A 72089-nucleotide genomic window follows, 5' to 3' on the forward strand; every position below is an offset into this window, starting at 1 on the left:
TCCCCTACAAGTCTGAATACATTCATTCAGCTAAAATGTTCTCAAGGTTAGAACCACAAGTAAATAATGATTTGAAATATACATTTTTCTTCTGAGACTTTTAAAAGCTCCTTTTAAATTGTGTTTTGTGCCAACCATCTCTTTTGGGAATCTTTTTCCACTTAACTGATTTCCATCCATCTGTCTTTAAGGAATTAATTTAATTGATACATTTGCTTTGTAACCTGCTTCTGATGACAGTGTCATTTTAGACACTTCTAGATTCAGTTGTCCAATAGACATTTGTTAAGTGCCTTCTGTGAATTGTGCTTAGCCCTGGAGATCCTGGCTATTGAGACTGTAAATGAAAAATATATTTCATGGAGAGGTCCAAAAACACTGTGGGAACACAGTGGAGAGGAATAAACTCTGCCTTGGGAAGTAGGGGAAAGCTGCATAGAGCAGGTGACATTTGAGCTGAATCTTGATGGATGGGTGGAAGCCCGCTCATTGGAGAGAGAGGAAATAACATGTTCAAGTGTCCAGAGCTGTGAAAAATTCATGGTATGTTGTGTGATAGAGAGAAGTTTAATGAAATGACTCACTGGGAGAAATATGATTGGTGAGGTGCTCTTTCTCCTGTTGTTGGTTTTTTGTTTTTTTTTTTTTTCCCTCCTGACCTAGACTGAAAAGAAAAAATTCCAGAGAACTAAAGCACTCTACATCACAGATTAGCAAAACACTGGCCCCAGTAAGCATCCCCCATGCCTGTCTTGGGTACTGGGAAGAACCATATATGCTGTACCAAGGAACTTCCACTTACAGGCAAAGGAGATGGGAAACGTTAAGCAGGTGAATGAAATGATCCTCTCTCTTTAACAAGGCAGTGGCTGGGAGGGGACGGGCTGTATGGATTTGAGGGAAATGGAAGAGGCAGAGTCAACAGTATTTACTGTTTCATTGGCTGATGAAAGAGACAAAGGGAGGCATTGAGTTTGGGCACCTGGTACTATGGTGATGTCATTTTCAGACGAAAAAGGGGGAGCTTTTTGGAGAAGAGGGCAGTGAAAGAAATAAGTTCATCCCTGGGCAACTGACACCTGAAGAGCCTGAAGTACATCCAGGTATTGTTAGGGATCAGATACTCAGGAGGGGTCAGGATGAAGTTTATGTGCATGTAGGGAAGGGGCTGTTGAAGTTGTGGAAATAGATCCCTTTTAACATTCTTTTCTTTCAAAGACATCTTGAACTTCTTCATTCTATTTAAAGTAATGCTTGTGAACTTTATATATATTTCTGGACTTAAAATTGAGTTTTAAATGGGTTCTGTAGAGTTTGGTTAATTTGACAATACATCATTATTTCTCAGAAACTTACTACCAACAGCTCTAAGCTTTAAGATGGTTTGGGGAAGTCACATCCCTTTAATGGTTATGTACTCTCCTTTTAACCTCTAGATTCATGGTTCTTCATGAGTTCCTACTTCGTTTCCTTGACAAGCATTTTTTTTTCTTTCAATTTTCTCTTTCTCTTTGTTCTCGTGTCTCTTGTGAACAATCATCTTTAGTCTAAGGCTTTTCTTACTCGGTTTGTCTCAGAAACCGTCACTCTTAGTCACCTTAAGATTCCTCTTTAAGAAATGCTTCTTGCCTTTTTCCATATTGGTGAGCTTCTCACAGGCCCTGGGTTACTACTTCTTGTTTTGGAATGAACTGAGTTTGCATTGTTTAATTAATCTCTGCAACCTACTGCCATTTTTTAGCTCCTTCTAGAAATTATAGCAGAAGTTATAGGTAAGTTGTAGCTGTTACGTACTGGGCCCCACCGAGCACTACTGAAGTAGCAATAGTAGCAGTGACAAAGGCTTGTGTATGTGCCAGGAACACCTTTAAGGGTATTGTATATATATAATTTTTTTATAGTCACTTAATACTTACTGCAGTGCCATCAGGTAGATACTATTATTATCCTCACTTTACAGCTGAGGGAAGTAAGACACATTGAGTAATTTGTCCAAGGTCTCCAAACTTCAAGGTCATCAACCAGATTCCTGTCTGCAAACTTTATTACTTTGGCGTCCATAAGTTGTTCTTGTTCAATCATAGCATCTTACAAATGTGCAGCACTGGTTTTAAGTGCTGAGTGTGCTTGGCACCTTTTCTAAAATCTAGATAATTATATAGACGCAGTAGGTAATTGCATTTACTAAGGTCAAACTCACGAATACTCTGGTTGACTTGTCATAGGAAACAAGTCTTGAATTTGACCTCTGTGAGCTCCCTGCATTACTTATCACCTGTGACATTTCCTCCTAAAATCCCGTGTGGCTGAGGAACGCTTATTGGAACCTCATTCAGTGATTCAAAGAAAGTCAGTGAGCACTTCCTGTCAAACCCTGCGTTCTCAGTGTCAAAACACACAAAAACTGTGATAAGCATCAAGTGATGTTTGGTGTCTAAGATCTTTCTGAAAGTGTCTAAGGAAACTACCCTTCTGAATTATCCTGAGGATTTATTGGATGGGTAGGTTATTATTGATCATTCTGATTACAATATAAATTATATTGACCACCGAGGCCTGGTCAGTATTATGAAGGATTACACTGGTTTTTGGTTTTGGTTTTGGTTTTGGTTTTTTTGGGAGGTCACAACCTCTTTTTTAAGCATTGGATTCATTTGTAAGCAATACTTTTCCCCACTAAATTTGCAGACTAGCCAATGTTACTATACATAAAGATGTGCTTCCTGGTATCCCCGCAATACTATCGACCAGCTGTTCCATGTGAAGAGCAGTAGTGAGACATCCTGTTGGACAAACTACATGGATAAGATCCTATCACTGTGTGGTCAAATGACATTTCTGTGTGAAAATCTGAAATATCAAATTCACTATTCTTCAGAGAATCATGGTTATTTATAAACATGACTTTATTTTTGCAATATGACTATTATATTTAGCTATTTAAGAAAGATCTTTGCCTTTTAATGTCTTTTTTTAACATCCAACATAGAAAAATAAACTTACTGTGGCAATATGTTGCTCTTGACCAATTTCAACTACCTGTTATGAGAGAAACCCTCTCAAGAGCAGTATCACATGCACCCCAGTGTTCACAGCAGCACTATGTACAACAGCTAAGACATGGAAGCAACCTAAATATCCATTGACAGACGACTGGATAAAGAAGTTGTGTTATGTGTATACAACTGAATACTACTCAGCCGTAAAAATAATGAAATCACGCCATTTGCAACAACATAGATGGACCTAGAGATTATCATACTAAGTGAAGTAAGCCAGAAAGAGAAAGAGAAATACTGTATGATATCACTTACATGTGGAATCTAAAAAAAAAGAGACACAGATGAACTTATGTACAAAACAGAAACAGAAACAAGCTCACAGGTATAGAAAACAAATTTATGGTTACCAGTGGGGAAAGGGGGTGGGGAGGATAAAGTGGGAGTTTGAGGTTGACAGATACTAACTATTATATACAAAATAGGTAAATGACTAGGTCCTACTGTATGGTACCGGTAGCTATATTCAATGGCTTGTAGTAATCTGTAATGAAAAGGAACCTGAAAAAGAATATATATATATATACATATATAACTGAATCACTATGCTGTACACCAGAAACTAACACAACATTGTAAATCAACTATAGTTCAGTTTAAAAAAGTAGTATCAAAGTTTTATACATTCTGTGAATCACATTTATAATGGTGAGAGTTGAAATGCAGATGGTCAGTAAAGATTTCTTCTATTTTCTGATTCTATTAGTGCTTTAAGGGCAAAAATCATATTGTCTACTTTCTTATTATTATGGGAAACAAGATCGTCTAGGATATTTCTCTTGTGCTCTTTTTTAAATCTTGTGACTCTCCAAAGGGTATCAATCACTCCATTAAATCTTATTTTTCATTTAAAAAAAAATTGCCAGGGGTTTCCTTTCAATTTTCGGTCAAAGAACTCTTTACTTGATTGCTTTATGTCGAATCCACATAGAGTTTCTAAAGTGGGCTCCACGCCGTCTCCCTACCTAAGAGAATACTAGATTTCCTGCTTCCTCATTTACATGGCTTCTCAAAGTCAGCATTTTGATAATGACTTATAGTGAAAACGATCCTTTTAGAAGGAATGGCTTGCTATTGCTGTGGGCAGGAGGCATTTTGGGTGACTGAACAGCTTAAGTCATCTTTTTATTTGAGAATAAATGATGAAGGGGAATTTGAATGGGTTACCAAGTTATAAATTCATCTTGAGGTACTCAACTGATTGTAAACCACCTGAGCTTTCCTCTCAGCTTTTAAATCATATGATATCAATCTTTGCTCATTTTCCTCTGGGTAATTTGTTATTATGCTTATGGTAACCAACTCCACGAGACATTAACCGGCAGTCCACATTACCAGTGAGTATACATTACAGCACTAAAATAAAAATAAACTCATTGAAGAAATAGCTGGAGACCTCAACCATGCTTCTCTGTCTGCAAAATGGCATGACAGTTTGGGGATTTGTAACTGAAAATAAATTTAATTATGTCACTACCTTGCTGCTGCTAATTAGTGCCTGAGATGTGTATCAGAAGGGCAGCCCAGTACAGATTTGGAAAAAGAGGGTTTGTTACAAAGCAGGATGAAGAAATGGGCTGCCTCTCTCACTCATACTATCTAAAATGACTTTTAAATTAGATCCTGGAAATGACGTTTTCTGTTTATATTAGCAGATATTTTTCTCTTTTCTTTAGGGGAATAGGGAAGCAGCTTTGTAACATTTTGCATTGCCTGCATGAAGTGCTTTGCATACCTGTAACCTTTCAATTAATGTTATTTATGTTTCAATAAACCACCATGCTACTTTTCCAGATGTTCTAATCCTTCATGTAAATGAATTTATTAGATCCAGCCACCAGACTCAATGAAATCTGCCAAATTCACTGTCTGGGCCACATACCATGGTGTTTAAGCTGTATTTGCATAAACTTGTCCTGTAAGTGTAATCTTATGTATCATCTGCAGAGTTAAAGTTTCACTAATGTAAATCCCTGACAAATCAAAGACAGATGTAGCTTTTTGCCCTCAGGGTTGAGCCTGTCAATTCTTCCTTCTCCCATCTACCTCCTCCTCTTGGCACTGGCCCCCCCATCCTCAACTTTTTTTTTTCCCAAAAGGGCTAATCTTTTAAAATTGTTTATGTAAATACATTGCAGGTACTAAACATGGTTGTGCATGGTTGTGAACAATGGTGGCCCCGGTCTTCTTTTAATCATTCTGCCAGACTAAAATACGGTTGGCAAGTCATTTGAGGGGCAGTGGTTGTACCACCTGGAAAAATTTGCCCTGCCAATCAGTGGATGGCAGACAGATTGTTTCAGTTTGCCCAGAGATGTTTTAGATAAGGAGGAGTCAAGCTCAATAAATGGATTAATGTCAGCCAGCAAATTCCATAACGTGGCCAAGGCAAATTCAATAATGGATCAATAGAGAAAGAGGAGGGGGTTGGCTTGAAGAAGCGGGGGTGGGGGTAGGGGGAGGGTCTATCTATTCATGCCCAGTCTTTTTGGTTATTGTCACAACCTCAGTGAAAGGCAGAATTCTACTTTAGTTTCAGTGATTAGCTTCAAAAACTCTTGACAGGTTTAAGCCCTGTATAAAAAGAAGGAAAATATGACTGCTGAATGTGGAGGGTGTTAGTGTTCTTTGGGTTTGTTTTTGATTATTTTAAAGTCTAAATATGTTTCCTCTGCTGGTGCCCAGTTGCTATTTATTTGGCTTTAGCCTTTGATCCCCCTTTTGCTGGCACATCATAAAAAACATATTCCTGCTCAAGTCTTATATTATGTAGTTTGTTTCTGCTCAGGGTGTTCACCAGGCAGGGCTGTACCCACTGAATAAACCTCTCTTTGTTTTTGATAGACTCCAGGTGTTTATCGCTATAAGTTAGTAATGGAGTTAACCGCAAGAAGCAAACTGAAAAAAGAAGGAATTGAGAAAAATTTTGAGTTTGATAACTTAGGAGTCTGCCTTCTGGCAAAACCCCTAGGGGAATAAATGCTCTAAGAAAAAGGGGCCTTCCTTCTGCTTTCTAATCTAGTTGGATGAAACTGGAGTTTGAGTATGCAGAAATGTTCATTCATTTTATTTCTTCTGTGAGTTTCTTTGAAAGTGGTGCGCAAGCCTTTCTTCCACCCTTGCATTTTCATCGTGGTACTGAAATGAATAACGACGGTGATTGCAGAAGAGATTACTGTTATCCATATTCCTGATCTGAGCTAGAAGGATTAATGCCAGAAGCAATTTTCCACCTGTGTTAACTTTTCCTTTCCTCTTTTGAGTGGAGGGCAGGGGACAGCAATAAGGTTGGGAGGAATGTCTGACAAATAGGCAGTGAAAGTGGTCAGAAGAGTCCCCCTCTTTTCTTTTCACTTTTCGACTATGGTTCTTATTTTTGCATTTCTTTTCTGTTCAACCAGACATGGTTTTAGTGAGTTAGAGACCAACTGAAGGGCATTTGTGATTGTGAGCAAGATTATTGAAAAGCTTTCCCACTGGGAGGAGGTCTACCTTCTCTGTTTATACAAATGTATAAGGTCCCTTCTGTTTTAAGGATCAAAGCTTCATTTTGGACACCTTCAGGACCCAAGGACTAAGGTCAGGGCTTCTGAGAAGTGCAGATTTGCTTTTTATCATTAAAGTAAGACTCTTGATTTTTCATAAATTAGTTTTTCATCTTGTTTAAGTATTACGGTCTTAGGCATAATAAAAATGTATGGCCAGATAAAGTTGTGGGGTTGAAAGAAATTTTCTTACAAAGCGTATGACAAAAAGGTGCAGTTGTCTAAGGAATATGTATTTCATAAAGTACTACTATTATGAAATAAGAAAGTACTATTTTAAGAAATTTTTAGTATGTGCTAGACATTGTTCTAATGTCTTTTCCACAAATTAACTTACTTAATTCTCTCACTGACAGATCTACGAATTTGTCACTAGTATTATCTTTATTTATTGAGAAGGAAACTGAGGCACAAAGAATTTAGCTCATTTGCCCCAATAGCAAGAGAAAGGCGTAGTCAGGAATAAATCATAGGCAATTTGGCTGTAAAGCTTGTGCTCTGTACTAGGTTTGTGTAAGATGCAAATAAGAATGGATTAAATTTCCTAACTTCCGGAAAAGTATGCTGCTAAAACAGAATTTCTAGTTATCAATATTTTATTTAAAATATTTAAGACAAATAAGCTCCATAAAACGTATAACTTAATACTAAATGTTCTCTTATCTTGCTTGACGATTTTACCGCACAATATATAGTGGGACTGACGTGGTAAGTCAACTCAGAAGTTAACTTTTGTTCGGCTTTCTCTGAATAAATTTTTCTAATATCATTTAAAACTCAATTTGGTATCTACTTTCTGTGTCTAAATAGGTGTAAATAATAAATATATATATTTCATCTCAACCAAAAATGGTGCTCATAAGACTACAATTGAAAGAGACAAAAACCTATTCTTTCTTTGGTCTTTTCAGGGCAGTAAGTTGTTTGCCCTTTCTTCTTTCCCTCCTTCCTTCCTTCCTTCCTCTTTCTCTCTCTATTTCTTTTTTTCTAGACTGCAGTGTTAATCTAATCCAAAGTTGTGAAGCTCAAATTAGATTCTTAAGTTCTCCAAATAAAAAAATTGATAAATTCCTAGTTCTTTATTATCGTAGAAGGAAAGGGTAGCTATTAAGAAAGTAGAAATTGGAAAGAAAACCAAATCCTAAAGAAACTCTCCAGTTCGCCTTCCCAAAGGAAAAGGAATATTTTCAGCAATCGGGTTGAGTGTTTGAGCCTGCTGTTTATGTGCCAATAAAAGGACTAGGTTGGCATTCTTGATAACCGCAGGTCCCTACTTACTGAAACTCCATTTCCCTGCTGGGAGCCATATGGCTGAGAAGGAAGGATTGAGAGAGTGGCAAAAAGTTCCCTTTTCAGGATGCACCATTTGGTAGCACCTTGCTCTTGGGCCCTCTTCACAGACATTTCTGGATCCATATATATTCTGTTTACAAAGATGCATAGTCCTTTTGGATATTCTCCCACCTCTCTACTCCACAAACACACAAAGTTTAAGAATGTTTTAACATATGTCAACAGTGGCAGAGTATAGCATTTCTTTATGTTTATGCATTTCTTTCCTCTTTGTGTTTCTTGGAATATATATGATGGTATTCAAACATGTGTGGAGCACATCGTTAGGTCTCTCTGTAAAGGTCAATACAAAGATTTGGAATCACCCCTGGACGGTCTTCACAAGATGCCTTTTGAAGTACCTTGCAGTTGTGGGTTTTACATGGCAAAGACTCTTCCCAAGGAGTGGACCTGGGCTTAGCACTCAGGTCAACAGAAAGTCTACCATTTAATCAGCTGAAGCCCCACCAAGCAGGCTTGAAACTTAATGGTTCTCCGTTGGAAAATACACACAGCTGGTGCCAGAAGACCAAAGTTCACTCCAAACAAGACCAGGGCTGCTTGTACATTTGCAAAATGATGACAAGCAGAGCAGTAAGTTCTAAGCTGCTACCTACCGCAACACCCCCGGCAGCAAACATAACAACACCCAGCAGCAGGACAGCAGCCCAGCAGCACGTAAGCCACACAGCCTTGTGGTGTTTATTGCCTCCTCTCTGCCTTTTCAGCTGCTCAACTCTTGTCATGGATTTTTGTTTCAAGAAATAATATTTGGAGAGCAGTGCAATTCATCTACGTCTCCAATTTTTCTAATATTTGCCAGCCTACCAGACAGTGGTGTATTTTGACCAAATTGCTTTGTCTCTCTGTGGAACTGTTTTTACAAAACTGCATTTGGCATCATGCCCTCGGTAAGCATTGAGATGGGCATGGAGAAGCAGCCATAGGAAATGACTGTAGTTTTTATTGAAATGCTGTTCTTAAGTGTATTGTTTAATCAATGTCTTCTTTATGAGTCCCGAAAGAGACATTTGTGTTAAGCATGGGCCAGGAAAAGCTGTCCTCCTGAGCAACTGTATGTTTCTATCTTACAGACACGAGGCATCTTGTAACTGCTAACTCAACATGTAGTCAAGTAAATAAAATCTTAAACTGATAGCCAGGATACATGATTTTCATGTTATTGCCGATTTTTCATTAAACAAATGAGCTCCAATTCTTTTGAAATAAAACTGTTCTATCACTGGTTATGGAAACTGCCATTCTTTAAACGTGATGGGGAAAATTGTTTGGGTTTCAGCGTCTTCCTTCCCGAGAGATACCTGTGCTTCCAGATAGATGAGGCTGCTGCTGCTGATGAGGTTTTAGGAGTTTTTTTCTTTTTTCTTTTTTTTCTTTTTCAACCTAGTCATATGATTTCAAGGATTTTGGTTTTGGTTAATTGATAAGAAATTGGAGGTGATGAGGAGGTAAATGGTAACTGAGAAACTCTGCTTGGGGTAAGGCAGGGAAATTTATCACGGTAAAGAAAGAAAAGAAATCCCAGGGACTACAAGGCTCCAGAGATTTTACTCTCAGTATTGAAATGTTAATTGGCTGATTTACTTTGAATTCAAAAAGGTATAGGCTTTAAAATGGGGAAGACTCCACTTCTAACGGTAAAGAACAAAAGACTTGAAAAATGGAGGACAAAAATCAGCCTCAGTGCCCGCAGGATAGTGGTCCAGGGACAGCAGCTGTGGTGTCACCATCATCTGTGGACTTGTGAGAAATGCAGATTCATAGAATAATAGAAACTCTGAAACAATAGAATTAATAGAAACTCTGAAACAATAAAACAAAACAATTCATAGAAACAATAGAAACTCTGGTGGGGGGGCAATAATCTGTGCTTTAGTAAGGCCTGCCAGTGATTGCGAGATAAAAAAGTTGGAGAACCAAGGCCGTAGAACACATCTCAAACCACTCTATGGCGATGGCACCGAGTCTAACACTTTCTCACCCAGATTGATTATCCAAAGGCTTAATTTCTCAGAAGGAATTGTTCCAGGCCCTACTATAAAAAATTACCTGATGAAGAGAGTATCACTGATCAATTTTACGTTTCCGCCTGCATGACAAGTTATTGACTCAAACAAATAAACAGAAAAGTTATTCAAGTTTGTAAATCAATACATTGATCTTCATATGGTACTTTTTCTTCAAAGAGATAACATTTTGCTGTGATCTGGTGAGATTTTCGGTGAAGATATATTTGCAGTGGCTGAACTGACTGAACTGTCATCCTGAGACATCTCCTAGGGGAAAGATCTGACCATGCCATTTAGAATTGCTGAGCAACACCTCTAGAAACATACAATATTCATAAAATGGAAGCGAGTCACACAATGCCTATTCATTCTGTCATTTTTTTTGCAAGCTTTTGAAATCATAAAAATAATGATCATTATATAAAATTTAAAAAAACAGTATAATATTTTTTCAAAGGGAAATTAAAGTCTTTTATTGTCCCCACCACTTCTCACCATCTCACCAAAGTCCTGCTTACTTATTTACTCCTCAGAGGTAGTTACTGTAAAAGTTTGGGGTGCATGTTTCTAAAACGTTTCCAGCCTATGGAAACACAAAAATTTACCATATTTTTAAAAACACAAATTAAAATATACTGTGCATCTTATTCTGCCACTTGTTTTTTCTGTTAAAATATACTGTGGGACAAGTTTCTATAGCTAGAATTGACCAAAAATATAATTATGAAGAATCAACTAGGGGGAGGATATAGTTCAGTGGTAGATTGCATGCTTAGCATGCGCCAGGTCCTAGGTTTAATCCCCAGTACTTCCATTAAAAATAAACAAACAAACAAACAAATAAATAAAACGAAACCTAGGACCCCCCCCCCCCAAAAAACACAACAGTATAGTTTTGGCATAAAACAGACACAGACATCAATGCAACAGAATAAAGAACCCAGAAATTTCTCTAAAAATCAGTGAATGTACAAGATGTGATCACTCAAGTTGCTAAGCTAAGAGAGGACCAAATTGCTCTCTGTAGGTCTAGCATGTAGTTAGAAAAAGAACACTGATGTTAGTGAATCAGACAACTAAGAGCTGGGCTGGCAGGGACTAACTACTTCATGTATAGTTTGGTAATGAAGACGTGTGAGAGATACCAGTACAGCTCAATTGCCAAAAACTTGTTCATACGAGAAGCAGCAGATAAAATGCAAAGCATCAGGACAAGTAGAACAGAAGTGTGTGTGTGTTGGGTAGTGGTAGTAGGGAGTTTGAGTTAAACTTTTCAGGTTTTCTCAAGCAGGAGCAAAGTCACAATAATAATAATGGCAGAATTGAGTATGGCATCTGGAAGGATAAATTAAAAGACTGGTCTTGGGGGAAGAGGAATGTTTAGGATTAGTGAGAAATCCACTGGGTTAGTGACAGAGTGATCATACATTTGACATGAGGAGATAAATTTAGACTTGATATCTTAAAATATTTAAATAAAAAGAATGAAGACATTAAATAACATGGCCAAGAAGGAACACCTTTCCTTTTTCACACTTATCCAATAGATAACATCATCTTTTTGAAAAGCAAACATACACATAGCCCTTCCTTTTCAAGCAGTTTTGTAAAAAGAGGAATTTTTAATAGTATCTAATATTGTAGAATGGATATTTCAGTAATTAATATCAAAATTTGAACTTGCATGATTTTATTATGTGATAATCTATAACTAAAGTATTGATTTGTATAACAGTTAAACACAGGAGATTAGATGCATGGCTTTAGAAACTCTTGAGTGTGTGTTGAAGTATAGTTTGATTCCGTATTTTTTGTAATAAGAGGGTTCATTCTGAACCACAATCAACTCACTACTTGTCGCTCATTAACAAACACTGTTCATGGTAATAGTTTTATTTTAAAAATACATAAATGGTAAATGGCATATGTTTGATAGTTTTCCAAAATGAAACTTTCTCTCTCTCTCTCTCCATACACACACACACACACACACACACATATATATATCTTTGGCCCACAAGATTCACTAAACATTATGGCATTAAAGTATAATCATCATGGCCTGAGAGTCCAGCACTGGGGATAAGCTGAGTGTTAGCTGATTTTGAAACAGACTGAACAGTTAGCAATTTGTTTACTCTTCCTTAGACAAAGATCAAATGAACCAATTCCAAGTGAATGTTATAGTAGAAGGAGATGAGGGGAAATGAGCAACAATATTCCATAGCTGAACTTTCCCCCTGTATTAAGATATGATGTCCCAGACTTCACAGTTTGTCTCATGGTCCTGATTCATTCATAGGATAAGTAAGATTTTCCCCAAGGAAAGCAGCAGAATGTCATGGTGTCACAAATGTGTATTTTTATGCCTCTAAACCTTTTAAAATGTAGTTGAATGTCTTCATAAGAGAACACAGCACCACACTAAAGAGCATCTCTAGGCTTTATCCAATAACAAAAGAGGTTGAGTGTGTTTTGTTTATTCCCTTTCTAAGTACTACACAAATTTAAATATGCAATTTGTTTACAAAGTTCTGAAAGGATGAATTAAATTGTTTCCAATAGGATGGAAACACATGAAAGGGAGCAATTTGGAAAAAGCCAAAGAAAGTCAATCTATGCATTCTTCCCAATCTAGCTCTGCCTTGTTTTTCAAAGTCCAGCTTGTATTTTAGGATTGAAAAACACTATAAGTAAAACCTTCCTCTCTCCCTCTTTCCATTTGGGATTCTGCCTCTCCCCCCCGCCCCCCCAGCTTTACACTGTTGAGAATTTGGCCTACAAATCTGGCAGTCTATGGGCACCATTTGTTTTGGTCTACTAATCTTTCCCAGGCTCTCCCTATTTTTTAAGACATATTCTAATTTAGGGTCACATGGATCATTTATAAGGAAATGCCTTTTTGTAATCCACTTGCCCCTACATATATTTTTATTTGTAATATTTACACAGCTAATTTGACCAGAGGAGAAACTGCTCTAGGAACATGAGTGATTTCTACACAGAGAACAAATTTAGTTCCAATCAAGATCTCCATGATTAAGAACGGGTGTTCGGGGTAATTTGGGATTCAGGGCAGCTACCATTGCAGCATACACTTAGATTTTTAGATGTGGTGGTGAACTGTTGAAAAGAAACTGGCTGAGATTTGAGCATCATCTAAAGTGGAAAAAAGAAATATAGCTTGTTTTTGGGCTTCATGCCATTTTCTTCCTTTGGTATCTGAAGACGATTTTTTTTCTGGTTTTGGGGAAAAGTAAGGCACCAAAGACTCTGATAGTAATCAAAAAATGGTTTCTCTGTAAGCAAGGGGTATCTGTCCAATATACCTCAGAAAAGTTAGGTCTAGGAAATTATACACAGACTCTCATTGCTGGGATTAGAATAAGAGGACGAGAAGATTACATGTTCTCTTCTCCAAAATGTTTGATTTTGAGTTGTTTAGAGCCGTTTTGGCTGCAAGTAATAGAAACCTGACATGAACTGGTTTAAGATAATGGAACATTATTATATTACATCCCAGAAATCCCGGAAGTAAGTGTGGTTAGTTTAGTAACTTGGAGACAGCATCAGGACCAGAGTTCTTTGCCTCTCTCACACTCTGCCTGGGACCACCAGGCTGTTTCCTCTCCTGGGTGGGAGAGAACAGCCAGGGGTCATCAGGACTGTTCCTTCCTGGGTCACTTCCAAAGGGAGTCACAAGAAATAACCTCTCCTTCAAACAAGGTAATGACCTTTCCCTTCAGTCTGGTTACACCTTTGACTCCATAGGAATAGTCAGGACAATGTCATATGCCGAGTGACTCCCAGTAGTCAAGATTCACCCCAAGAGCTGTGCTAAACCTCAACTCCTGTTTTGTTCACTGCAGTACTGAAATACTGTTTGTTTGCCACCATTTGTGGAAAACATTTTTATGTGCCACTATTTAAATTTTATTCTTATTGGAGAGAACGAAGTTACTACTGGGAAGTTAGCACTTTTGCAATATAGGATTGGGAACTGGGGACAAAGAATGAATGCAATAGAACTGTATGAAATAGAAATTGATTTGTGGGGATCATCTGGGAACATAACTTCCTTTAAAAGCACCCCTTATATAGAAAAAGTGCATTTTAAATTAAAAAATTAACTTCTAATGAAGTAAGCTGTGTTTATTCCCAACATTTAGCACAGAGTCTGCCATAGGATAAGTGATCAATAAAAACATGTTGAAAACATGTATAATTTTGAAAATGCAACCCATCTGTAAGTTAAGAATGTCTGTCTGCAACTCAACCCCTCTTCCAAGGGAGCTATGACACATATAAGAAAGTATTAGTGATCAAAAGAAGAAAGCATGTAATAAAATACTAAATCGAATACCACCAAGAACTCCAAGTATAAAGTGTAGCCATTAAGATCTAAGAGTAAAAAGGGAAAAAAGATAGCAATAATTGCCAGAATATGTATTTTTAGAGAGTTAAATGAATGTTGAACCTGAAAAAAATAAAAGGGACAATCAATATCTTACAGTATTTTTAAACTTATAACTTAATAAACTGTGAAATTTAGAAGAATTCTCACCATATGTTTGGTATTTAGGGTCTATAGCGACAGGTGTATGTTAAAAAATATCAATAACAATTTCTTAAATCAAATGGGTATTGTTAACATGTGGTCATATATTTTTTCAGCCATGTGATTGCAACATGTGTTAGAATTTCATCAGCAATAATTCTAAGAAAAATATTTTTCTGTTTTAAAAACCCACCTCATCAAGGACAATGTCCTAGATGTAGCTTTATTTCTTTAGAGCAGAGCAGCACGTGGTCCTGCTAGAGTAGGACACTGCCTTTGGGGATGAATTGAGGAAGCTAGGAAGCCTCTCTTGGCTCAAAACGCCTTTCCTGTTCTGCTGTCTCCCTAGCAAAATCGCACCACCAGATATTCACTCCTTTGAGTCAGCATGTGTGCTCTTTCAAAAAGCTAGTCGTTCACCTCTTAATATAAAAAGTAGCTCTAATATATCCTTCCTTCTCTACGATTAAATGTGGCCACTGAGGAAGTTCATTAACACATTATCATTTGTTGACACCTGCCACGAGCTGGACATTATGTAAATCGCTGGGTTACAAAGGTAGATTGTAAGCAGTCTGTTTTTAGGAGTCCATCATTTAGTGGAAAGACAACCTTAAACACTATGACGTGATCGGAAGTGTTACGGGAAGACAGTGCGGATTCACATACTGGGTGGGAAGGAGTGATTATTTTATCAGGATACAGAAGTCCGGTATAGGGCAGATGGCCAAAAGAGGGCGCTGAGTTTTGGTGGGATGGAATTTCTAGGATAAGGAATAGGGAAAGAGATGGCAAAATGAAGTAAAGATAGCATGGATCCTATTTTAATTATTTAAAACTAATTTTCTAAGTGAAAGCTTTTATAAAATAATCTCTTCAATTGAGACATGCATGTAACATTTGTTTTAAATTTAGAATCAAGATTGTAGCCAATTAATAACCTTTGACAACAAAATGTGAAAGACAAATGTTACAAGATACTTCTGAACATTGTGGTGATGTCACCCTTGTTCTCCTTCATCTCCCAAATACATAACAGATGAAGGTAAAGTGACAGACATGTACACAAATGATGGTAATAACTGTAGGATTTGAAGTTACTCATGACTGACAAACCGTCACAACATTCGTTACTTTTTTCCAAATACCCCTCCTCATGTCAGCAACAATTTCCTGTGCAAAATACCAGAACAATTTCTCCCAAGATACAGTCTCACAGTCATCACCCAGACATTATTTCTAAAGTATTTTAAATATTGATTTAGACCATAAGTTCTGATGGTAAGGTACATGAATGCCTATGTTGATTGGTCAATAAACCTGGTTCACAGCACTATCTTCAGTCATAGATTGCATTTGTGTAATTGCCAACCCACAAGAAACCACCATCCATGTCTGAAGGCTGAGCTCTTCTAAGACTTAAATGTTAAAGCATTTGCAAGTTTCCCAGGTCTCCTTTTAAGTATGAATTATACTATCATGGGACCACATGGGTTCTCACTCTTGGTACTTACTAACATTTTGAGCCACTTTTTTTGTGGGGGAGTGGAGGAGACTTCCCTTAGCAGCATCCCTGGCCTCTAAGCACCCCACCAAGTCGTGACAACCAGAAATGTCTCCTAACATGGCCAAATAACCTCTGAGGGGCAGAACTGCCCCCTACTGACTCCCACTGGGTTCATACCATACCAATATCCACTCTTCAGTAATGTAATTGATATTGCTTATAGATCTATTTTATAGGGCCCATAACATGTTGAAAGGAAGCCTACATAGGACTCATTGAGAAAGAATGGCCGACCAACCAGATCAACACCCATAGCCAATGATACATCAGAACTCATTTGACCACAGATGACAGCCTATATAACTCAATCAGAAGGAAGTTAAGCAGGAGTGAACCATGTGGTATGACACAGTGGACTTCCTTCTATGTGAGACATTTTTTTTTCTGCTTGTAAATGTAACACATGAAGAAAACAAAAATTAGCCCTTATATCACCACCAGGAGATAATGGTTATTGTGGTAAACTTTATTATTTTTTTCCTGATGTTTACCACTTCTCCATGAGATGTGTGGGGTCTTTTCTGTAAGAGATTATTCCTTTTACCCCAGTGAAGCCAGTCTTGTACACAGGACTCACTTTGACCAATGAAATATGAGTGGAAATGATGTGCTACTTCTTGGTACAATCTTTAAAAGGCATCACATGATTTCTCCGGGGCTCTTTTCTCTCTGCCATGTGAAAGACAAAGTACCAAAGAAGGGCTGTTCCTTAAGACCAAATACCAGGACAAGAGGGACGCAAGAAGCAGAGCTACAGCTGACTCTCAGCTGACATGAAACAAGAGCAAGAATCTAACCTTTACTGTTATGCCACTAAATTTTAGGATTGTTTGTTACTGCAGCATAACCTCATAAAGTCTAACTTATAGTATATCTTATTCTAGTCTTTCTGTATATGTATGTGTATACATAATGAATAAAATTTAAATATATTGTTTAAAATTTGTATGTTTCTATACAAATATATTTATAATACTTGGGGTAATTTTCACTTAACATGTTTCTCTTTTTGATAGCTTTCAAGTATAATTCTCCCTATTTTACATGAATTTTAATAACAGCCTGGTATTCCATCATAGTAAGTCAGCTCCTCCATGTTATTACATTTTTACTTTATTTTCAATTAACACTCTTACATATAATATCCCCATGCAGAAATATTTGTGTGAAACTTCGATTATTTTCTTAGGATAAGTCAAGGAAGTGAAATTGCTGGGTAGAGAGGGCAAATGTTTGTAAGGCTTTTATTAGAGATGGCAGAGTGGCTTACCATAATTATCACACTCATAGACTCTGTCCAGGGTAGATCTAAGTGTTATTTCTTTACACCCTCACAGCAACACTGGAGATTGACATTAAGTTAAAAAAAAGCCAAACTTTGAAAATGAGAGCAAAATACTATCTTGTTTTTGGTTTCTTTTCCTGGCTTGCTAGTGAAATTTTTTTTTTTTGTATTATTTTAAGTACTCCATTCCTTATTTTCAAAGTCAACAAGAAATAGTTTTATGAAACCTGGTTTTCCGACTCAAGTTAGATAGCTAACATGAATAGGATCCAGAGTCCAAATCAATAATCCAATAATTAGCCCCAAGTAATTTAGAACAATAAAATACAGTAGAAATGTTAGTATGAAAGAAATTCATGTAAAGATGATTTCAAGGGATCCTTGAAAGGAGTGAAAAGGTTGAGAAGCAATGCTATGGGTCACTCATTCATCCATGAACTCATTGAACAAATGAGTGGCTAGAAAGAGCCAGGTATTGTGCAAATGCTGAAGACATGGTGTTGCACAAGACAGACAGGCCTCCTGCACACACAGACCTTGCAATCTATTAGCCAAAGACAAACCATTACACTAGCAATAGCCATTTAACTTGATAATGGCCTGATAGGATATAGGCAGAGCCAAGAGATCTGGTGGCAGGAGTTCCCAACATTGCCAGATGTCCTCTTCAAAACATTCCTAGATGGAACATGCCATTTAACAAGTGGCAGATTTAGATTCGAAACCAAGTCTCCTTGATGCTCCATGTCAGCATTCAGCCAAAGAATTTTTCAATATAAGTTAGGAGGGCAGTACATAAAATATGTAGAAAAAGAGAACATAAGGACAAAACAATCTCACCTTATATTTCAAGTCCATGTATGTGTAGCTTTAGCCTAGGAAGTAGAATGCATCTTAGTTCTTTCCTAATATTGCTTTGTTGACATTTATCTGTGAAGATTCTTTGTCATTATTATTTCCACTAATAATTTCCTATATAGTACATTGGAAAGTTGAGTTCTTTGGCAGACATTCTTATTACCATTTATTTATATGCACAAATATATTTATTTTGTCCTTGTGATTAAATGTTAGTTCTTAAAACAGAAATGGATTTTTAGAAGCTGGATGGCTGTTTGGGTTTGTAAAACAAGTTAAACCTGACAATAAGTCATGTGCTTTAAATTTCCTTGGTTGGCAGCACTGTTGACTCTGGTGGCAGCACTGTGTGTAAGTCAAGCCTTCTTGCTGTCTTCCATAAACTGTTGCATGGTAGACCGATGTCAGCCAACCCTGAAGGAAATATCCGAAAATAACACATTTATTTTTGATATGATATTGACCTGTCATGCCTCCAGTTTCCTCATTACATGGTGTGGAAAAGCTTTCAAAGTCTGAGAGAACACCATTACCTGGGTCACTAGAATTTGAACATTTTATGGAGAGGAGACCATCATAATTTAAATGTGTCTTTGCAAAGTTGACTGTTGTTTGTCTAGCTCAGGGTCTCAACATTGTCATTAGCTTATTTTAACAGAATTCTAAAGTAATGGTTCACAAGATGATCAAAAAGTATATTTTTATTTGTTTGTCTCATTTTATATTTTAGTTAATGGCATTGATTAGTCTTGATGTTTGAGTCTTGGCTGAGCAGAAAAGGCATGTCTTCATGTATGTATTTGTTTTCTTTATTTGCTTTGGACCTATGAGATAGCCTCACAATTAAAAAGAAACTTAGACAAGAAGGATCCTTTGAAAGCTCAGATAACTTCTTCTTTTAAAAACTTTTTATTTATTTATTTATTTATTTATTTTACTGAAGTACAGTCAGTTTACAATGTTGTGTCAATTTCTGGTGTACAGTATAATGTTTCAGTCATACATACACATACATATATTCCTTTTCATATTCTTTTTCATGATAGGTTACTATAAGATATTGAATACAGTTCCCTGTGCCATATAGTAGAAACTTGTTGTTTATCTATTCTATATACAGTAGTTAGTATCTGCAAATCTCAAACTCCCAATTTATCCCTTCCCACCCCCTTTCCCTCCTGGTAACCATAAGTTTATTTTCTGTGTCTGTGAGTCTGTTTCTGTTTTAAAAATAAGTTCACTTGTCTTTTTTTTTTTTTCAGATTCCACAGATAAGTGATATTATGTGCTATTTTTCTTTCTCTTTCTGGCTTACTTCATTTAGAATGACGATCTCCATGTCCATCCATGTTGCAGCAAATGGCATTTTTTATGGATGAGTAGTGTTCCATTGTATATAAATACCACAACTTCTTTATCCAGTCATCTGTCAATAGACATTTAGGTTGTTTCTATGTCTTGGCTATTGTAAATAGTGCTGCTATGGACCTTGGAGTGCATGTATCAGATAACTTCTTGAGCAAATTGAAGGCCTATTAGTTATTCAAGGTGTTAAATAATTTTGGTGGGGGGTAGGGTTCTGCATGTTGCTGCAGAAGGAATCATTTTTCTGCTCTGTTCATTAGCACCACTATAGTTGGATGCTTCCATTCATTTCTAGACAGAGTCTCCACCAAACCAAGTGTTTTCATTCATTCATCATGCATTTATTTGTTTATTCAACAAATGCCTGTGGGCAATGTACTATGTTCCTGTTCTCTGTGTTATGCTAGGGCTAGATCAAAACTACAAAAATCCATGCCTTTGATTCATAGCCTAAAAAATCATAATGCTTACATGTGAGTGGCACATTGTGGCTTACAGAAATATTCACTTGCATTATGTCATTTGATTCACAACAACCTTGTGAGACAGAGAAAATGGATACTGTTTGCATTTCACAAATTAGGTAGCTAATCTTTGTGCTTCTAAGTAGATTTTTGTCTACCAAATATTAATCTAGCATCATGAGCTGAAATTTTATCTATATGGTACCTACAAATGTTGATCTAGACAATAGCAGTCTCAGTGGAGTCAGTGGTGGGGAGGAAAGGATGATTGGTTGAGAAGGGTGGAGGAGAGAGGAAGTGAGAAGTGGAGACAGTGAGTGCTTAGAGACCTCTTTTGAGGAAGTGGTGGGATAGGCAGACAAATGAAGGAGGACATGAGGTCCAGGGAGGTTTAGTTTTTTGAAGCATGTTCACATGCTGATAAGGATGAGACAGTAACAAGAAGAGTATTGATGATGCAGGGTAGAGGAAGGGGATAATTGCAAGAAAAAATTCTCTGAAAAGCTGAAAGAGGAAAAAAATCTGGGGTGAAAAATAGTCTTAGAAGAAAAAAAGGAGTGAATTCAGTTTAATAGGAAAAAAGATAAAAGTACGGATATGGATAGGTATGTTGGTAGATTTGGAAGCAGTAAATGAGATTACTTTCTTCTAATTGTTTCTATTATCTTAGTGAAATAAGAGACTAGTTAGCTAAGGGTGAGGAGCAAGCAGATGGTGTTTGGTTTTTAAGGAAAAAGGAAAGGTATAAGACAATCATTACAGATTCCATTTTACATTTTTAATGTCATAGTTTTTCCTTCAATTTCCTACATAAAGATGAAAACATACTGACTTCTAGAAATTTACATAATTGTAAAAGTCTTCGCTATTGTCATTATTATTTATTTATTTTATATCCATCCATAGGAATATTTTACCTTAATGTAAGATCATTTGGACTAGTTGAACATCCTGTCTTAATGGAAAAAATTTGTATTGTGTCACATGCAAAGCAATGTTTAATATGTCAAAACTTTTACTGCTGATAATGACGATTTGCTAGTTTTGAAGTTCGAAATATTTGTGAATTAATGGTGGTTATGTTTGTTGCCAAACTCTGCAGTAGTATTTTATAGATTTGAGTGATGGTCCTTACAAAATTTCAGTGAATTTTTTATATTTTTAAAGACTACATCAAGGGGTGGATATTGTTCAGGTTAATTCTTCATGGCATTTCTACATATATTGTTACAGCTTTTGTTCCATTCTGTCTTTTCATGGCTTTTTCTTGTGCACTTGACATGGCATATGAAAGACCAAGATCCTTCTACAAGAGGGCAGATTTGCTTTCTAACTGTATAAAGATAATAGCTCCCTCTGGAAAAGGTTGGGTAGACTTGTTAGCAACTCCTTATAAGACTGGAGTTTTCCTAAACTTGGAATACAGACTCACTATGGATACAGCACCTACCTAGACCCACCTACACCACTCCCATGGGATTTGGGGTGCAGGGTGAAATGACTCAAACATGAAGTTCATACTATCTGCTGTGCTGTGAGTAATAAAGTCTTTTGTCTCTGACCCAGGAGTCTTATGTCTTCTGATAGCATTTATGAAACTGTGGCCAGCTAACTTGTTAACTTACAAGTAAACATCTCAGACTTCTCAAAATTCCTGACATTTCAAAGGGCTACATCAGCACAACTATTTAAATATCATTTTAAATACAAATATCAGGTACATGGATGTTTGCTCTTTATGCCATTTGTTTCAATACTCTTCAATTAGTTTTTAGAATTCTACCTTTGCCCTTAATCTTTTTCTTTCTCTCTTTTCTTTCTTTTATTGTTTCTAATTTTAAGGACTGAATTTAAGCACCTAATTATTTCATTCAACATTTAAGACACATAATATGTTTTCAAGTCTTTTAGTAATATTTAAATGTTTGGCTTTTAAAAATGACAACTTTTCCTAAATTTGTCTGTATTAAGGATAGTTATTTCAGAAGAGTTTTCTTTTGAGTGAAATAGTAATTGTTTCTGAGTCACAGCAAGCAAGGGATTGAATTTTAAACTCTGAAGATCACATTCCAGCCAAGACATTTCCCAAGGAAAGAAGCCCATGCACTTCCCTAAATATTAAGCAAATGGCAACAATAATTAGTAGAGAACTGCTTTGAACTGATGATGGAGAGCAGCTCACTGAAGCTTGCCAAATTTAGGCTTGGTAAAATGAAACTTAGTAGGTACAGGCACAGTAGACACCAAGGTCAGTCATCGTGGCAGGTCAGGGAGGGCCCAGCTGGCTTCTTTCAAAGGATACAACCAAAGAGAGGGTCTTGGAAGTCATCAAAGAGTTGAGACATGAGCAGAATAAAATGCTCTGGAGATGGCAAGGGAAAATTACATCCTGTGCTTTCAGGACTGCAGGATGTGGGTTGACAGAATCAAGCATGGAACTTTCCTACTCAAAACGAGTCAGGGGGTAAGACTGGTGATCAAAGGCAGGAAGTAAATAAAGATCCCATGCAGCTCAGACTCATGATGCATACTGCACAGTGAAACCCAACTGAATTGTTTCCCAACTGGTAAGGAAACATGATAAAACAAGTGAGAGCATGCCTAATTCTGGAAAACTTGGTGGGTCTTAGTTAAGCCCTGAATTGCCCAGATTAAAACATCACTAAGTATAATTAACTATCCATTTATTTGGATATGCGAACATTCATCTAGTTTAAGGAGTTTAATATAAATTTATGGAATTAAAGTTATAGACCATTAAAACACTCTTAGTATGAGATGTGTTAATTCAGTGTTCATTGTGTTACATTTCTTCCTAAACTCATTAAAGTAAAAAATATTTATAGAAATGATAAGCTTTTATAGGTATTATTTGGGGGGGGGGATAAAATATTGTCAAGTAGCTATGCTAATGAGCTACTTCTACCTGTTTATAAAAGCACTTGGACTTTGACATCTATTTTGGATAATTCTAGATGCTAAGCCTCTTTTCTTGAAAATGAGTTCAGAGAGGATCACTGGTGTTTAGTGGCTTTCCTTCATGCCAATTGAAAGGAATCACCAGGAGAATCTTCATTACAATTTTAGTCCTCATCTTTATAGGCTGTTAGCTACTACACCAAAATAGGTTGCCCCCAGAAGAAAAGGCAACCAAATAAATGTACGAGTCTGAAAGTGAGAAGTTTGCTCCATATGCCATTTATTTCATAAATGCGTATCTATCTGTCCTTATGGGGCTTACACTCTGGCAGTGGGAGACTGACAACCAACCAACAAATCAAATAATATGTCAGGTGGTGATAAGTGCTGTGGAGGGAAGCAGAGCAGGGGAAAAGGAATAAGGAGTGCTGAGAGTGGGATGGGTGTGCTGTTAGTCAGATATTCCAAAAACACACTTTGATGTTCCTTTGCACAAACCCTTCAAAGCCATGCCATGCCATTCAGCACCAAAATCACACTTGCAAGCCCAGTTTATCCCACCCTGCATGGTTTAATCCTTGACAAAGTCTCCATTCTCAACTCCTTTGATGCCTCCAGACACACTCTTCATTTTGGCCATAGTTACACAAATTCCCAGATTAGGCCATGCTGTCTCATGCCTCCACACATCTACTTGTTTATGCACCTGAAAATACCTATTCCTTCCTCCCCAATTCTGTCTACTAGTTAGTTTCTTCTTATCCTTTAAAATTCAGATCTAGCGTCATATCTTCTTAGAAGTGCTTTTTGATCCATTTTGTCTGCTATCACGCATTAGTTTCAAGCCCCTCCTCTTTTCAGGGTGCTGTAAAAGCCTTCCCCCAGCCATGCAACCTGCTCCCAATTCCACAACACTGTACTCTGTCCTTCTCTCTGTTTGAGCACCTTTCACATTGTGTTGTTCTGTATAGAAGTTTGGAAGTGATGGGCACAAACAAATGATGTCCTCACTTCTTTTTTTTTTTAATTGATTCATTTCTTTCTTTCTTTGTTATTGAAATATAGTCAGTTTACAATATTGTTTCAATTTCTGGTGTACAGCATAATGTTTCAGTCATACATACATATACATATATTCATTTTCATATTCTTTTTTATTATAGGATACTACAAGATATTGAATATAGTTCCCTGTGCTACGCAGTAGAAACTTGTTATCTATTTTATCTATAGGAGTTAGTATCTGCAAATCTCAAATTCCCAATTTATCCCTTCCCACCTTTTTTTCTCCCCAGTAACCATAAGTTTGTTTTCTATGTCTGAGCCTGTTTCTGCTTTGTAAATAAGTTCATTTGTGTCCTTTTTTTTTTTTTTTGAGATTCCACATATGAGTGATATCATATGGTATTTTTCTTTCTCTTTCTGGCTTACTTGACTTAGAATGATGATCTCCAGGTCCATCCATGTTGCTGCAACTCACTCACTTCCAATCGGCTCCCCTCACCCCAGTGTGAATTACTTGAGGAAGGTTTGCATATGTTTGCATTTACACTACTTGCCTGACCACAGTCCCTCGTACACGGAATGCATCTCACAAACATTTGTTTCATCAGTGAATTCTATACATCAACTTTCTAATCAAACTCTAGATCTTGATTGACTTAGTGCCAAAGATCCTCCATAGTATTTTTCTACACACTGGTATTAAGATATGGTAACATGAACATCTCTAGCCCAGTTTCTTTCTTTTTTGTTCTTTTCCTACTGTAGATGCCATGTCATATTCTGAGGACATAATATCTAATGCTCATTGAATTCATACTATGGCCAAGTTCTGTTCTAAGCATTTTGCCTCTAACAACTTATTTATTCCTCATGACACCCCTAGAGATAGGTATTATCAATTTTCCCATCTTGCATGGGCAAAAAAGTGCTTAAGCAGTTTGTCCAAGGTCAGTCATATAACTAGGTTTCCAACCCCTTGTAGCCTGACTCCAATTCTTGTGTTTTTAACCACTAATATACCATATTATCTAATTTTCATTAAGCTTCTGAAAGTTAAATTATTCATTTCTTAAGAGAGGGGAAAAGAAGCAGTTGAGAAAAATTGGCAGAGAATCTGAACTACTGAAATTTTTGAGGGTTGTTTGGTTTGGTGTGGAGGGTGCAAAGTACCTTAGGAATTGTGCCAAAGCTTTAAACTTAAGCCTCTAGGTACAGTAAATTAGATGCATGATATTCTTGTCATCTGCTGTCTTCAATAATAATTCATTTAATCCAGTGAAGGATGGTAAATACTTTGGAATAAATACAAGATGCTGTGGTTTCCATGGGGTGAGGTAAGAAGACATAAAGCAAATAGCCAACTCTTTGTAGCTTGCAAATAGTTTTTCCACTATATACTATATGTCCTGTTGGCCTAATAACAACAAACATTTGAAAAGCATGCTCACATGCACTATTTCATTTGATTCTTTCCACAACTCTGGATGATAAGTAGCTCATAGGTAATCCACGTCTTACAGATGCAGACTCAAAATGTAAAAAGCATGAATGAAGCACGTGAATTACATTGCTTCTTTTGTCCTCCTTTTCTTGCTTTTTGTAAATTATATCAGATATTTTAATTGCAATTGATGCTGTTTATCTAATATAAAATGATAGCAAATTTGGTATAGCTTTTCATTAATGCTAAAAAATGATTCGTTGAGAAACCATCCCTAAAGTCACAAAAATGGATATACAGGCCATCTCTACACAATCTCTTAACTTAGAAGTTTTTAATTGCTGGTCTTACTTACAGCTCTTCTGTGCCCATCCTTGGAGGCTCCTGCCTCCCGCATTCCTACCGGAGGAGAGAACAGAAAAACTTAGAATGGTGGTTCTCAAAAATCTGTGTGAAGTTCTTAATAATATTTTAGTGATAGTGACCCACAATTTTCTAGAGAAAGCAAAGAAACTTCATATCTTTTTTTCCAATACTTTTTTTTTTTTTAATGCATGTACTGGGTATTGAACCCAGGACCTCGTGCATTCTAAGCATGCGCTCTACCACTGACCTATACCCTCTCCTGAATCTTTTATCACACTGGGTCATTATCACAGCCGTCTGAAGTATGTGTGGTAAATGTTAATATTCCAGGTTTATAGGTGAAGAATTGGCACATACCTAGGATAAGTGACTCAATATTCTTTTCAAAGATTTCTCATTGGCCTCTCCATGTGTTTCTGTGAATTTATGTCTGCTCTGAAGCATGAGAAGGTTTTTCTTCATAAAGCAACTCCTTCTCACTTACCCCATCTAAATAAACAGCTCCATCATCTACCAGTTGCTTGAGTAACAAATGTGGGAGGATTTCTCTCCTTTTCTTCTCCCCACATCAAATTCACTGGCAAATCCTGATGACTTTATTTCTGAAACATAGTCAGAATGTGTCAAGTTCTTTACTGTACAGATGTTTTGGTTATTACATTTAAAGCCAGCAGTCCTAGGACCTAGAGAACTCTTATGTCATAGGTGCTCAACAAATATGTGTAAAAATGAGTATTTTCATTCCTACACAAGGAGTGATAATCAAAGTATTTAGCAATATATATGGCAGGAGTTTGGACCATGAGCAGAAATACTAAAGTCCTGTAAGTTGCCTGCTATGCTAGATCTTAACTCTTCTATTACTGCATCCTGAGGCTGTTTGGAGGTTCTGGAGAGAGGATAGGATGGGACAGGAAGGTGGCAGCATTTGGGGGACTCAGAACAAGGGCTGCTTATCAACATGTAGAGAGAAATTTCTATATCTTAACAACTGAACGTTACATTTTGACTTTACCTGGTGTAATAGCCAAATATCAGCTACCACTTAGTTTTAGCTACCACCATTGCTCCCAGGATTTCTTAATTTCCAATATCTACCTAATTGCTAGAATTATGATTTAAATACAATAGTCATTCATCTTGTTCCCCTGTTTGGAATCTCCCAAAGGACTTCCCATTACCCTTATAATAAAACCCAAATCTATTCAGCCTTACAGATCTTTTTAGATTCCTTGACTCTGTCTTTGGACTAGATATTTCTTCTCTAATCCTCATGTGGCTGCCTTTTTCTTATCTTGGAAAAGAACTGAGCTGTAATCCTCTTTCTTCAGAGGGTAATTCTTTTGACTACCCAACATTAAGGAGCTTTCCCAGTCATTCTCTATCTCACCACTCTATTTTAATCCTCTGCCTGGAACTCCTTGCTACCAACTGTGTTTGTGTTTTCAGATTTGGTCTCACTCTCCTCACTTGAATTAAGCAGAGCACTGGAGCTTTATCTCCCTTGTTCATGACAGTATCCCAGGACCACCCAGAACAGTGCTGAGCACATAGTAGGCTCTTAGTAAATATTTATCTCTTGATTGAATGAATGAAGTAGATATGCATCATAAGCCAGAGTGTTAATTATTCCTCACCTTAGTATCAGCATTTCTCAAGTGTTCAGAGCTACTTAATTTCCATCATTGTGCTTATGAATGTCACAACAGAAGAAGTACGTGTACCCACATTTGGGAGACGATCCCATCAATAATTCACTAAAATTGAAGTGCTAAAAAAATATAACTCTACTAGAGAAGGTAAAAATACTTATTTTATCATAGAAGCAAATTTTTACCTGAAGTATGCGGTTCTGGTAATGCTCCTGAAAATGTATCCTTTCTCCAAGAAAAGTAACTTGAGTATTCATTTCATTTGCTAGAAAACACTCTGGCTGCCAATATAATCACCTTGCAGCAATAACAAATAAATGTACTTGTTACCTAAATATTACCTAAATATTAACCAATCATCATGAATACAGAAAAATACACCTTGATTACAGAAAAAGATACTTAGGTACAAAGATTATAAATATTAAAATGAAGTAGGAAAGAAGAAATCTGGTAAGTTTTCTATTCGATTTTAATTTTTATTCCATCTTGTAAATTCTAAGTAGTATCAGGCAAGAGTGAATTATTGCTTCATAATCCAGCAGCCCCGTGATTTGTAGACTATTTATTTACTACATCAATAAAAGGGTGGACAGGCAAAAAACCCCGTGAATCCTGAATTCATACATGGATGTGAAAATATTACTACTCTGCTCGACTTAACTTGTCCTCGATTCCTCGGGAATAATGAGTTTGAGAGGGTCCAGGGAGAGCTTTTCCTGTTGCGTATTTTCTTTGTTTCCGTCAGCTGTATCAGATAGGTTAGAAGTGAAACATGACATTCTGACAGTGAATCCAGCAGACAGATTCTTGGCTGCATTCTCAGCTACACTTGAACTTCTGCTAAGCATGTGATGAAAGAGTGTTTTCAACTGCACCAGCTGTGGAGAGGTTAATAAAACAAAAGAGGAGAAACAAAAGTGCTCACAGCAGAAAGCTTCTGGCTTTGCTGATTTTTCTGGTTGCAAACAATGTGTCAGAGGGCTGTAAGGGCTGTATTGTTTTGGTCTTAAAATCATTTTAAACAAGTTGGGTTTCTGAATTAAAAATTGCAGAGGAATAAGGAAGTCGCACATGAAATGCGATCTTACACGTTTGGTCCAAGAAACTGAAAGTTCTTACTTTGCCATAGACAACTGGAAGGAAGGCAAATTGTATTTATTTTATTGGTAGCCTTGATGGTTGATGCCATCAATAAAAATCTGTACAGGCTCTCCGATTCTCAAGATATGTGAAAATCCAGGTGGTCTTGCCTTGGGCCTAGAGACTTGCGATTTCTGTCCCCCTTCCTGTGTCTCCCTGTTCCAAGAAAGGACCATGGGATATGGAGACTTGCCCGGACTGCTTCTGAGAAAGTGATTTCTCAATCCTGTCTCGTGCAGAGAAGGTCAATGGCTGACCCACAAACCATTTAAAGCGGGAGGAGGAATTAAGCAATACCCTAGGAGACCAATGGCATCAGCCTTTCCCTAAAAGTTAGCTGGGACAGGAGGGCCATTCACTAACTTTCATGACTCCTCCCCCAGCCCTCTGCTTCCCCATGACTACTGTCCAACAGCCCACATGCTGAAGTCAGCTCTGCTGTTGCTGCATTCCCATCCTCGTACGCAGAAGGAGGGTGGGACGAGTCCCATCACTTCACACAGACTTCCATCAGGAGGAGAGAAATAAAACCAACCTTTTCCTGTCAACTTCCCTACTGGCTGTCGCACTGGAGGCCTAAGTGTTTGGGGGCATCATGTATGAGATTCACATACATCGTCCTCTGAGCGACATGGCATTTGTGTTTGTTGAGTTGAACAAGGGCAGAAAAACACTATAGACATTGAAAATTGGCAATAATTGAAAGAAACTTTAAAAGTTATTTCTCACTGTAGTTTGTCTAATATCTACCTTCATCATTTCATCCAGCGGTGACTTAGGAAACTCAGAGATTCAGAAATTTCCACTGAGATAAAATGGATGTGTTGGAGACTGTTTCTGAATAGTGGCAGGACTTCCCCCGAGTTCTAACACCGTCTCCTTCCCCATATCCTCCTGACCCCCAGGCCTCTAGCCAGCTCCAGCATATCCATCCTCTCTGCCTTTGAACCTTCTCTTTACTCATGCAGTTCCTCAAGGAGCCTTCTCATTGGCTCCTGGTGTTAATCTCTCAAGCACTGGAGCACGATGGAAGCAAACATGCGTGTTCTGTACCAGAAGACCATCAGTTGCACCAACATCTTGATGTATTAGGTTTGGAAATTAGGGAATGGTTCATCACAACAGTGAGGAATCTGTCCTTTTAAACTGTATTTGCTGCAAATGTGATTTGGCTTATACAAATGTGACCTGCTGAGAGGTCTGTTTCGGAGTACTCTAAGTCACAAACTGAGATATCCCTGGCATAAAGATGCCTAAAAGAGAATATGCAGATAAGTTCACATGTTCATAATTTTACAAATAAATTTGCAAATGAGATAAAGAGAGCAATTGAACAAAGGTGGAGAAGATATTGAGTTGGTTGGAACAGCATGTGAGATACTGTTTCCCCCCAATTCTGTACAATGTAACCATAAAACTTATCAAATACTGATCTGCATATCAAGATAATGGTAGTTTTCACTTCTGTTTCATTCTGCAACCAACCTATGAAGAGGAAAGCAATGCAGCATTTTTCCATCCCCCACCTTTTCCTTAAGAATTCAGTAATCCAGATAACATGACTTTACCTGTGTATCACTTATGAGACATCACTGGCAATTGAAGAAAAAGGAAAAAAAAAAAACCAAAAACAGTTCCAGGGTGAGACATCTTCAAAGATCACATTAAAAGCACCGTTCTTAGTATGAAAGCAAAACTGTATTCTTTTCTTTCTTTTTAAAACAACTTTATTGAGATATAATAGACAAAAAACTGTACATATGTAATGTATATAATTTAACGAGTTTGGAGATAAGAATAATACATAAGGAGAATAGGAGGAAACTTTTAGAGGTGATGACTATTTTACGGCATAAGCACTCTCTTAAAAATGAACTGTTCTCAAATTCTAATTGTCCTTTATATCTTGCCCTGGCCAAGACTTGTATATCTCCTTCTGCTAGCATACTGAACTCTATTTCTGCTTTTTATAATAACTGGCTATGGTAACAAAACATCTATTCTATAGCAAAACTGTATTTTAAGTTGTGTAACTTATTTTTCTAAACCTCTGAAGTAAGACTAAGAGTGTCTGGCTAAATATAAAGAAGAGAATTCAATATATGTGTAAAACCAACATACCTAGCAGAGAATGTGCAAATAAATTTAAGGTTCTCCATCTCTCTGTACCTATTCAGTAGGCAGTGTACTTCTTATACACTGATTTCTGATAGCAGAGGTGAACATGAATGAATTCCCATAATACAGTCTTTAAAAACACGTATAACTTAACAACCCAGTAACATTAGCTTTGAGGAGACACTCGCTTTCTCATTCAGAGCATACTTCATCTTGGCATTTTCTTCAGAATTGTTACAATGTGTGAATACATTCAGTGGGCAATAAGCAAACAGAAATTTCACATCATCTTCATCTTGGTTTGGAAGGAATAGAAACAGCATAACTGTTGGCCACGGAGACGCTGTGCCTTTCCCAAGAGACAAGAAGTGCTGGGCGTGGAGGCTTAGCTGTGGAGGCGCAAGATTACAGGTCTTGGAACAAAATATTATTCTACATGGCCCAACAAGGCATGTTATCAGATACTTAGTACTGGCTGCCTACCTGGGCAGCGCACCAAGAGGGAGAAGCGTGTGGGATAGAGAAAATAATTATTTGGAGGCTGTTATTCAACACTTAAGACCCATGTGAGGGAGCAAGGGGACAATGTCTCATACCGCAGTCTGCATTAAAATGTCTCCTACTTCTGTTTTTAGAAATATGTTGTTTTATTTGAGTCAAAATTTTATTTTTTAAATACAAAATTAGAACAATAGGAATAATAGCATATGGTTGAGCAAACAGAAGGGGTCACCTGCTGCTCTTGTTAGTATTAGCCACTGGGAGAGCCATGCTGAGTTGAATCTGAGGAAAAGATGAGGGTCTCCCCCTCTCAGCTGTGACTCCCTTGTCACAGGGCCCTTTGGCCCTGGAAAGCGAGTGAAGAATTGAACACCTAGAGAGATGGCTGACTCTTGGCCAGGTTACCTCTGCTTTAGGGCTAAACAGAATAAACGAGGGGCCCGTTGCAACACTGGAGAACTTTGCTTTGATAACTGAAAATCTGAAAAAGTTTGCCTGGAGAGACTCACAAGTTTGCCCTCCTGAAGAGCTTGCTATCCTGATTGCCTAAGTCTGACTTTTTTGTCTATTCTAAAATTGTCTCTGAGGATGAGCATTTTCATGTATGGACCGTAACACATAGAGTATGTGCATGTCTTTGCTTACCAGGGGTCAGATTCTCCCTGGAGTCTCTAACTGCTATTAAAAGTCACAAAACAAGTACAAGATGGTAGGATGAAGCTTGACAAATAGCTTTCTAGAGATGACATTGTGAAGTAAATTTCAAATGCTTCAAACTCTCTGTTTTATTACCATTTACTTCAAATGGTAAATTATTTAAAAAGAGATTTTATGTTTTCTCAATCATGTACTGCAAAATGAAAGACTTTGGGGAAAACATTTTAACAAACTAATAAATCTCAGTAAAGTTCCATAAATTTGCTTTTTAAAATTATTTATTACATCAAGGCCAAATATAAATTTTATAGTTTTGTCAGAATAGTGTCTGTGGGTCTTTAAGAGTAAAGTTTTTTTTTCCCTAGAAGACATTTAATGAAACACCAATCTCATTTCTAACTTGTTGTTACCCTTTGCAATTTTCACAGTTAGATATTATTTTGTATTACTATATCTGCTATTAAGATTTACCCAAAAGCTTGGTTTTCTCCTCTGTCTTCTTTACTCAATGACAGATCTCAATAACATCATCATCGCCATCATCATCATCATTATTATCATCATATCACTCGCTGGGAGCCCAATATATGACAGTCACTTTGTGTACATTATTTTGTTATGAAAACCCTGCAGTGTTTACAGGTGAGGCTTAGAAAGTTAAATAAGGCTCCACGGCTAGTAAGCAGTGGCTCTAGTAGAATCAGGTTTTTCCCTTTCAAAATTCTTTACTGTCCCTAATTCTGAAATAGATACAATTATCAAAAACATATAAAATACTGGCTATCTGAGCATGGCAAAAGAACATTTATAAGCATTAATATATCCATTGGAGCAAATCCTTTGCAGTTAAAATGTCCTGTGTTTGTGTCTTTAAAATCTGAGAATCTGGGGCTCTACCACACCATAAACTCTGTTGGTTTTTGTTCTGTTCTCAAAGCACTTAACTCTCTGCCAGAGAACAGTTCAAACATGTTGGAAGCATCAAGCTTCCTGAATTGGACAATGCATAGTTTGGTTTAAAACTGATATAACAATCGGAAATTCTACTTATCCACTGAATCATATTGATTACACGCCAGAGTCTTGTTCTTTATCCTAACCACACTCTTCCTATTTTTTTTTTTTCATCTGCAGAATTCTCATAGCCTACAAAGCAAATTTCAAAAACCAATATTCAAAAGGATGAAAGGGCTTAGGTAACTTGATAAAAATTATAAAGAGGAAATCAATTTCAAAGATAACTCTAAGTATCATGAATCTATAAGTAGCATCTGAGCTCTTGACAACAAAGTCATGTTACTTTATATTTTCAGAAAATCAAAAAAGAAAAAACTTAGAATAAAAATAAAAGTAGAGATAAGGCTTAAAATTGGAAAGCAGTTGTGGAGATGGAGAGAAAGACACACAGGAATGTTTAGAAAAATCAGTTAACAGTGATCCAAAAGAGACAACCCTCGGGGCAGAGAAACATACAAAGATAAACACTGATGGAAAATAATCAGGGCACAAGGTTTTAATTCAAAATAAATTTTCCAAATTGCGGATCCTGTTTGGAATATGTGTCTTAGAGTTTTTGTGAGCCTATTGCAGTGGGAAAGCACACTGCATTTGGAATCAGAGGTCCTGGTTTAGGTCTAGCTCAGACATCTATCTATGTTTTCTTGGAAGAGCTACTCACAGCCATGTTTTCTTACGTATAGATCAAAGAGATGCTATTAAATGCCTCCTAGTCCTAAAGAACTCAATCTAGCAGTGAGTAGAATTTAGAATGACACCTTATTCCATGGCAAGATATCATTTTCTTATCATTTACTGATACTATACTGATAACAAGCTGCTTAGAACCCAATAGCATTCAGAGAACCTATTCCTTTAAGTAGTAGCTTTACTCTGTCACTGCCACAGCTATATGTTGCTAATATTATTCCAGTATCTTCTCAGATCTTACTGTATACAGCGCATATTTGATCTTCCTTACTATGCAAATAAAAGGTTGATATTTTAAGGTTTGTTGCTGTTCTTGAGGTCTAGATTAAATCATTGTACAACTGGTTGCTACTGTAATTTGGGTCCTCTGTAGAATATACTTTAGTTTTTTGCTTAAATTCTCCCTATAATTGCCAAAGTAGCAAACCCTTTCATTACAAATACACAATAATGCATGAAAGTATAGCGTTGTAGTTAGAATAAATTCTAACATGGCCTAATGGATTGCATGTTAGGAAAAAAGGCAGGGTGAGTTTCACATTGGAATGTTCATACAGATTTTATGGTAACATGGATAATTATTTTTCTTCTGGCAATAAAGAGAAGGAGTTCTTTTTCCATCTCTTTTGGTGCTTTTTAAATCCCTGCCAATACATTTGAATTGTATAAAAATAAGTTCTCTCTCCCTCTCTCTCTCACATGCACACACACATCCACACACACACACCTCTGGGCAAATCAATGGGAAATCTGGGCATTTCTCCTGTAGGAGATGATCACTGGGGGCCGTGACTGTTGAACTGGGCTTCATTATGCATTAAGGAAGCCTAGTGCTAACTATGGGCCCATGCCGGAGTTTGAGAGGCTGGTTTGAGGGAAGGAAACAGAGAAAGGAATCAGTATTTCTCTGAACATAACTATATTTTGTCTCCTAATACGGTAACTTTTAGCTCTGTGATCTTAGGAAAGCACAGTATCCTATTCTGTAATGGAAGTATAAACATAGTATCTTTGTTGCAGAATTATCAGTAACAAATGAAAATATTCACTTCTGTGCTCTGTAAGCTCTTGAAAGAGTAACCTGTTTATTATCTTTTTTAGAGGTGGGTGGATCGACTTTTTTTTTTCTTTTTTATCAAATGAAAATAAGGGAATATTCCAACAAATAGAAGTTAAAATAAAGCAAATGGGAAACGTTCATGAGGATTATAGGAGAGATTTTTGAATTCTAGATTAACAGATGTTTAGAATGTTGGAATGAGTAAAAATCAAATCATGAACAAATCAGATCCTTTTATCTTCATAAAAAAATGTAAATAATTAATTCTCCAGGAAGTGTTTTTAGATCTATAGAATGTATTTACACGGGAGTCAGAAAAAAAATAACTTTTCATTGAGGCTGAAACAGATTTATAGAAGTGGGGCTAACATAGACTGGTCCCTCTGTTCCCTCAAAGAGTTTACAAAACCAAAATGGTCCCCTGGTGCAATGATATCTATTTAAAACTGTTCTTTTTTGGTCAGGGGTCTTAACTTGGAAGATTTCTTTCTTACTGGTTTTCTCAGCCATCCTGGTATGAGCAGATGTGAAAAGCATCTAATGTCAGCTAGTGTTTAGAGAATCAATAACCATTCACAAGAAAACATTAGTAGAAGTAGGCAGAAGGCAGTGACATAGAAGGATCCCATGTGCTTTTATCTCCAAGGTGGCCGAGAAGGTGGTCATCATGGAGAGGAAGGACCTGGGTCAGTTAAGACTCCTGTTCTTCATTTACTGCATTTTACTCAAGCCTTAGTAATCACAGGACCCCAGCATGGGTGAACAAGGCAGTGGTTCAGGATCAATGAACTCCCAGTGACAGCAAGGAGCCTGGTCATTCTCCAACTACAGTGGTGCACAGTGAACAGGTACATGGCTTGCTTAAGGTAGCTGAAAAAGTGGAGATTCCACCATGACATGATAAAGAGCCCTTTCTACCATATCTCTCAGCTGTGGGACTCCTTAAAAATATCACATCCCTGTATTTTAACTAGTCTTTAACATTAGTCTATCATATCTGAAGGTATGCTTACATGCCTGTTTATGTTTCTCATAAGTGAGAAGCCACTTTGATGAATTCAAATGCTGCATAATTAGAACTTTGTTTCATATAACGATTATTTTTTATATGGAAAAAATTGATATGGGTAGAAAACCAGTCTCTTAGAAATCAGGTTCTTAAATATGTTAAAACAGTGAAAACTACAATAAATTTGTAGAAGTGTAAGTTTTATATTTATTTTTGGGTATGTAAATATAGTCTACTCTTCCAATTTGCTTCTAGGGTGCTAATTAAATTATTTTGCTATATAATCTGAGGCTTTTTAAAAGTTCTAAAGTTTATAGATGTAAAATCTATACTCCTTCTATATTATAAATTTTATTTTCTAGAAAAATGAATATTGTTTTGGCCTTTATCCACAACATGTATAGGCAATGAGGGGCCATAGGCAAGAAAAGATAGTACATTGCCTATAAAACCCTCCTTTACTTGGACTTATTTAATGCATACCAAAAGCACACATTATAAAGACAATTTATTCATGTTGTATATAAATAAGTAATAAAAAGCAGATATATTGCAGAAACAAATAGTATAAAGATTACAGCACTTACTAGATTTCAGGACTGTTGTTTCCATTTGTTTCCATAATATTTTAAAATATTTTCCAAAACGTGCAGTTTTAAATTTTGTGATATTGCACCGAAGGAAATTTGCTTCAAGTAAATTCTTAAGAAGCAGGAAACATCCTGTAGTTTGTTGTCATACCACAATAAAAAATACTCAGTTATTTACCTAAAGCATAGGTAAATACAGGTTTCCCCACTATCTGAAAGTAGATCATTGATCTGAAACCTTCTGTAAGCCAAAACAGTGTGAAGCGAAGAAGCAGTTACGTTAGGACACAACTTGCTAAAGGATGCACAAAATAAATCGAGATAAAGCACAGAGCCTCACGGACACAGTTCAAAGCTATGGTAGCGAGATGCTGGGCGCAGTTTCCAGGGAAGGATCCTGGGGGAGCCACTCTTGCTGCCTCTATTCAGCTAACTGCAAAACAAACACTGACTACTATTTTCACTTTTCACCTTTTTTTTTTTTTTAAAAAAAAAAGCAAAAATCCTTTCTAGATTTCTTCCTGTTAGTGAAAATAGGTATTAATGTAGATCTTTTGTAAAAGTGAAGTGGACGAAAGAGAACTTTCGAAAAGCGAGAGAGACCAGTAATTCTTATAACACTCATTTGGGCCTCCGTTTTACTGATACCGACATGATGGGAACATTGTTTATGCAAAATCTTGGACTTACACTTGAAATTGTTTGCTTCTTTTTGCTTTTATTTATTGGAACGGTGAAGATGGAAAACCAGGAGCACCCGGGAGCACATTTCAGAGGAAGCTCTGAGGGCAGGAGGTAGACCATGTTCCTGACTGCCATCAGGAACTGGGCCACGGGAACACGGATGTCACTTTCCCAAAGGTACATGAATTAGGTACATCTTTATTTTCATGTTCTGGTCTCTCTCTTTCCACTACAATATTTCTGTTTTTCTATTTATTTTTTATGAGTCTTTATTAGCTATGGTCATGAGAGAGAGCACTGATACCCATCAAAGGCAGTGCTCTGAAAATTTTCAGCAATAATGACTGCTAACGTTTTTTTGAATGCTAGGTGTCAAGTACTTGATTGAATTCTTCATTTTTAAAGACACTTGTTTTTATTGTTCAATGCCTTGGACAAAGAAAGAAGTTTTATCAAAATTGCAAGTGACACAAAATTAGGAGGATTAGCTAATGAGTTAGTTAGAATGTTTGTATTTTATAAGCTTGAAAGACTGGTTGGAACAAAGAAGTTGAAATGCAACAGTATAAACAAAAAAACCTTACGTTTAGATTCAAATAATCAATTTCTTGGATGGATAATGGTGAAAATCTGATTTGGTAGTAAGTGTAAAAATACTTCAGGTTTTACTGCAAGTTCATGTAACACAAGAGTGTGGCTCTCTTGCTAAACACCTAACTCAGTCCATCCTCTATTAACTGCAACATGGCGTCCACATCACGGGAATTATTAGTCTAACCTCATTCACTGCCGGTCACACAGGAAGTGCTGGACACCACACTTAAGGGGAGAAGTTGACAGCAAACTGGAACATGTTCAAAGGAGGGATGGTGAAGGGTCTGGAAACCATATCATACAAGGAATAACGGAGGAATGTGTTCATTTAACCTGAGAAAATGACGAGTTGTGTTAAAAATTTCAAAGGCTGTTCCACAGAAGAGGTCAGTTTTTCTGCAGAGTTATAGAACTACAAGTGAACAGGGGTAGTCACAGGGCAGTAAATTTGAGCTCATGGAAGAAAATACTTTTCTGACAATTAAAATGATCACGAACGGGCTGAGACAGTAACAGTGAGTTGCTGGCCACTGAGACTGCAGGCAGGGTCTGTGTGCCCACCTGTCAGAGCAGTAAAAGAAGATAGTCAGGGCTGCAAAGTCTTTTTGAGTTGAGGTAGAATCTATGAGAATCTATGACAGAAGTTTTATTTACTTCCTTTAAGAAGCATGGTCAGGATCTCAGGCAAAATTTCCATGACAAACCAATTAGGATATTCTTATGCCTTCGGGGAAAGTGGTTCCCTAAAGCTGAGGCTCCCTCCAACACAGACAGACACACAGACACACACAGACACACACACACACACACACACACACACACACACTGCCCCTCTACACTTGTATGTTACATCTTCCCTTCTTTGCCATCTCTTCATATGTTAAAAAGGGGACAGGGTCCATAAATGAAAAACAGAAGGATACGTTTAAATCAAAGTCAGGTTCAGCAACTGTAGCAGAAGCATTTTCCTTAGGTATATTTCTGATTCTAACCACAATGGTTCATGATCTAGCTCGGTGCACTTGTGCACATCAGCCAGGCTGTTGCCTTGTACTTTGTGTGGGAAAAGGTGTCCTGGAGACACAGTCAGATCTAAACACTAGTAATGTTTGTTGTATAACCGAGGTCATGAAGGTGTTGCATTAAATTACAAAAAATAAAGTCACAGATGCATGTGTATTTTCTTGGGGACTGTCGGGTAGAAACAATCTATGAAAGGCTAAGATGTACTGTTGTCAGCATCCATCTGTACGTAGGTTTGTAAGGCTGCTGGGGCATGTGTATTGGTGACCACTGTATTCTTCAGTGTAAATCCTTCACACTCGATGGGAAGAGCAGGTCATGCATTTAGGAACTGAGAAATAGACACGGTGGGGATGAGATTTTCTCCTGATTCCTCCCTCCCTCCTTCTCTTCCTTCTCCTCTTCCTCTTTTTCTCTTCTTTTCCTTTTTCTAACAAAGGGGCACAATTTTTTTTTTGAGCTCCTGCCCCATCCCCAGCTGGTCTTCAGTCTAGAGATTAAGAATGTTCTTTTTGTTTAGGTCTGGCCTTTTAAATTTTTCCTGTGCGTTGCTGTTTGTTGCCTCCACAGCTTTACAGTGTATTTTTCTTTTTGTCAAACAGGACAGCTTGAACTATGGAGAAACTACTAATAAAATTTCAAGAGGTCAGCCCAGCACATATTGAATAATGACTGCGGAATGTTTTCCCTATTGTTGTGCGGTTCCGGCCTGGCAGCCCTGGCCAGGGTGGCTCGGCCCAGCCTGCCCGGTGCAGTGTGGGGCCTTTAACCACGGGGCAAGCCATTAACCGGCCGGTGAAGGAGCAGCACATTGTTGTGTTAAACCACAACAGCGTCTGTGGAATCCAAGAGCCATAAAGCCCTAGCTCTGATGCTGCCTGACACAGGCATAATTCATGAACTCTGTAATTTAAAGGGATTTCAATGCAATTGTAAAACTAATAAAAAATGAAATGCTTTGGGGAAACATTGGTACATTTTAAAATCAACGGATTCTACTAATTTAAAAATACAATCAGCCTGGTAGCTCCTCTGTGTGTGTGAAGGTAAGTCAGATTAAATCTGATGCCAGTAGTTTCAAGTAAGTTCATAGTATTGCTGTCGGACCCAAGAGAAAAAAAGGAAAGAAAGAAAATGCCAGAACAATTTATGGCCTGTAGCCAGTAACAAAGTGTTTCTCCCTGTACCTTTTTATCATTTACCTCCCATATGTTGATTATGCCCAACTTAAAAAAAAAATTTTTTTTGAGGAAGGTAACTTTCTAGAAGGTTTAGATTTCAGTCTGGATTAAAAAAAAAAAAAAAAGCCTCAAATGAAAGGCTCTCTTTAATCAGATAATTGACTAGTCCGTAATTTTAGCCTGTCTGTGACACACCAGTTGGCAGGTACGGAGGTGCGCAGTCCTGAGCCTCCACCTCCTTTCCCCCTTCCTAACCCCCTGGGACTGTCACTGAGCTTCCCTGTCTTACTGCTGGTCTCCAGAGACTGGCCCCAAATATTTTGATGTTCAGAAAAGGAGAGCCAGCTGTCAGAGGTGACCAGGCAGATGGCACAAAAGGGACGGAGTCACCCACCAAGGGGGGAAGTAGGGCCCCACCAAACAGCTGTCTTAGATCCACAGCACCCACATTTCAAACTGATCCCCGGTTTCCTGAAATCCTGTCTCTGAAGTTGTTTGGGAGGCTTTGGTGGGGCTTTGAATACAAGCACATTAACTCTTCTATTTTAACTCACCCATCATGAGTAATGGCAGCTCAGAAATGCCCTCTATAATGTCACGTCACAAAAAGCTCAGAAAATTATCCCTTAGCCCTATTGTCTGCCTGTTTTCTTTTATTCCTTCCCTACTCATCACGTTCCCTGGCAGCCATGAATGAAATGTAACATGCTAAATGACTGACATCCATTAAAGCTCCTCGACAAACCTTGGACTGGGTTTTGAAAGGCCCTTGGAAGAAAAAGGATTGTGTGCTCTTTGAATCTTGGTCTGCTGAATGGCTGCCAAGTGAGGGCTGCTCCATTCAAAGGGCTGAGTGAATAAATGAGAATAACATCCTTGGGGACCTGCAGGATCGGTTTACTCTGAAAATGCTCAGCTTCACAAAGGGTCAGAGTCACAAGGTAAATGAAAATGGCTAGGAGGGGACTTTGATGGCCGAAACACGGTAACCGTAGAGGACTTGAAAGAAAACTTTATTTTAAAAAATTTTTTAAAAGAGGAAAAAGAAAGAAGCGGAGGAAAGGGAGGGAACCTCAGAACTGCAAAGTCAATTGATAAGAACAGAACATTTTGACAATGACGTCCATGAATATTCGTTTGTAATTTACACACAGGAGGGATACAGACAGGTATATATGCTTATAAAATTGTATTAAGTCTTCAACTACCAAGAAAAAAAAATTGTATAAACTCCCCACCTGTCCACATCTGTAAACACTGTAAATTAATTTTATTTTACATGTGAATAAAAACTAGGTCAAAGCCTGTTAGCTCAATTTCTTGGTGAGCTATGACCTAAGTGCTCTAATTTTCATCTTAGCTGCAAGTGATAAAATCTAGTGAGAAATCAAACATGCCATGTCTTTTGATCACTCCTTGTTTTTTCTCTACACACGACTTCTCAGTTAAAGTGATTTCTATTAGACCACTTTAATGGAGGTGCATTAAAAGCAGTTTATAGGCAAGAAAGTCAGAAAAACCACTGGAATTCTTGACACGTTTCCACAGAGATCCTGCATGGCTTCTGTCACAGGATCACTCCTAGGAAGTCTCTCTGGCCCCTGACTTTTTCAGATCATTTTTAGACATGTAGACTGTGGTGGTGTAAAGAAATCTTACAGAGTTAGTTACATCAGATTATCTGCAGTGAAGATGTAAATAGAGTTCTGTTCCCTCCTTTTATTCAGCAGATGACAATTGTGATGGAGGCAGGAGCTGATGTGGATGAAGACTGGTGGCAAATGGCCACCTGGCCCCTGTAGGTATGATTTCCAGTAGAGGTGAGATGTCATCATACAAATTCAAGCTCGGAGGGTGCAGTGGATTGGATAGTGCCCTCCACTTCCCCCAAAAATATATGTCTCCCTAGATTCTGTGACTCTGAGCTCATTTGGGAAAAGTCTTTGCAGATGTAATTGTTAAGGAATTCAAGATGAGGTCTTCACGGATTAGGGTGCGCTCTAAATCCAGTGACAAGTGTCCTTATAAGAGAGGGAGAAGGGAATGTAAAGACAGAGGAAGAGATTGGAGCAAAGTGTCTGTAAATGAAGGGATGCCCAGAGTTGCCAGCAGCCACCAGAAGCTAGGAGGAAGGCTGAGAACAGATTCTCCACAGAGCCTCAGAAGGACTTGCCCCACTGACACCTTCATTTTGAACTTCTGGCCTCCAGAACTGTGAGAAAATAACATTTTGTTATTTTAAATCCCCCAGTTTGCGATAATTTGTTACAGCAACTCCAAGAAACTCATACAGATGGCAATGACTGCGTGCTATCGCAGTCACAAGGTCGTCCAGCTCGGGCTTGCTCCTCTCCAGGAAGAGGGAAATTAGTGCCTGGTGAGGCAGCCCATTGAGTGATTGGGTCACACTGGCCGTACAGTGGGAAATTGGCTTTCAGTTACTGTTTTCTTTCAGAATGTCTGATTCGCAAGAATGGACAATGGATGTTATATATGAGAGACTGGTACTTCCTTTTGTTTGTATATGTACATATTTTAAAAGAGCATGACTATACCCTTGAAGAAAATCTTGTTAAAAGAGACGAATTACTGTATTTACTTAATTGTCTGAATTCAAAACTTTAGGGGGTGGCCAATTTGATTTAGACTTAATTGATGACACTGGCTGAAAGAAATTTTGAGTAAAGGTAATTTATTTAAAATAGACCGTTTTCAGGACATAAAAAAAGTTAAAAGAATACATTTATTAAGCTTGAGTTTTGAGGAATTAGATTGATAGCACAAAATGCTCTCTATTCATTATAAAAATTTCAAGGAATACAATATTCAAAGAAGAGTTTCAAGTATGCCTCACTATCAACAAAAAAGTTTTTAGGTTTCAGTGGCCTGAAAAAGTTGATCTGTTTTCCTACTTCAGTAATTCCCAAGAAGTAAGATATTGGGGAAAAAAGTGACTGAAAGTGTAAATTTAGAAAGCAGGAGTTATAACCAGCAGTAAATATGTAAATGCCCATTTGGCTGTTTAAAATCTGTATGTGGATGGAAATGTAGTGGAAAAGAAAAACATAAATTATCCAGAGTGGATTTATCACAATTATGTATTCTAAAAATCCTATCTTAAAAAAATGCCAAAGAAGACTGACACATGGAATTCATTACATTTTAGCTAATGGTTTCAATCAAATTTATACCAGAGCTGAGTAGGCAGCAAGTATTTCTGGACCTGTGTCTCCAATCACAGGGTACCCAGAGACAGAGGCATTCACACACAGAGGAAATTCAGTACCCAGACTACTGAATGCTAATGCCTTTCCCACCCACACTTTTTACTCCAGGGATAAAATGATTTTTTTTTTAAATTTAGGCTCTATGAAAGGCCAAAATAGTTAGTAGGATAAGTAGTATTTTTTTAACATTATTCCATGACAAGTTTATAGTAGAATTGGATGGGATGGAAGGAGAACATTGCAGTTGTTTTTTGTGGCATGGCATGATACTTTTTCAAAACTTGGTAGTTTACACATAGAAGAAATAAGAAAAGAATGATTTATTGACACTGGCCATGCAAATTTGTGTTATTCTTTTTTTTTCATGCATTTAAATGTGATTTAATGTTGACATCTATCTAGATAATCTTTAAATTCTAATTTTTATTTGGAGTATTTTGTTAATTCTTCATATACTAAATATATTTTATTAACTTGGACAAATGAACTATCCTTTTTTGTTTCCTTTGAGGTGTGGGGATTGGTGAAAAGGAGAACTCTACGTGAGAGTTCTGTTTGGTTTGTTAATTTCTTTTCGCAAGGTGGCTTTGAAAGGAATCGGTTTGAAAGTTATTGTCAGCTATGGATTCTGTTGAAGTGGGATGGGGGAATTCTTTGCCTGCGTGTACAGTTTTGGCCTTCAGGGGGCAGCCAAGTGCAGCGAAGCTAACTGAACTGGCAAGCACTGCCCTGTTTTCATGTTACCTGAGTAACCCTAGTTCCCCTAAAATGCAGCAAAAGCCAAAGTAAGCACTCCTGCACCATCTGTCACTGCGTGGAAGAGAGCTGAGGCAGCCATATTTAATCAGCGCTGAAGTCTCCCCCTGGGTGATGTTCGTGCCCTTCTGTAATATTTTATTCTAAGCCATTTCCCAGACAGCATTATTGATTCGTGTCATTATTCTCCCCCAAGCTCCGGGAGCTTGTGCAATGTGATACCAACTGCAGTTCTCTTTGTGACCCTAACCTCAGAACCAAAAAGTAAGGTGACTGCCTGCAACATCCAGGCTAGCCCAGATGGCATATTATGCCATGTATCATAGGCATTCTAAACTCTACAGTCTGACATCAATTGGTTATAATGCATTTGCAAAAAATAAAAAATACCCCCCCAAAAAGAGGATTTTGGCATTTGTTTCTTATTTCTGCTTTTTTACTTCTTAACTGGTAGACTTATGTTCTTGGTGAGAAGATACTGCACTTAAGATATTTTGTGTGGGTGGTTTGGATAAGAAACTCCCCTCCCCTGGAAGATTCATTGGAAATAATAATACATTTGATATTTATGTCGACTAGAGTGCTGAAATTCTTTCCTCTCTCTTCTCTCAGAAGTAAAGGAGGACAGTAAACATTTTCTTTCTTCTTAATGACAGATACCAGGTTGAAAGAGGAAGCTCTGGTTGTTGAATGAATAAGTGAGGGAAGGGAGGAAGGAAGGAAGGCAGAATGGAAGAAAGGAAAGGAGGCAAAGAAGGAAAATCCAGTAATTTTCATTATTCCTCAGCGATCTTCTTACTCTTAGGAAATGACCCATTGATCTCTTTTCTCAAAGTCATTTCAATTTTGAGTCCATCAGCATCCTTAAAAGTATGAATACTCTTATTTACCTTTCAGACAGTAGCCTAAAGAGTAACAGACCTCCAGATCATCCCTCATCTATACTCATGCACACATACCCTGGTGTAAAAGATCTGTAAAATACTACCTAGATATTTGCAATTTTAGCACCAACTTTTTGTTTTGTCTTGGACCCAATGGAGTAATGGAACTTGAAATGCCCACTCTTTTCTTCCTCTACCAGCAATGTTTTTCTAATTATTGTATAAAAGACAGTCCCTGTAGTACTAGACCCGCGTTTCTGGTTGTATGCACTTCAGGAATCTTTTGGTCTAGTGCAGTTTAAGCTTATGATTGGAATTTAGTTTTGTACAATGGTCATTATCAATCCTGCTTGCTATTTTCTAAAGTGTAAAGTTATTATGGCAATACTTTGCCTGAATATCATGAGAGAGAATAAGTCAAGAATACAATAATCACAATTGTATGATTCCATAATTGGTATTTACAATTGGTAATTGGTATTATCATTTACAGAGCATCTTCTATGTTTCCAACACTGTATTAGGAAATTTATTTATATTAACACCCAACTCTCACAAAAATTACAAAAAGTAGGTATTATACCCAATTTGTATATGTTTAAACTGAAGCTCAGGGATATTAAGTAATTAATTAAGTTACTTCAAGGGAGGTAACTATTTTCTAAAGAAGAAATAAAATAAAAGCAGGATAATTCTAAGAAGAAATTAAGGAAAGACACCTAACTTAATAGATATGAAACTGTATAAAGATATAATCATTAAAAGTAAATTTATGGCACAGGAATAAACAAATTGACAGGACTGAAAAGAAAATTCAGTAGTAAACCCAAGTATGGCTAGTAACTAATTTTATTGAAACTTCCTTAATAACAGATGCCTGGCTGCATGTTCTGCATACTTTTTAATCACTTAAACCTCAAGTGCTCCTAGGAGACATTATTATCTCTGCATTTTAGACAAGGAAACTGAAGCTTAGACGTATAACTGTAGTAACTTGTCCAAAGTTATACAGTTAGTGGGAACATAAGTTTTTATACTTCTAGCATCAAACTGCTTTACCATTATGTCCAGTTTCTTCAGTGTATCATGGAATTTAGTGCATGTTAAAAGTAGCATTTTAAAGTCAGCTAGAGGAAAAACAATAAATTATTCAGTAAGCAGTGTTAGGATAACTCTATAAATTGAGTATTTAACTTAATCATACCAAAATAAATTCCAGATGGATAAAATATATAAATATAAACAGTGAATCCATAAACATCCTAAAAGAAAACTAGAATGAGTATTTTTATGTTCTTGGGAAGGCCATTTTAAATATGACAATAAAACCAGGAATCATAAAGTAAAATGTTGATAACTTTGACTGTAAAATGTGATAAATTTTAACTGTAAACAATTTAAAAGACAAACAAATTACTAGGAAAATATTCACAACATATATGCTAGGCCAAGTACTAATGATGTTAATAGATACAGGACTCTTCAAATCAATTTAAAAAATCAATACTTTAATAGCAGAGTGGGAAAAGTTTATGAATAAATACTTTACAAGAGGAGAAATACAAAAGGTCAAAAATATCCATAATAATCAAAGAAAAGTAAATTAAAACAGGAATGAGATTGCATTTTTTCCCTATTTGATTGAAAAAGATCAATGCTTTGTGCAAACAATGGTTTGGGAAAAAATGGTATCTCATAAAATGTAATTTGTTACTGAATCAAAAATAAAAATACCATTTGTCCTAATAGTTCCACTTTAAAAATCTTAAGAAACTAATTATACAATTAAATAAAATATATCACAAGATATTTAAAATGTTCAAGTAGATTTATTGCCCCATTACTTATTATAGAGTAAAATTGGAAACAATATAAATGTCTATCATGGAGGCATTTCTGTTAGAGGTTATGGTACATGGATACAATGGAATACTATGAGCCTCTAGAAGTAATGTTACAAAGCTATATTTATGAGCATGGAAATGTGTTCATGACATTCAAGTTAAAAAAAATGCAAGCTACAAACCAGCCGTGAAAAATCATATGTGAATACTAATATATGTCTAAAGAGAAGTCTACTAGCTATTCAACAAAACATTATGAGTATTACACTGCTTTTTAAAAAAAATCTTTATTGTATTTAAATACTTTGTTTTATGATGCCTTATTTTTAGTACTAGGAAAGCAGCAACGCTATTTTCCTTTTGGGAAACTGTTGTGAAGACATACATGGGCTGGAACTGAGTGAAACAGGATGGAAAGAAAGTGATTCTGAGACTCCTTGGATTTCCTACAGGCTTTACAGCCTCTCTGGAGCATCTTTACTTCTGCCAGGCAACCACTCTGTTCTCCTTTTTGATGCAAATGTGTTCTGCTCTGCCATTACTTTGGTTTGCACATGGCATTGGCTAGTCATGACCCATGCTGTCATGGTGCCATTTCTGCATTTATGTTAACTGGCCTTACTGATCTCTGGGAATTTCCTACTCAGAAATCTTGGAGAAAAGGAATCTGATTGACCCAAGCTATCGTTTCTTTTCTTCAACCGAGATCCTGTCAAAATGTCATTGACAGGCTTGTGGCTTGGTTATCCTTGGGTCAGGTGTTCACTCAATACAATTACTAGGGCTGATGGGGGGTATTTCATGATACCCAGGCTACCCAGGCCAGCCCCTCAAATAGCTTGGGAGCAAGGACATTTCCTTTACAAGGGCATTCTGGTGGGCAGGCAGGGATTAGCCACTTGGCAATTGGAACTATAGTACAGTGACTATCCAGCTTACTTCCTCTGACTCTCCTTTAACAATTTAAAGAGCTGACAGGGAAGAACATGTCAGCATTTCCTCTATATAACTGAGTAACCTTGGAAATCTAGAAAAAAGAGGCAACCCGACCATATTCAATTGGGAAACGTTTTGCTCAGTTTAGGAAAAGTGTGCCATTGAAATAATTAGATGTCATTAGCAAATCTGACCTCTATGTGCAAAAATACACAGATCATTGAGCACTCTGGTGAACATCTTTAAGAGCCACTCAGAAATTCTTCACAGCATGAATAATATAAAATTTTGCTTCAAGAAATATAATAGGTAACTCTCTACAAAGTTAAAAATCAAAGAAGATAGAAACATAGCCTTCAAAATGATAATTTAAATAGTTTGGTCTAAATAAATCTCTTTAATAAAAATTTATAGCAACATTAATTTGTCTGTGTTGTGCCAACTTAAAATTTGAATTTCTAATAAATTCTAAATGGCAATGATCTGTGCTGGTCAATTACTATAATTCACCATCTCTAAATATCTTACTACAAGTCACAAATCTTACTGATTCATAAACCAAGATAAGAAACTTAAGTAATGACTTTGTCCAAATTCATATATTTAATTATTTGCTTGAACAAAGCAAAATCAAATCAGGCAATTATCCAGAGGACTAATTTGCATGACCTAATGTCAATAATAATATTAAAATTCCGTAAGCAAAATAGAATAAATGTTGATATTACCTTAAAAGGCCAGTGTTTCCAGCCCAAATCGGAAGATTAGATTCCATGATATTACTTCTTTTAGATTATATTTATGAAAGATTTTAATGCAAGTAAACAAAATCCTTTCATTTTGTTATTCCATTATTTCAAAACTATAATTAAAATTCCTGAAGTGTCTTGGAAAATGCTAGCACTAAGGATAAGATTTAAAAAGATACAACCCTCAATATAAAGGAATTTGAAGTTTAGTAGAGAAGACAGACAAATGAAGAGATTACAGCATGTATTTTCCTGTAAAAGTGTTCAAGATGTCATGGGAAGCCTAGGCATTATTCTTTTTCTCATTTTTGTTGGGAGTCATCTGTATATTAATATTCTCATGGACATTCAAGTGTTGCAATATCCTGGTTTTGAGTGTCTTTTTAGGATAGAGCCATAACACGTTTTGGGAGTTAATACATAGTCTACACATATGCACACAAGCCCTTAGGCATAATTTCTACTGATATGAAACATGACTTTAAATTCTTGCCAAATAACACTTCTGTAGTTTTTTTTTTTTTAACTCGATGAGAACTGTTGTACTGAGTTCTGACAGCAATAAAGGTGTTTCATCAATCCATCTCATGAAGTAGTTGTACCCATCTAATGCAACCAACCAAACACTTTATAAAGTTTAATGTTCTCATTTCATTTCCAAACACTCACTAAATACATGGTAGGTATTTTTTTTTTTTAACACACGCATTGTTGATTTTCTATGTAGGGTAAAAAGCATGTGCCTTATTCAAGTAATTGGTATTCAGTCTCTTACACTTACCTTGTTTAAAATTCCTTCTTTTTCCTACTCTCTAATATCAACTTACAAGCCATTTTGTAGTGCCCTGGGTCATCGTGTTTTGTAGATAAAAATCTCTTAATACAAGGAGGTAAAAAAAGGGGAAAAGTGAATTGATACACGGGCTAAACACTTCCTCCATGGGCCATGCAAGAGACCTGAGGAATTTTCTTGATGATCCGTTTCATTTCCTAGTTATACAACTTAGAAAAAGATAACCTTCCAGAGAATCCACTGAGAAAGTGCTCTTCTAACCTAATTGTGGGATTTCAATTTCAATTAAAATAGGACTTCTCTCTACCTAGTCTGAAGCTGAGAATGAGAGTAGAATTTTTCTTTTTCAGCTAAAGGCTGCGAGCCAGCAAACTCAATGTGAAAGAGAGAAAAATGGAGAGAACAAAAACGCAGAATCTGAAGATGTGTTACTACACGTCAGGATAAATATCATGCAAGAGAAGAGAGATGATGTTTTTCAAATATTTAAAACACAATTTACAGCCACTTGCTTCAGCCCAGTTAATAGAAATATAGTTAGACTGTGGGAAATGGATAGTTTTTTTTTTTCAGTGATCAAAATGCTAAAAGATATGTGAATTGTGAGAGAATTAAAGGCTAACTGGTCATATTAATATCCGCATTTTGACTTGTGCAGAACTTAAAGTGCTCCTGGTTTGAGTCTTTTTTTCTCCCTTCTTCTTTTCCTCTCTTCCTCCCTTCCTTTCTCTCACTTTTTTTCCTGTTCCTCTTCTTTCAATTTGTTGAAAGAGTAAGAGAGCGGATGCAGGCACCCGTGCCGGTGTCTGCTTCTACGGCATGTTTAAGCCTAGGACAACACCCACCTACCTACCTGGGGGTTCCCTGTCTGAATTAAAATAGTATCATTGCCACTGCTTCCTTTAAAAGAGTTATTGTAGTCCCTATTATCTTTAGGTTTAATGAATTCTTACATATGCTAATTGGAGACTCACTAAGGTAGAATCAAATTATGTTTGACCTATGTGTTCCTTGGAAACGTTTTCAACTGAATTGAGAGGAAATGTAAAAATACATGGAATTAGTACAGACGTTTTCTTCCAAGGAGTTTACAAGGGTTTACTAAAGCATCTGAGAGTATCTGTGGCCTGTTCTCAGACCCACGGACACTTCTCCAGGCTCCTGCTCCTGCTCTTGACACTTGCAGGCTACGTTTCCCAGGCTCTGCTGTCAGCCAGCCCCCGGACCAGTGGGAGGCTCTGGTGGGAGACTGGAGCGCAAGAGAAGAGAGAAGCCAGAGTGTTTCTTTGCCCATCTCTGTGCTGCTGGTGGCCTCTCTAGCAATGACTGCTTCTCCTCCATGGCTCCAGCCCCCACCAGACTTGCTGGCCATTGTTCCTTCTGAGTAATCTTGTCCCCTGTCTTTTACAATAGCATCTTCACTCTTTGTCTAACCAGCCTAGTGCTGGCAATGAATTATTTTTGTTACTCTCTCTGGGTTTCCTTACTATCACCTATGTAACCAATTCCCTGCATTAAAATCACTGGAAGTAATTTGTTTCTTCCTGGTTAGACCGTTCCTGATCTAACTTACTTTTATAAGTCATTGTGGAATAAATTTTCAAAGAGTTGCAAATTTCAGGGGGAAAAAAGTCTAGGTTATGCCAATAATACTGGCCACATATTGCAAAAGTTACCAAATAAATCAATGGCTATTTTTTTTCTACATGAGAATAAAAAGCTAGTTTAATAGATTTATTTTCTTCCATAATTGAGTAATTTTTTGGATTTGCGTTGGTGTAATTTTATCCCATAGTTGCTGCCTCCCCTATGGTTACTTAGAGAAAAGCTACTCAAAGCATAACATTTGGAATTGAATGCCCAATTGGCTGTCTAAAGCTTCCTGGGGACATTTTGGTCTCAATCATACCATTGGACATGTTGCATACAAAATGAGTATTGGCTGTCTGAAAATTCTGAAATGGTCAAATTTACTGTGAGTTTAGTAAAGAAAAGGAAGGACAGAAGAGGAGAGGAAAAGAAAGGAAAAGACCCACCTGAAACACATGGGTGCCATGAAGCCTGGCTCTGTCACAAACTGCTGCTTTGGGAAGATCATTTAACTCCTTCCAGCCTCAATTTAACAGGAAGGGATTTGAATGAGTTCAGATGATGCTCCATGAATAACAGAACAGTAAACTCAAAACTCATCCAGTTTAAACATTAAGGACAATTTGTTATTATAAATGACAAAAGCCCATAGGTGGAGCTGCTCCAAGTTGTCCAGACTTGGTAATGCGGGAGCTCAGGGCATCCCCCAAGGCCAGGTTCCTTCCCTTATTCTCTCTACTGTCCTGGACTCCCTTGCGGTCACAAAGTTCAAGACAGAACCTGCACATGAGACAAAATCGAGCAGAAGATGTCTTCTCTTCTTTGAGTCTCTTCTTTAAGAATGCAAGACCCTTTCCCAGAAGCACCCAGGTGACTCTTGAAGTTGGAATGAACCACGCTAAAATTTGGACATATTTTACAGATAATTTTAATTGCTATATTTGCTTATAACTCTTAGGGAATAAGAGTAGTATAAAAGTCAGAATTACTAGATGACATAGCAAGAAAAACATATCTCCTATTTCTTATTTTTAAACATGTTTTTGGATTGTTACATAGAGAATGGTTTGGAATGTTTTCCCCCTCTAGTGTTATGGAAATGACAGGCCAGTCTAGAAACAAGCACCACTCGGAGGGTTGGAGTACTCAGATGTATTACGCCGGTGGGCTCAGAGGGCCTTCTGCTCTGAAGCTCTGAGGACCTCCAAGACGTGCGCATGAGGTTTTATAGGGTAAAGTACAAGCTTGGGGTATTAGGCCAATAGGCATGGAAAAGCTTTAGCAGCATTATCATCACAAAAGTGGAGGCGGGGAGGCAGCAAACCAACATTCCAAAGCCAGATACGTATCTTTGAAAACCCAGCTGGCTAGCAAAAAATCATGAACAGCAAACCAACACTAATTAACCTAGATTTACAAGTTAGTCTAGCAGAACTCAGATCAGTATTCCAATACTTAGATTTGTGAGTTATCTTGTTAGTCCAGCCCAGCCTCTCCTTCACATTCCTAGACTTGTGAGTTACCTTGTTAGACCAGCCCGGCTTTTCCTTCACACTAGGAAAGAGTAATAATTACTAAACATATTGAGCATTTACTATATGCCAGGAGATGGGGTAAACACTTCAATTTCACTGCTCCTTACAACCACTTAACTAATTAGGTACTATTAATATCACCCCATTTTACAGATGAGACATCTGAGGTACAGAGAGATTAAATAATTTTTCTGCTTTTCCTCTGGCAAATTTGGCAGAAAGCTAGGATTTGAACTCAAAGTTTTTAACAGCAGAATCCCTGCCTCCAGAAGTTACAGGGATGCCAACACACATTTTATCCAGAATTATCCAAACAAAAATCTTGGGGCAAAACAAAAATTATGGATTTTGCAGCCATTTTTTGCAGCTGCCTTGAAGTATCATGCTTATTGGCGGTGTTCTCTAAAATGTTTTTGATTTTAGAACTTTAAAAAGTGAGTATGTATACACACACACACACACGTATATATTTTCCCCCTTCATTACATAATTTAGCATCCTCTCAAGTTGTTCATTAGCTCAGTGCTTCTCAGACTTTAATGTGCCCAAGAGCTACCTGGGGATTTTACTAAATGCAGATTCTGATTCAGGAGGAGGGATGGAGTGGGGTCTATCAAGGTGATGCTGATGTTGCTGGACAGAGGACCACAATCAGTGTGAAGAAATATCAGATAACCATTCACAGTGCTGATGGACCGCGATGTGCTGGTGCCAGCTTCTACTGGCTTATGAGAGTCAATGGTTAAATTTTCAAGAATATTGGGAGCCGGTTGTTAAGCACAGTCATTATCAACAAATTATATAAATGTCCAATTAAACAAATTGTAAACAGAGGCAATAAACACTCCTAAGTCATGTCTCACTTAACATTTCATGACTTTTCTTTCTTTCTTTCTTTCCCTTTCTTTCTTTCTTTCTTTCTTTCTTTCTTTCTTTCTTTCTTTCTTTCTTTCTTTCTGTTGCGGTATAGTTGATTTGCAAAGTTGTGTTAGTTTCTGGTGTACAGCAAAGTGATTCAGTTATACATATATATACATATTCTTTTTCATATTCTTTTCCATTGTAGTTCATTACAGGATGTTAAATATAGTTCCCTGCGCTACACAGTAGGACCTTGTTGTTTATTTTATATATAATAGTTTGTATCTGTTAATCCCAAACTCCTAATCTATCCTTCCCCCACCCCCTTTCCCCTTTGGTAACCATAAGTTTTGTTTTCTATGTCTGTGAGTCTATTTGTGTTTCATAAATAAGTTCATTTGTGTTATATTTTAGATTCCACATATAAGTGATATCATATGGTATTTGTCTTTCTCTTTCTGATACTTCATTTAGTACAGTATTTCTCAATTGTTAATGCTCTTGACTTTTTAAATGTCGATTGTGGAAATATTCTACAATGGTGTGACACCACTCATCTCTTCCCAGCTCTGCATTCAGTGATGCCATGTGGAAAGCCTGAAATCCATCACAGTGGGAATATTTATACCATGGAAACTGGAAAATATAACAAATCAGGACTTTTTTCCCCAGAGAGCCTGTTGTTAAAACATTTACCAGCTTATCACTCTGATAAACCTACATTGCATTTACACTTATGTTAACTAATATTTTTAAAAAAAATCTGGTTGTCATTTCAAACATAAAACTATTTTACATGGAGCTATACTTGCTTAAATTTACAGACAGGATGAGAATGTGAGGGAGGGTCTTTTAGTTTCAAGTTGTGAGTTAGCTGGACTAGAGTTCCTGAGTACATATACCTGAGTTCTTACTTTAGGGAGGGGTAGGTTTGGGGTTCACAGTGTACCTGCCCTTCAGGCTAGTTATTCATGAGAGAGGAGAGGGTACATGAAGAATGACATTGAATGTATTCAGTCCATGATCACACAGAAGTTGCTACACATATGAAATATCAGCTTTCTCGATTGTTTGTAATAAGCATCCTTTTTTTTTTACAGTCGTTTGCTCTGCGAGGTCTGGGCACAGTTTCATATTTTGCCTTTGGCAGCTGAGAGCTATTATTGGGTCCCACAACATCTGTTTCAACAACAGTGGGTCCCTGGTCAGAAAAATTAATTTAAAAAGAAGTCCAAAACAAAATGTCATAACTTATATGTTGTGCATATACAGTAAACATGGTTACCGGTAAAAGAAAGAAAGCCCTTTCATATGGTTGGAGTTATTTACAAAACTATGACAAGTGATGAAAGGCCTGAGCTGTATTTTGAGTTGAAGGCTGCAGGAGAGGATGCTAACCAGCCAGTTTTCCTGATGCGGGATGTTTTGCAAAAGCTGTGCTAATTGGCAAGATCATTCTCCAGCGTGATCAGCTGTATGAATAACAAAATGTAATGGGTCCCAAAACATTCGCTCAGTCCTGCTGGTTCATTCTTCCATCAAATTTTCACTCATCAAGATGTAAGTACAAAATGCTGGTGATTTCCTGGAAGGCTAACTAGTTTTTCCTAACCTGGCAGCAGCAAGAGCAGGGATGTTTACATTGAGCTGATGAAATGCAAGTAATAGACAAAACATAGAGAGATGTGGGATCAGGAACCTGTAAAATTTCCATTCAGTTTGCTGCCTAAGAGATGATGGGGGAAAACTCAAAACTCTGTTTTTCCTTCCTTTCATATCTGTAGGAACATGCTTTCTACTTTTTAATTATGAACAGAGCCTAAATGATGTTGAGAATGCTTTGTGTGCATGTCTGCCTGCTTTTGAGAAGTACAACTTTATTCTTAAGATTTTAAGCTGTTAGAAGCAAACCAATGACTAATGCTAAAGCAAGAGTCTTTAAAAACCAATCAATAAATGTCCCTTCTATAAACAGTTTCTTTCCTACAGGGGCTGAGACAGGGTTGGGTCAGGCTGGCAATCATACTGAGTTTTATTTTAAGCCTCTTTGGCCCCACAGAACAGCTGCAAGAGTGTCGGGACCCCTGGGGAATACAACCCACCTGGTTCTGTTCTTTTCCTCCCACCCAGATGAAATTTTTAGTTTTTTGAGTTGCTAACAAGGCAACTACCCATTTCCATGGTTGACTGCTTTTATTCCAGATAGTTTTGAAACTGGTGATGATTTAACTTAGGGGTTGCCTCTCACACTCATTTTGTGTTTAATGGTGTGAATCAGCATGACTCCAGGGCAGTGGTGCATGCGAGTTAAGGGTATAGACTATAGGTACTACTAAACTGCATGGGTTGGAATCCTTGTTCTGCCTCTTACTAGCTGTATGACTTTGGATAAAACACAGATTTCTTGTTGTTGCTGTTGTTGTTTTTAAACAATCACTTATACGGAACTTTCTATATGTCAGGCACTATTTAAGAACTTTACAGGCCTGGGGGCAATGGGTGCAGTGGAGCCAGGGCCAAGCAGACCATACCAGACTGACCCCAGGCAGCAACAGAATCATTCCTAAATTCCTGGAAATTCCTCCTTAGATTGCTGAATTTTAAACAGAATTTTGTGAACAGCCTTTCATCTTCACCTGGAAAAGAAAGATGGGAAAAGCTGCGGCAGGCCACACCGTGTCCATCACCCAGGATGACCTGGGAGCTGACTGTTGGGAAATCTATCCTAATTTTGTGAATGGTATAAGTGAGAAAGAACAGAGATGGGGACCCCAGACGGTGCAAGGTCTGGGCACCAGGAATACATGACTGTACACAAACTGAGAGAGAACGTGTTTCAAGAATACGAGCCCCTCAAGGAGAAGGAGCTTGAAACAGAACCAAAAGCCTCCTGTGGTTACGGAGGGAAGCTCAGTGTGGAGCAGGACAGCATGGACAAATCAGCTGTCCACCATGAATATCAATCAAAGCTTTCCAAGCACTACTTGCAGGTCGACCCCAACCAGGGATTTGGAAGTAAGTTTGGTATCCAGGTGGACAGAGTTGACCAGTTGGCTGTGGGCTTTGACTACCAGGGAAAAACTGGGAAACATGCCTCACAGAAAGACTACTCGAGTGGTCTTGGCGGCAAGTACGGGCCTGCAGGCCAACCGTGGAGGCAAGAGCGCGATGGGCTTCGATTACAGGGCAAGACAGAGAAACACGGGTTGCAGAAAGATTACTCCAGAAGTTTGCGTGGCAAGAATGGTATCGACCAGGCAAGGTGTATAAAAGGGCTGGCTTTCAGTATCAAGGCAAAACGGAGAAGCAGAGTCCCAGAAAGACTACGTGAAAGGCTTTGGAGGGAAATTTGGTGTGCAGACAGACACGTGTGCTCTTGGCCGGGATCACCAGGAGAAACTGCAGCTGCATGAATCCCCCCAAAAAACACTACATCAAAGGATCTGGCAGAGAATACAGGGCACAGAAGGACGGGACGAGTAAGAAGGCTTCCCCCTTTGAGGACGTTGCCAAGGTAGCCTCCTCTCATCAGAAGACTGCTCCTGTGGAAGCCGTGAACAGCAGAACAAGCATTGTTGGAGCCGACGGGAAACCTCGCGACTGGAAACCTCGCGAGGGAAAGACCGAGAGGACGAGAAGACAGGCGGAAGTGGAGCGAGCCGGCAAAGAGGAGAAGCGAGTAAGAAGAGGCCCAGAGGCCGCGGCACCAGTGAGCCGGGGCCCCTAAGCCCACGCCCACCGCGACCTCGACGCCTCCACCTGCTCGGCAGAGGCCGCCTTCACGCCGGGTCCACGAGGACGCAGCTCCTTTCCAGGCCCAGCCGAGCCACAGGGGCCCCGCGAGCCTGAGCCGGCGTGCAGCACGAAGGCCGCTGACTCCCCAGAGGCCCGCGCCGGAGGTCGCCTACGAAACTGCGGAGACCCCGGGCCACCATCCGGCAGAGGGAGATAGATGCCTATGACCAGTGTGAAAGCGACCTCGGAATCACAGCCATCGCCCTTCGGGACCCCCAGGCTGCGGGCGGTGACGAAGTCTCCTTCCACCCCGACGACATCATCACCTACGTCGCGATGATGGATGACAGCTGGTGGCGCGGGCTGTGCCATGGCAGGTACTGGCTCTTCCCAGCCAACTACTAGGAGGAGGGCCATGCAGTCCTCACGCTGCAGACCCTGCCTTCCTTATGTGGGTTTCTTCAGGGTGAGGAGGGGAATAGACAGATTGCCTTTATATTTAATACTTTTGTTGACGCTTTTGAAGATATCTAGGCCACAGGATTTCCTAATATATTGTAATCATGCCCCTTGGAGGACTCGGTGATTTATACATTTAAGGTTTTTGTTTTAATTAATTAATTAACTAATTAATTAATTGCCAAATCGACTGTCGCATGGAGCCACTTCGGGGACCTTTGGTTTGTCGCCGGCAGGCGACAGCCCGCTTCGTCGCCTGCCGCTCCGTGGAGGCCGTATAAGAGTGTTAGGGAGGAGTCACTGTCCTCAGGGGGCCCTGTCTCGAGTCCTAATATTTGGAGGAAGGGGGAAGATCTTGATAGAAAGTTAGAATGAAGGGAGATCGCTGGAAAGTGTAGGAGCTTTAAGGTCACGTGGAAAAGCCTCTAACACTGTAAAATTTCGTGGTATTTGGTGGATTTTAGCAGAGGCCCCTGTCTTCTTCCCTCACCACCCCCTCGTCTTGTACTCGTTCTCCCGCCTCCCCTGACGCCCGTATGCCAGGAGGGCTGCTGAGCCGCTGCCCCGCCCCTCAATGCAATGTCGCCCAGCCCCTTAAAGACTGCCCTCCCCTGCTTGTCTCCGGCTCCCCGGGCTCGGTGGCCCCGGCTTGCCTGCCCTTGGCTGATGTCCTGTGGCCACCGGCTTTGTGGTAAACGGCCACTCTGCTGCAGGAAGGCAGGTCCCATCCCTGTTGTAAACTGCCAGAAATACTTCCCATCAAGGGAGCCGTGCTCTTTTTGCCAAAATAGCATAAGTGATGGCAAAATTTGATTGATTGTCTTGGCTGAGAATATGAAGCAAACACGAGTGAGTGCTTCGGCCCAAGGTGCCCCCATAGCAGCTCTGCGTGGTCGCTGTGGGGAGCCCGTCCCCCTCTCGAGGGACCAGGAGGCTGCACCCGGTCAGGGCTGCGTCCTTCGGGATGATCCTGTGGAAACATCTCAGGTGCTGGGGCATCAGTGACTGTGGAGTACATGTTTTCTTTCCTGACGTGCCTTTGCTTTACCACAGTTAGGTGGGGTTTTAGGTTTTATATGCAATTATTGTATCTAAATTTCTGTAGGACACCTCATAGGTATGATTTTTTTAATTAAATATTAAAAATAAACTTTTTTTCATAAAAAAAGAACTTTACGAATACAAGCTCATTTAATTTTTACAAGCTGGGACAGTACTCTCATTATTCTCCATTTTTTCGGATGGGAACATTAAGGTGGGAAAAGCTAGTGGGGCATATTGATTAAGAATGTGGGACTGGAGTGGCGTTGTCTGAGTTCCTACTCCAGATTGACTGCTTTTTGTCTGTATTTGACCTCAGGCAACAAAACAACAACATATCTTACCCATCCCATCACCATCTTTCCATTCTTAGAGATTTTTTTTAATACCAAGAGAATTGGAATGCCATTCCATTGGAATGATAAGTAACAAACTCGTAAATAGAATAAATTTAGTTTTTTAAACAAACTACTATGTTCTCCTCGCTCTTCTTATTTTGTAATGTACAAGTAAGAATTTCAGTGTGGTCTTGCACCAGCATGGACTAGTATTTGGGAACCACTGTCTCACTAGTCTATTTCTGGAGTATCATTGCTATTATAGTTAATACTATTATATGTAGAGAGAGAATCATTTCATCGTTTTATCATTATTGGCCCAGTCTGCTTAAAAAAAGAAAAAAGAAATGGCAATATCATTTAAACAAAGAAACAAAACCCACGTACTCTTATTTGTAGAGTAATAGGACTTATTCCATTAACTTCCCTAAGATATATGGGAAATTCTAAATTTAGTCATTCCAGAAAGTACATATTCATACCATAAATTATACCTCCCTTAATTTCTGGATACCGCAGAGCACGTCTTTGAGCAAACAGCATCTCTGGGATTCGAGGTAGTTCTGTTCTGTAGCTGTGTGCCAATCTGTAATGATCCATAGCTACATACACTGCACTGTAATACCCCAGCTGTCAGCCAACCAGAAAGCCCCAGAGACTTCTCCAGACATCTGAAAACACTGCCGTGAGGGGAGCTCTGCCTGGCTGTTTTCCTTTCTCCCTGGGAAATATGGCCAGTTTATTGCTGTCCTATTCAGAGGCAGCAGGAATGTGGTGATCTAGTCTTCTAATGGACTTTCTGTAACGTTTCTCACCAAGAATTACTAAATACCCTTGACCTTCATCAAGTAGTGCTCTTTTCCCTCAGTCATCTTTCACAATCTGAAAACATGTCAAGATAGGATGGAGGCTGAAGGGATTTTGTTTTTCTTTTAGGAATGGGCTGGGATGCAGGGCTTATCTCCGGGGCAAATGTTCTTAGCAATGGAACTGATTTGATAGATGTTGCATGTTAAGTCAGTGGCATTTTTATCGTCTCATTTAGAAATTGTGAAAAACAGCAGGTCATCTGTTGTTTTCATTCCTCTATGTTTTTTAGGTTTTTTTTTTTTTAATCCAGCCTTTTTGGAATTTCTTGGATTGTACATCTATTCATAGAGCCCTTTTCACATATACATTGAAAGGAAACTTGTGGGTGGCTTTTAAATTCCCACTGTGGACATGGACTGACATTTAAAAAAAATTCCATTCATGCCTTGAAATTAATGGAAAAATCAGTGCTTTTAAAAACTGTTTTATTTCCAAGATGTTTGCCTGCCAAAACTGAATATGATTTAGTGTAGGTTACTCAAAGTTATGTGTAGAGGGAGTTGGGGTGAATGGTTTATCAGACTCACACTCCTGTAGGCTAAGACCTTTGGTTTGGTGTGTTAATGGAAATGGGTTGCAAGCACCATGGTCGGTAACGGTTCTGGGCTTCCACATGGAGTGGTTCAGGCCACAACTCAAAATTTCACTTTCTATGTTGAGGGTAGATATTTGAGCGCCCAAGAGCATAAACACTCTTTTTAGACTCTTGTTTTTTACTTTTTACTTTTTCCACTTTTCATTAACACTTTTGTTTCATTTCTTTCTACCAGCTCAAACAATATATTCAAACAGAAGGGAGTTCTGGATCTTCTTTTAGGATCCTGGACCACCTCGGTTCCAGTGACAGCCCATGTTGTGCGGCTTTATCACTGGGGCTTTAGTTTTCTCAAGTTCTATACATTTGACTTCTATTATTCTCAGTAGAGAAAAATTCTAATCAAGGAGAAAATTGGAAAAAGAGATAACTTTGATGGAATATTTGAATGAAACACAAGTTAGTAAATTAATGCATATTCTTAATTCCCTTCGTTATTTTTGCCACTAGGCATGTTTCAAATGTAGAATTATATGACATCCTGGGGAAATTTAGGAACCAAACATTTCTGCAGCAGAGTATTCTTACAAAGTGAGATCAATAAAGATTAATGACATTGATATTTCTTCAGCAAAACATGAATCCGTACAAAGTGGTATAACTACCAAAACATCATGTTAGTTAAGATCCAGTTTGCTACCCATGCTTATGAAACACTTTTCTCTTTTCAGATCTTTTTTGGTTTTTGGAATTCAGAATTATAGATAAGGGATTATGGGCCTATGTTAGGAAATTAATTGGGATACAGCTAGTAGAGATCAACATTAGTCTTATTTTTTACTTTTACCATGAAAATAAGATGGGAAATTAGACATGATACGTATCTACTTGATTTTATGAAATCATCCTAAGCCTTCAAATGAATTAAACGTGGGTAACATCCACTGACTGCCTCTCCAGGTAGAAATGACTATTCTCTCATTTCTGCTCCCATTATGCTAAACAAATTCTTTCATTCAGTTAAGTATTTATTGAACTTGTACTAGATGCCAAGTACCTGATTTAGGTAAATGGGGATATAAGAATAAATATGTCACTTACTTATCACTGTCCTTATTGAACTCACTAGTGAAATAAGGAAGAGAGGCATTATGCAGATGTTTGCAAATTAGCAGGGAGACTTAACCTAGTCTTGTGGTTTAAGGAAGAACTCCCAGAGAACAGGTATCTGGACTGAAATCTGAAGGATGACATGGCGCCAGCCAAATGAGGAAGGTAGGGAGAAGCAGTGTTCCAGGAAGTAGGCATATGTAAGAAATCCATGCAGTGAGCCCCCAAATCTAGTAAGTTTGGAGCATAGAGAGCAAGATGGGAAGTAGCCAGAGAGGTGGGTTCCGGGTCAGACAGGACAGGACCATAAGCCATATAAAAGGGTTTGGACCCATTTGTTACTATGTTGGTCTTCTCTGCAAATGAGATGTTCTTTGAGTCAGGGACTATATTCTATTCTTTGTATCCTAGATCTCAACACAATGACTAGCATGTGGTAAAAGAATATTTATTGAAGGAAGGAAGGAAGGGAGGGAGGTAGAGAGGAAGGAAAGACTGAAGAAAGGAAGAAAGAAAAGAAAAGAGAAAGGGGCAGGAGTGAATTTAAGAATGGATGACTAAATATAAACATTGAGGAAAACTTGAGTATGAGACATGGTGTTGATCTTTTTTGGTTTTTTTTTTTTGGTGTTGATCATTTTTAAGAGTGAGGGTGATGGTTTCTCAACTAAGGGTTCAGAATCTGAGTTTTCAGATAAAGCTTTAACATATTCTATAGCTTCAGGCAAGTATCGTTGCTGTCAGGACCTGTTTCCTCTTCTGCAAAATGAGGTATTCCATGTATCATTTCTAACTTGGGAATTCAATAATTCTATAAAAAGAGCTTTCAAGTGAGCATGGAGCAGATTTCTGTCATTTAGAGCACAATTGGTTGCAAATTGCAGTGTGATTCTTGTGGGTGCCACATCATGAGGAAGAGATGGTGGGGAGAGTCTGTTTTCAGGAAGGTATATGCCCACATACATAATCTAAACTTTTTGATTCATCTTTGATTGAATATTCATCCTACTTCTAACAATATAGTTTGAAGGGCTATTTTTCTTCCAATTTATATTCAGTAACGCCCTCAACATTTCTTAAATTACTAGTGTCAGTTAAGACAAGAACAAAACAAGAATGTTAAAAATACATGGTGTCTCTGTGCCATTGCCACAAAAACTGAACAGCCAACTTGCCAACAAAGGCTTTCTTTTCAGGGAAGATAATTTGCATGTGGGGCTTCATTCAAGTACTTTGAAAATGTGTCCAAGGAAACGTAGCAATTGAAATGATTATCAGAAACTGGTGGTATTTCATTCTAAATCACTAATTTCTAAGACACTGTGTGAAAGCTAGAAGAGGGTCAAGGAAGAGTGTTTGGAGCCTTGTCTGAGTCCTCCAGCACACAGGAAACTTTTGATTATCCTCTGGCTTGGTCCATGGTATCTTGGTCTGTTTCCCTGTTGTGTTCCTTCAGTGTTTGCAGGGAAATTTTACATGACTAGGCTTAGAACTGAGAAGAATTTGTGTGGGTGTGTACACATAAAGCGATGTTCGTAGTCGCTGATAGTTTGGAGAATGAGGTTGGTGAGGCTGAAAGTCTCTGGAGCCAGTGGGCTTAAACATAATTTTTTTGAGTTAGATTTTCCACAAGGGATATGAAAGAGAAGAGGCCAGATCAGTTTCATAAAGGTGCAGACAAAACTCAATATCTTAGCGTTTATGATATGGTTGAAATAGTGAACTGCTGAGGCAAGAATGGGGAAGTTGAAGTCCAATGTCACCTGCAAGATCTTGACTCAAGTTGCATGACCTTGGGGAATTTCCTTGATCTCTCTGGGCCTCATTGTCCTCTTCTGTATGATGAATGAGTCAGACAACAGGAAGCCCAGAGCATCTCATTTCTAAGTTTCTAAAGTCTTATTTCCTATAAACTCAAGAAGACATTCAAAAATTTTACAATTGCATATTTTGTTTTGGAGTTAAAATTGTAGTCAACTTACTCTAATGAATGTTTACACCTTTTATTTAAGGACAGACTGTCAATTTCAGTCAAAAGAAGCATAACAGCTTCTAGATCATTAATTATCTTCTCACTTTGGGAGAATCTTCATTTACTTTCCCCGATGACTGTGCTTTTAATCACACAGCCCAAATGTGAAGAATCAGTTGCTCTAATTACAAACATATTGACTGTTTTCCTTCTTGCATACACATGCACATTTATTTTTGGTTCACTGTTTGAAATATTTTTACTATTATGAGCTTACAGCTACTTCATAGTTTAAAAATAATATTTTTCAGGCACAAGCATGCACAACAATTATTAGTTTATGAGAAATGAAACAGAGGCATTGATACAGTCTGGAGTTTCTAGGAAATTTACTCCAGGAAGTCAGCATTCCCTAGAGTAAACGTCCATCTTTCCACATTAACACTTCACCGGAGACACATTGTCCAAGTCTGCTAGACTCAACTCAAGAATAGAGGCTTCAACACATCGTAACATGACTAGTAGCAGTGCATTATCTTTCTGATTTTGTTTGTTTCCTTGTTTCTCCCCTGTACTCCTGGGATGACTTTTTGCCTGGCATTGTGCTGCTCCAGAGTAGGTGCTGAGATTCCTCTTCTATAAAATGAGAGGAAAATGGGATTCTGCCTACAAAAGAAAGAGGCTGTAAGAAAAACATTTCAAAAAGATTCTTAATTCTCAGAAGAAGGCAATGTATAAATATAACTTGTAATTTAAAAGATTTAGTCTCCATTGATGATCAGAAAAACTTGATGTGGCTTATAGTAAAATCCGTAAGTGCAATGAAACAGGAAAAGCATTAATATAAGAGTAAGAAAACCGTAGGAGAGAAACAAGCCGGAGTTTTTTTTGCTTGTTTTTAATGTTGTTCTGTTTGTTTGTTTGTTTTTTTAAAGATCTGAAGATCAAACAGTGAGCTATTACCCTAGAGAATTTTTACATACTGACAAAATTTGTTTTACTGTGGGGTAGGGCTGTTCAGTGGAATTACTATGGGATGTGAAAGCCTCTGACTTGGAGGCTGCTGAGCCTGGCAAGTAGTCACTATCAGCAGTTACCATCTGACAGTTATTCTGTGGCTTAAGAAAAAATGGCTTGTGGTCACAGTCCAATCCCTGCTGGACAGGTATCCACATCATAAGAAACCACCACTAAATCTGGCACTGTGACGAACTATTATTGGCAGCAAAGAGAGAAGGGCCTGAATCAGCACTCAGACTTGGGAGCCCTGACCATCTAACCTGGTCACTCCGGGTCAGGGCTGAGAGAAGCAGGTTTGCAGGGTAAAATGGGAGCACGAAAGGGCTCATACAGATCTACATACCAGAGGATCGTTCTGATTTCTAGGCTTTCTTCTCTGGCACATTTTTAGGCGCTGAATTTCATAAAGAAAAGGAAATCACCTCTCTGTTTATGCTGAATGTGATCTTTTACCAGACGATGTAAAAATATAAGCAGATCCTCCAGGCAGTGGATCCAAGCACTCAAGTTTGTTTTTTAAGCAGTCACTGTGCTGAGAGAGCACACATATTTACAGAATGGCAAAGTAATGATGAAGAAAAGCAAAGAAATCCATGCCCAATGTTCCCTCTGCAGTGACAGCATGCCTTTCAGTGAGCTGGCAGGTTCATGGGCCGTTCCTGCTGCCCACCTCAAGGGCAGCAGAGGATCGATGGTGGTTCTGTCCAGAGAGTGCAGTTCTCAAGGCCTTACTTTTCTTACACTCGATGTCCTCCTCAGCCCTGGCATCCACTGCAGAGAACTATAAGTGGCTTATTCTTCCAGTAGGAGCTCACTTTGCTTCCTTCACTTCTCCATATCTGGTTATTTTTAATCAGCACACAGTAAAATACATCCCCAAATGGAGAGAGCATACTGATGGATCAAAGGGGTTCCAAGGGCATTGCCACCAATATGTCAACAGTAGACTTTACCTGGCCCAAGGGGCCCAACAGTCATTAAGCAGGGTAGCAGTCAGGGGCACCAGTGAGCTCCACTGTGTCACAGTTAACATTGACCCCAGTAGGGTGGGTGCACCTCCTGCTGGTCAATAAATGAGGGAAATTTAATGGCAGCCTTTGAGGTGAACCAATGTTTTATTCCTCGGCCAAGATTGAAAAACGTGACTGGCTGTAAGGAGCAGAGGGGAATATTTAGGAGCGTGGAGAGGCGGGCAAAATGCTCGTAAAGAGCTTGGAAAATGCTTATAAACGTGGCTGAAAAGAGACGAGGCATTGGAAACAAAAGCAGATTTTCCAAACCAAATCTCTGAGATGCAATTACATTTCTTTTTCTTACTTTCTTTCTTTTTTTTTTTTTTTCTGGAGACAAGCTCTGGTTGAGCTGTGTGGTACAACAGCTAACAGCCTTTGCCAGAAGGAGTCAAGTAAACACAGCAAAGAAATGTTTTTCTCCTTTAGGGAATATTGACTTTTCTTTCCTGTGACTTTTTTTTTTTTTAACCCTACCTGGAAACAGTCATAGTTGTTAGAATCATATCAAACTAAATGCATGGAAATGAATTAGCCTTGAAAGTACTTAGTATTAGCACATGGTGGAGTCAATGCAGTCAACAGAACTTAGAATAAAGTTTTGCGAGGTTTCCCCTTTTTCTTCACATTGTATTTGCCGAATTTCTTTGGATAGTTGTAACTTTTTGCATTTAAATGAAAGATGTTGTATCTGCTTTTACACTAAATTAAAGACAAACTTTTTTTTTGCTGTGTTTCAGTACAATTTCAAAGTAAAAGGAACAGAATATAATTGTAAACAAAAGAAGTAGGACTAAAAGGATTAAGGCAGATATAATCTAATTGCTAGTTTAAACATAAATGATCATGGTTGAAGTTAGAATTTAATTTCCAATGGCTCACGATACTTAAAATACAGTCACCTGTCTTTCCATAACAAAAAAATGATTTTCTTTACTTTTTCATCTCAACTTTTGACTCTTAGAGTTTTCTCTGTAAATGATTTTTAAATTGAAGGAAAGTTATAGGAAAAGGCTCAGTAAACTTTTAGTTCTTTCTCATTACCTCAATAAATATTTAGGAAACATCAGAGCATGCATTATCTAATATTTCTGGTAATTTAAAGTAGTCATGTACAAAAGAAACACTTGGCCTCTACTAAATACCTAAACACTTCCTATTTTACCAGTGTATTTTCCCATTATAATGAAAGTAGATGTCCTTGAGGGTTCTAAATCCTTCAACTTGAAGCGGACTAGGAGTTTGTAGTGTTTATGCCATTAAAGCACCTCATTCATGCTACTTCTTTTAAAGAAAAAAGCAGCATGCTCCCTTAAGCCTCAAAAAGCAATACATTAAAAGCTATAACACAGCGACGATGAACGTTTAGATTGCTTTTCCCCCTGGTGAACAACTGACTGAGTTCTACCACCCGGGTTCCCAGTTAGCATTCTTATCTCCAAGGGCCATGCTTGGGGAAGGCGCATGTAAAAGCTCCAGCCACCACCAGGGGGCGCCAAAGGACAGCACCTGTTTGCTTAATAGGCTAAAGGGCACTACAGGAAGAGTAGGAGAAAATTACCCCGAAGAGGGGGAAATCAGTACTTGGATCCACCTTGGGCGGTGGTGGAGAGGCTTCTTATGATTTGGGAAAAGAGCCTTCAATCACTAAAGATAGACAAGACCTTTGCAATCATCTGGCAAACCTCTTTATTTCATAAAGGAGTCTACTGAGGTCTAGAGAGATTCTGGGACTTGTGCAAAGCCCCCACCGGAGGTTGAGGCAGAACTAGGACCAGTAGTGGGGTCAGAACCGAGGGCTCCAGATTTTCCCTTCAGAACTTCCTCCGTTCCCTCTTGCTATTGCCTCACAATGAAAATGCTGCAAGGGAAGTTCCCACATTGATTCCACCTGGTTTCCAGTGTTCTTTGCAACACTTTGATGGCTGGAAAACCATCTCCTTCTCTGCACCTCCAGGTTTTCAAGAAAAGATGTTGAGATTTTCTCCTTCCTACTCCATCCTTGGAGATTCTCAGGGAAGGGAACAGGATTCACTCCGAGGACTTCGTGTTCTATTTAGGGAAACCACATTCCTATTGGAGTGTGTTCTAATTCTCGCCTCACTTTTTATCTCTGCTTTTCCAGTGAGCACCAGCTGCAGAATCTTTCTTATTTCTGTAGTCAGGACCCTGCTGGCCTCTTGTCAAAACTAACAAAGTCTCTCATGCCAAAAAATACATTAGGAACTAATATTTTAAAATATATTGAAATGTCTGTGTTATAATGCATGCTAAAAACCCATTTTCAACTGATACAGATCCAAAGTTTCCAGATAAAACCTATGTTCTTGCTTCATGATAGAGCCTCTGCTTTCTCCATCAGCAGCCAACTTCAGGCACATATTATGGGTCTAGATGGAAAGCCCACCGCATAACAAAGATGAGAGTCAGAATCAGAACTGAAAGCTTTTAGAGCATCTATCGATTTTAACAGGCCTGGTCCATAAAGGCGGCTTCAGTGAGTCCACTTCTTTCTAATTTGACAGCTGCTTTGCTATGGCCAGAGCTTGGACTAATGAGGTTACAGCTGTCAGGGTTAATCAACAGATCCAAATACATAGTAGGAATTGGGTAGCTGGTTTCAGTTAATTTGTGCAAATGTACAGATTGGGTAGGCAATATTTACACTGGTGACTCAAAACAAACTTTCAGGCATGGAGCCAAGTATGATCTCATCAGTTTTCAGCTCTACTCTTGGGAGATAAGACACAAATTACAGAAACAGGAGATGGAGTACAAAAGGTTCAGAGCTCCAAGCTACCCATGAAAAGGCCATTTATCTCCAGCATATTTTCCTCTTCATCGAGAATTTGATTTCATTTCCAATGCTTGAGTCTGGTAGTTCCTGGACAAGTTCTCAAACTGTCCTGATGATTCAGCTTGGGATTTGTGTGTCTTTTCCCCTTGCCCTGGGACTTTATGTAAGAGCTGCCCCTCCCCCGACCTGTGCACTTATGAGAGCATCCAGAGTGAGTCCATGATGGCTGCACATCCATTTTGTTATGAAAACATCATTCTATTAATATAAATACAGGCTGCATTTGCCAGGGCTAACTAGAACAGGTGCAAAGTCTTTAGATGCTTGCTTGTACTGAGCAATGAAAAGAGTGGACAAACAGTTTTCTGTGGTGGCACTGCTGGTGTCAATGTAACATTCATCTCTGTTGCATTCCTTGATGTTCATGGAAGGTGGCCCAGGAAACTCAATACGACCAGCTTGGAGGGTAGAGAGGGAGGAAGGAGGAAGAGAAAGATAGTGATGACATGGTCTCTAGGATTCTGTTTATGCAAATACTCTCCTCTTGATCTGGGGCTCGCATGGGTTATGTATAGAGTGCCTTCTGTCAGATCTCCTGCTGTGAGTTACAGGATGCTGCCAACATAAATATTCTGCTGATTCTGAATTTAGAAAACAGCTTAAAGGCTCCTGATGTTTCTCTTCTTCCTCTTTCTTTCTTTTTTTTTTTTTTTAAATCCTATCCATGTGACTGCCACTGTGTGGCTGGTGGTTTCAAATTCACTTTGTAGTTTTCCAGGCAAGAGAAAGTCGTTGCTGAAAGGCACATCTGGGTTCTTGTCCTAACATTAGAATTATCTCAAGATTTCATGGAGTGAAAGCATTAAATGCATGTATCATTTGTAGAATAAACAATATATATATCTTTATAAATAAATAAACAGTAAATACCCTGTGTGATAGTCGTGGATCTTAAGTGTGGGATTTTACACTTTTGGGGAGTCCATCCTCAGAAGTGAGTTCCTAAGGATACGAGTGTGTATATATATGTATATATAAATACATTCATATATAGCAGTTTGGGATTAATTGTTGCCAATTCCATCATGGTAGTCTCTCCCACAGTGGTAGGCAGATTTCTAAGATGATACCCAGGATTTCTGCCCTTTGGGGTACACATCCTGTAAAATCTCCTCTCCTTGAGTATGGGCAAGACTTGTGAATGTCATGAGATAGATATCATCCCCAAGATTGTCTTGTGTTATATGGCAGAAGAAGTACATATTAAGGATGTAATTAAGGTTTTTAATCAGTTGACTTTGAATTAATTAAAAGGGAGATTATTTTAGTGGTCTGACCTAATTAAGAGAGCCTTTTAGAAGAGGGACTGGGGCCCTCCCTGGGCTCCAATAATCTCCTCCTGGCTTTCAGGAGTCAGTGGCCACGGTGTGAGAGGGCTTGTGAGAGGCCATGTGTGGCAAGAACTACTGGGATGTACAAGGCTGAGACAGACCCCTCGTTGCCATCTAGCAGGGGCCTCAGTGCTATAGGAGCGGGGAACTGAATTCAGTCACAACTGTGTGAGCTTAGAAATGGATCCTGAGCCCTAGGTGGGATTATTGCCCTGACACTGACTTTGGCCTGATGAGGCCTTGAGCAGAGAAGCCAGTGAAACTGAATTGATAAATGAGTGTCACTTTAAGCAGCTAAGTTTATGGTAATTTGTTACGTAGCAATGGAAAACGAATACACCCATGTTCTGTACAAATTGTATCTAGGCTTTGAATATCGACAGGACTGGCATTCTAAGAAAGGGAAAAGGGTACCCGCACTGTGCATGCCACAAATTACCTGCTACAAAGAACATCCAATTATAAATGGTGGTAGTGGTTATTCCATTCTTGTTAAACGTCTCATTTTCTTCTCTGCCTTAGGGTTGGGAGCTACTCTTTCATTTCTCAAAACGGATAGGAGTTTGTCTGAATTCTGATTTAAGGCTTCAGAACACAATACCATAATCAAGATGCATCATAGTTTTGTTATGGGATTAAGTAATTCTTCATGAGGATTCCCAGCTCTTTCTCTGAGCTGCCTTCCAAGAACCGTCTAGCTTGTCGCTAGACTAATCTTTTGGCTTTTTAATAAAGGACTAGAAGGGAAAGGAAAGGAAAGGATGACAGGAGGCACAAATGCCCGAGTTGGGCATTGTGTCCGGCAGAATTTGTTGTGGCCGGGATCTTCCAGACCATGAAGCCAGGAATCCCTTATCCCTGATTGGAGGAGCATTGTGTAGCAGGTAGTTAGTATTAGTGAGTAATTTTTAATTAACTATATTAAACAAAGATACAGATGGCAGGAAAATGAGGATTTTAAGGAGGCACTCTCTGCTTGGCAAATCCCCTTCATGTATTAAAAATTGAAATATATGACTGAGATTGCTTTGAGATGACTTTTGTAGACTGGATGGACTCTGTTCTTCGAACTGTGACATCACTCAAGGTCTGGACCCTGGGGATCAAAGACTTGTAAACATAAACTGGGCACAAAATCTTGAGTGCTGATGACATTCCTGGCACTGGACCCTTATGGTCACCATGATGCAGGTCCTGCTTTAGTGCTTCTTATGTCGTGGGAGGTCATACCAGGAGATCACCTGTTGTTGATATGGGTGGAGGAGAAGGGCCGACTCAGACACACCCACAGGCTCCAGCAGCCACACCATGCGTGGGCTGGTGTGGTAGCCAAGCAGCCAGTGCGTGTCCAGTTTGTTCTCCTGAGCAGAAGTAAAACAGAACCACCCAACTTTCTCCTTACTACAGTGAATCATTGATGTTCTCACCCCTGACTTCAACCCACAATTTACAAATCCAGTGTAACTTCTACTATTCTGAGTCATATACAGGAATGCAAAGCTGTAAGGAGAAAGGGAAAAGCATGGTTTATATCTGCAGTGATTTTTAAAATAAATCACCAACATACAAAATGTGTAGGGATATATGAAAAGGGAAAGCTGCTCATTCTTTTTAGAATAAATGTTAGCAAACTATAGCCAGTGGGCCAAACCCAGCCAGTTCCCTGCTTTTATAAATAAAGCTTTTTTTGGAACAAGGCCATGTTCGTTTGGTAACATAGCACTTACGGCTGTCTTCATGCTACTGTGGCAGAGGCGAGTGGTTGAGACACAGACTGTCCAGCAAAGTCTAAAGTATTTCTGCCTGTTCCTTTAGAACAGAGTTTGCTGACCCTTATTTTAGAAAGGCTTCTCTTATTCTTGTTATCATAGAAAGCCATGGAAAAAAATCTTTGTGGCAGGAGAGTTTGGTAATTTAGGAAGATTGAAGAAGAGAAAACATTTATATGCATCAATTTGGAAAATGTCTAGCTTGGAAAAGTAATTAGCAGTAACTGTGCTTTCTTATAACCAAGCTGAAGTATTTTGCAAGCATTACTCCATTGCGCCCTATAGTAACAGTATCAGATTCTATCATTCCCATTTTACAGATGAAAAAACCTGAAGCTGAAGTAGGACAAGGAACTGGCAAAAAACTTTTACATATGGGATTCAAACCCATGTCTCCATGTCCGTCTGAATCCAGAGCCTGGGATCTGAATATCACACTACCATAACGTGTCAAGATGATAAACCCCGAGACCTCCTACACAGGGCAACCAGAAGAGAAGGAAACCTTTGTATTTTTAAGCCAAATGCGTATTTTGGGAAGGATAGTATACAAAACAGTGTAGAATAAAAAGAAAGGATTTATTTCACCCACCAAGCATGCCCTTAACAATATAATGGTTTTTCAGTATGTCTTGCTTGAAACTTCCTATTTTTATTTCTTGGTTTGGAGGAACAAGAGCCATTCATTGATCCAGTAAACATTTACTGAGTATTTACTGTGGCAAGGCACCCCACCGCCACAGAAGGCCATCCTTTCCTCCAGACGGAATGATGTTTACTCACATAAAATTTTATTTTCACCCTCAGGAGAAGGGGAAGATGATGCTTGCCAAACTGACACATTTGTTAGGCCCAAACTTCCAGTTACAAAGAGTGGGCTGCTTTGGTAAGATTCGTGTGTCGAGGAGTCTCCTGCCTAACCTCGGAGGTCAGTGTGAAGCCCTCAGTAAATGGCCCTAGAACTAATAGGATTGGTTTGCCTGTGAGTGAAACAAGGCTTTCATTACTAAGGTTTGGAAAAAGTCTCTGAAGGCCATTGAAAACGGGATCAGGGAATATCAATTATAATTTTTTTTTTTTGCATTACAAGATTGCAATTTCTCCCTGAAAATATGTTTAGAGCAGGAGTTCTCAACTAGGGGTGGGATTGGGGG

General features: G+C 38.3%; 1 long non-coding RNA gene, 1 other non-coding gene and 1 pseudogene across 2 annotated transcripts; 2 read left to right on the top strand and 1 right to left on the bottom strand.

Moving 5' to 3' along the window:
• Positions 1–227: 227 nt before the first annotated feature.
• On the top strand, positions 228–39499 carry LOC106730098. Its single transcript, XR_001366532.2, has 3 exons — positions 228–1103; positions 36971–37092; positions 39135–39499. It is a non-coding gene; the product is annotated as an uncharacterized LOC106730098 (long non-coding RNA).
• Positions 25980–26051, bottom strand: TRNAS-AGA. Its single transcript has one exon. It is a non-coding gene; the product is annotated as a tRNA-Ser (tRNA).
• Positions 39500–53398: 13899 nt separating the features above from the next.
• LOC116665408 lies at positions 53399–58541 on the top strand (annotated as a pseudogene).
• The last annotated feature ends 13548 nt before the right edge of the window (positions 58542–72089 follow it).

The sequence above is a fragment of the Camelus ferus genome, chromosome 8, assembly GCF_009834535.1.
Source record: "Camelus ferus isolate YT-003-E chromosome 8, BCGSAC_Cfer_1.0, whole genome shotgun sequence".
Taxonomy (NCBI): Eukaryota; Metazoa; Chordata; class Mammalia; order Artiodactyla; family Camelidae; genus Camelus; species Camelus ferus.